The following is a 69,463-nucleotide window of genomic DNA, read 5'->3' on the forward strand; positions in this document are numbered from 1 at the left end:
GTGGATGTTCTCAGGGTTTGACGAGGATGTCTTTCCAGCCGTACAGCTTCAAACAGCTGCAGCAGATCATCATGTCGAGGCTGAACAAGGTGAAGGCCTTCGAGGAGGACGCTCTCCAGCTAGTGTCCAGGAAGGTAAACGACTGGGACGTTTTCACGCCTTCACCTGACCTGAGCTCATCCACAGCACTGTTCGCTCACCGTCCTCTCCTCTCGCAGGTGGCCGCACTGTCGGGCGACGCTCGCCGATGTCTGGACATCTGTCGCAGGGCGACGGAGATCTGCGAGCACTCTGCTGCCAAGCCTTCTGCCACAGGATTGGTGGGGATGAGTCACGTGATGGAGGCGCTGAACGAGATGTTTTCCTCTTCTTACATCACGGCCATCAAGTGAGAGTCGCAATCTGCTCGCGTTCATGAAACACTGATGGCTTTGTGAAGAGATGAAGTGACTGTGTGTGTGTGTGTGTGTGTGTGTGTGTGTTCAGGTGTGCGTCGGTGCAGGAGCAGCTCTTCCTGCGTGCCGTCATCGCTGAGTTTAGGAGGCTGGGATTGGAAGAGGCCACGTTCCAACAGGTGAGTAGACACAGTAGAGAGAATTCCTCCGCAGCTCTCCCATCATTTAGTTGAGCCTAATCCAATATCAATATCAATCTCTGCATCTGAGTATCTATCTAATCTTTACACCACTCACAACTGTGTCATCTTATTGTACTCAGACAGGCGCTCACCTGATTTTTCTTCCAAGATCCATAAATTATTTGCAGTGAAAAACAAAATGTGGAAAAGCACCGTATCTCTCAATTCCTGGATCAGTCTTCATTTGTGTAGCGCCACTTCACAGCAGAAGTCCTCTCATGACACTTTCCAAACGCCTGTCTCAACCAAACGCTTTAATTTCAGCATGAATCAGCAAAACATAACAGGCTTTATTCTGGGCTGAGACTCGTCTTCCGTAATGCTAATAATATGGTAATAACTAGACCAGCCAAAGTCATGATGTCACTTCTTGTCTAGCCCTTATCGCCACTGTTTCCTCTGTCAGTGTGGAGTCAGATGTGGTAAATGTTGTGGTTGTGATCTGTACTCATGCAGTTTCCCCTCTGTTTGGACTGCCAGGTGTTCGTGCAGCACCAGGCTCTGTGTCGTGTGGAGGGTCTGCAGCCCATCAGCGTGTCGGAGGGCCTGGCCGTGTGTCAGCGTCTGGGCGCCTGCAGGCTGCTGCTGCTGGAGCCGAGCCGCCTGGGAGTCCTGCAGCGTGTCCGGCTCAACGTCAGCCAGGACGACGTGCTCTTCGCCCTGAAGGCCGACTGAAGGAGAGACCCTCTACAGGCTGTCTGTAAATATTATAGATACCTGATACTTCATGATTGATAGTGTTGTATATGTAATTTACCACGTTGTGCTCTGTGCTTTATTTGTCTTATCTGTCATTGGTTTTTAGTTTTAGCCTCTTTTGGGGGGATTTTCACTGTAGAAATAAAATCTACCCAAAGACCAGCAACTGCCCTCCTTATTCTATTTAACACCTGAGCAGTCTGCAGGTATACCTGTCAGCCTGACAGGCAGAACTGAAGGTTCACAAGTACTGTCTTCTTAAACTCAGTGTGGTGAAGGCAGCCATTTTGTCAACTCTTCAATCTCACTGTGAAAACGAAGATCAGTCAGACAGGATGAGAGGAGGGAGACGTGGAAATGATGTAGTTGACTGTTACGTGAGCCGACGGACTGAAATGAATATTAAGCCTTAATTATTTTAGTTACCATTCTGTGTGGAATTGTAGATTTGGGTGGTTTTTGTTAGTTTACAGTCTAATACAAATGAAAAAAGTCACACCTGAGTCAAAGTAATTTTCTAACAACAAATGTACTTAAAGGTGCGGTATGTAACAAATGGGGGACAGCATATCGCTAGAGTACCTGCTAACTGCTGCTGGCTCATTAGCATAGTTGTAACATCAGAACTGTTTTAAACAAAGATTCTTAGTCCTATTGCACCTTTTTGAGTAGCAAAAGTAAAATTACACATATTTACATTTAGAACCTTGATTTAAAACTGAGGAAAAACTTGCGATACTGAGAAAAAAACACTTTTATAAGAGGAAAGAAATCGTTTCTTCTTTGAAATTCCCCCTTCCCCTGATGCAGCATGTAATCTGTGAAAGTTAAAGTAATATAAATGTTGTAGGGTAAAAAGTTAAACATTTGCTTTGAAAATGTGGTGAAGTGGAAGGAGGATAAAAGTAGCAGAAAATGTAGCATGTCCTCCGATCCTCAGAGCGTCATCCTCACATTACTTCATCATCATTTAAATTCACATTTTATTCAGGCAGTCCTTCCAAAAATCAGAAAACAGCAGTCTTCAAAATAAGAGCTGCATCTTTTCAATACATGAACGTTACAAAAACAAATAATTTATCCATCTGCAATGATGCACGTTTGTTATAATCTACAGTAACATTGATTTCACTCGGCAGCTTTGAGATAAAACATCTACTGACACACGGGACAGTTGGACAGAAGATTCCAGCTTGAATTAGTCATGAATATGTATCATCATCTCATCTCATCTGACCACATCAGTTTCACTTTGAAACAGTGTTAAGTTGTTGAGTTTCTACACTTGTGGGTCGAGTTCCTAAAAAGTCAGAATGTTTACCAGTTTCTTTTCATTGTTTCACTGTCGGCTGCAGTGAGATCTACAAACAAATACAGATGATTAATTTCTATATGTGGCTGATTTGAAGTCCTGGGACGTGTGTGTGTGTGTGCGCGCGTGTGTGCGTGTGTGAGAGAGATATGTGTAGGTTTTTACATTTCAGAATCACAAGCGGCGTTGTTTTTACTTGGGGAATCCACCGAACTCTCTTGTGTTTTCTAATTCCTAGAAAGCTATTCGTCTTTACCTGTTGGTTTTAATTGTTTCATTTTTCTAAGAACTGCCGGCCACAATGAGGTCTGCAAACAAACAGTACATTTCATTTCAGTATGTGGCTGATTTGGAGTCCTGGGACTTTTACCTCTTTTACATCTCAGGAGCAAATATTTTGTCAAACAACTTTGAAGAAGTGAATTCAACCTCTGTATGAACTAATGTCTAATTTTTTCAGAGATGAACAACAACTCAACAGTCCTGACTTCAGTTTGAGGGCAGGAAACAGGAGCTCATCTGCCTCTCAGAATCAATAAAAAAGAGAAGTGAGATATTGGAAATGTAATCGACTTGTCATATAATGTGAATATTGTCTCTGTTCCCATTTCTCTGACCTTCTGGTTGTACTATCATTTGAACCCAACCTTAAGGATTCTATTTTTTAACTTCTCCTGCATGTGCAGAGGAAGAGATGACTGATGACTAATTCTCAGAGCAATTGTTTCTCATGATTGAATCTGCAGAGCAGCTAATAAAACTTTACTACCATGCAGAGATCATTTTATAAACAAACTAAGTATTTTCCAGCATCTTTTACACATTACGGGAAGACATTAAGAGTGTGATTGTTTTACAACCTTCAAAGTTAAATCACAGTTAAAGAATAAGCAATCTAACACTGTCATTAAACTGGTTTGCATTACAAATGATGAGGTTTGCTCAGTAAATAAACAGCCACACATTCGGAAACAGGAAGTGCAGCGCGACTGTGAACATGCCTCAACATGTTGCCTGTCCGAGTGAGATGAACAATGAATCCAGTGTTTGTGACAGATGTTTCCTGTTCAGCAAACTGGACCTCACCTGTGAGTGAAGTCACCACCAGCTACAGCTCAGTTTAATATTCATCCAGCCACACACAACAGAATCAGCAAGGCTTATATATTCAACTTAATGAAATAAGCAGGCCGTCAGTGCACTGTTAGTGTAAAGTAGTGTTAGAATAAATACCTGACATACCTCTGCATCAGCTGTCACTCATTGCTTTTCTAATCTACAATACCAGTTACAGCAGACACATTAAAGTAGCTCAGTTCATTTTCCTCGACTCGTTTTCAGTTAAATGTCTGAAATAAAGTTTTATGTTGTTCCACCACATTAAATCCATCATTACATATCCTACAGTGTAATTATACAGCTCATACTGTGTTAACAGTGGCTGCTAACACGTGTCTATAAACAAAGCTGTTAAACATTAGCTTTTTTACTGCTAGAGGTTTAATTTACGCTTCATAAACTACCAAAGTGGTGAAAATCTGTGAAGATTATCCCGATGAACAAAACCTGGAAGGATCAGTTATTTGTGTTCGACAGATTATTTCTGTCAATAATCCAAAAATCCCTTTGTGGTTTTTGGAGGGAAACGGAAAGTTGCTAACTTCCGGGTAAACCGAGACAACCCGCCAACACGGTCGCGCATGCGCACCGTCAACTTGGGCCCGTTCTCGGACGCCAAATAATTGAGGCGTTGGATGAGTCTCTGGATCTCTAAACTTTGAGATTTAATCTGTAATCTATAACTACACGGACGCTCGTCGTCACTTTTTCTTCCAACATGTCGACCTGCGGCTCGACTCGCTTCCGGTTCGGGACATTTTCAAACGGATTCATGTCGCCGGGGGGAGAAACGCGTTTCGGAGCTGAACCCGTCTCTCACTGTGGAGAAGTGATCCGGTCACTTCCGTGTGAGCAGGTGAGACGTCTCTCTCTCTCTGCGGGATATAAACAGGTGTGTTTTCTGTGCCTGCACAGACTGACAGACAGCAGGACTCTCTCCATCCCGGGTGAGTTGAGCGTGATATATTTATGGTGATAACTTTTTTTTTTGGAGCCATTTTGTTTGTTTGTTTTGTTTTTTAATCGTCCTGAACTGCTTTAGTTCATTTTTTCATTTATTTATGATTTTTTTTTTTTAAACAGACCTTTTTACTCCTCTGAGTGTTTTTATCCGGTTTAATTCCTCTGATGTGACTCCTTATCGCGCTTTATTGATTGATTGCATTCTTTGATGCATCTCTTTTATTTGCACGACTTTCTCTGTGATTTATTTTCACTTCTGTTCCCTTCATCTGTAATGACGCATATTGTCTCGTACGCGTTACAAAAATCATGGTTGGTGTGTTTTGTTTTTTTTTTCCGTCCAAACCACGACGAACTTATTAATATCGGCTCTGTGTTAAATACAGCCGAATGATATTGAAGACTATTGATGAAGACTAACATTCTTGATTCACATCATTTATTCCCTGTTCTGTGGACTAAGATAAAAAGGCTTGTCATGTCATTATAGGAGGTGAAAGTCTGTTGTTTCATGTGACCGAGACTACAATTGAAATGTAATTTATTGATCCTCATAAATATTGATATTCATATTGAATGTGCTTGCTGTGTCCAAGCACATTCCTTTATTTAAAATGGATTTAATTGCTCTGTATAGATTATTTTTTATTTCTTAATCAACTAAAAAGAAGTATAAGTAACTTACTACTCTATGCAGACAGTCATATTCTGACTTGATTTATACTTTAAATGAAGGTAACTAGTAATGTGTAATATTTTGCATTTTGAAAGTTACTTTCCCAGTGCTGTGTAACCTGGTACGTGACAGCAGGCAGGATAAACGCGGTTATTTTTGGTGGGTTCTGTAGTTTCAATATTAACATGAGTGCACATAAAATCTGATATAATTTACCAGACTGTTTTGACAGTTTTTACCAGATGAGACACTGTAATCATCCTCATTACAGAGAGCTGATGGTGGCACAGTGTGTAACTACATCTGGTAACAATAAAACCCTATTTGTAAGTGCCCTGCCCACAGATCAAGTTGATGATTCACTCGGTTAATTCAGCTACTGGGGTCCAACTGTAAAAACAAAGTGGGCATCACTGTCTGAGTGCCTGTGGTGGTGATTTACTGATTTCACTTTAACTTTCTCCGAGTGAGAAAAGTAAGAGTTTGCATAATTAGCATACATTTTAAATTGTAAAGGGTCAAATTATCACTAAACCAGAACAAACTGGATGCTCTCAGATGTCACATCTCAGATTGTTTCACAACCTCAGCTCTGAATAACAAGCAGCAAATATTAAGGCTGCCGTCCATCAAGTTTGCAGGCTCAAATCTTCTTTTCTTATAAATGGCTCCTTTAACAGATCTGATATTCAACCTTTTTCTGATTATTGGAATCTGTGTTTTTTTTTTTTTTTTTAAAATCTGATTGTTGATAGAATAGTTGATTTTAAAAATGCACTCATCTGACTCTGACCCAGCATGTAACCTCACTGCTGACACTGGGTTTCCTTAATTTGCATAAGATATGTTAAGATAAGCTGTTGTCCGTTGAGTCACAGAGGCCGTGTGTGTGTGTGTGTGTGTGTGTGTGTGTGTGTGTGTGTGTGTGTGTGTGCGTGTGTGTGTGTACACATATCTGCATATCTGTTTTGGAGCACCACTTCTCTGAGCACTGGGACACTGAACAGAGAGCAAGAGAAATGTAATGCACAATCTGTAGTGATCCAGAGAACACTGACCTCTGATGAACACATTGATTACACTGATGTGAAACATGATCACACACAGTCGATATGAAACTAATGTTCTGTTGTTTTTTTTTCTTCCTCTCGTCCCCCCCACGGAAGCTCAAATGATAACCATCAGAGATAGAGAAAAGAAGTGATGAAACTCAAAAGTAAAACATCGTCAGATGACTCATCTGGATTCTTGATTTATGACATTTTGCGCCGCTTGTGATTTCTGTCCAGTAAACACTCAGTGGATCTTAGGCTCAATCGTCACACCTTTAGATAAACCTGACACCAGAGATGACAACAGTCCTCACATCGTTTCCCTCAGTAGAAGTTCAGATTGTGTGAAACCTGACTCTGGTAAAGATGGATAGATAGATAGATGGATAGATAGATAGATAGATAGATAGATAGATAGATAGATAGATAGATAGAAGTCTCCCTCTGAAGGACATTTGTGGTCAAAGCTAACTGAAGCTCACGTCATATTAATAGAACTCAAAGACTATTAAAGTTAAAGGTAGAATCAGTAGGATTGAGGTTGATTTCTTGTTATTTTCTGCCGTTGCTATGCGGCTGTATAATTCTATAACCAACCCAAATTCATTGTCAGTTCTGTGGAAACCTTTCATGTTCCCACTCAGCTGGCTCTTGGTCACCAAAACAAAGTATGCAGAAGTTCAAATCACATTGAACAAAAAACTGAAATGAGGATTTCTTAGCGGTAACAGCCTTTAAGAATGAAATGACCTTTGACGTATGAAAGAGTGCAGATGTGCCTGCATCATCAGGCTGTGCACCCACAACTGTTTATTTGTAAGAAAAATAGATTTTTGAGTCTATTTGTAAGTACAAATAAAAGTAGCACCTTTATTCTAATTGGTTTAGTCAAGATGAAAAGCCAGTTAATTAATAACAGGTAACATTAGATCTATTTATGATGGAGTAAACCACAAAAACAGCCGCTATGGCTCATGTACTACATCGTAGAAGACGTATGAGTCTTTTTGCATTTCTTTGAAAGTGTTGGTTTGTGTCACACGGTGAGATTATGATTCAGTCTGTCGATGATCTAATGGGAACCGTTCTCTTCCCTCTGTCTCTCAGAATGAACTGCTACAGCTCTTCAGATCCAGCTGCAGAGAACGCCACCATAGTGTACGACTTCAATGTCCACCAAGGAGATTTCTGGAGCAGAGGTGTTGAGGATGTTCAGGATCAGCCTCTCCCCCACTGCTCCTCGACCTCCCTCCCCCGTGAGACGCAGTGCGCCGTCTGTCTCGACCAGGTCGTTTACGCCGTCTGTCGCAAACTGAAAGACGGTGTGGTCCTGACGATGGAGGCTCTAGAACGCCACATCAAAATCTCCAAGAGCGGTAAGAAGCTGTCACACTCCTGCCCACGGCACCCGGGTGGTTTCAGAGTGGCAGCAGTGCACGTAGCGCTACTTTATCAGCAAACGTTGATGGTAGCAGCATTAAGAGTGACAGTTAAAAAATGTCAGACACACAGAAGAGATTTTTCTTGCATGCCTTCTTGCGTGTGTGGAAGGATCTTTGCTGTCATTGTTGTGATGTTTAAATGTTTATCTGTTTCATTTCAGATTGTCCCAAACTTCTCTCCGACGGTGAGCGTCATTCACTCTTCACAAACCCAGAAGGGTTAGCGCACCAAGTCAGTTTTTTTTTCCCATCCAGATTCATCAGTCATGATTAAAAACCCCCTGTGGATCTTCCTCCCGCCATAATATTCTCCAGACCAAATGCAATTTCCTGCCTTACTGCCACGTGTCCCTTGTGGTCCTGTTGAATGTGTGATTCCAGTATGTCTCACAGATCCAACAGGAGCAGTGTCATCTTGAACCACATGAGGACGTGACTCTAGTGATGATTCAGTAGGAAAAACTCTCCTCACTCATGTCCACTGTTATCACAATTCTTTCAAGGTTTCTGTGCACAACGTATTTTACAACAGATCTCAGAAAACAGAACAAAACAGACTTGGTGTGCAAAGACCTTTAATGTGAATTTCAGAGTGAGAGTTTGAGATGTTATTGTAATTAAAGTTTTATGTTATTTAACTTAACCCTTTACCCACACACTTCAGCTTTACGAAACTAACCTTCAGGAAACTGTTAGCTAACATTCCCTAAAGGTTCTGTAAAGGTTTTCAAGCAGTAACCTTCAGACAACCCTCCAGGAACGTTCCCTCAAGGTTCTTAGAGGGTTGTACCCATTGGGAATGTTCCCTACGGATTCTTTGACACCTCTATCAAGGTTTAAAAATAAAACTTAAATGTTCCCTGTTTGCTGGGAAATTCCTAAATATTCCTCTTTTTGGAATTAGATTCAACCACATGAAGAATCCACCACGTTTATAACTGAATTTTTAATCATGTGATGCTTTTGTTTGATTTGCTGCTGACAGTTTTAGTTATTCACGTTGTGTTGAGTCCGTGTCTGTACGTGATGTTCAGATGTTGATCGAGTCTGTTCCCTCTGTGCCTGACAGCTGCTCCACAGTGGCTTCTGCCCGTGGCCATCGCCTTCCTCATGCTGGGCCTCATCCTTGGGGTGTGTTTGTATCTGAGACACAAATGGTACGTGTAGCTGTAGTTTATTGGTATTTGAATATAATGAATATGAGACTGTAATGAATACAGCACACATGAAATACGGGACGAGCTGAGAACATGGTTATCGGCAGCCAAGGCACAAAGAATTATACTTATTAATGAGTTTATCATTAAGATACATGGTGTTGTTGTTGTTGTTTGCTTGATGAATGACTCATGAGTGAAAGCGTCCTGTGTTCACAGACAGAAAACCCAGACGCCTCAGGAAGCTGGCTCATGTTCCCACACTGACGTGCAGCAAGAAACTCCGCTGACGGGCTCATCTTAACTTCTCTAAAGTTGATAAGATGATGATGAAATTATGTAAATAAATGTTTTTAAAACCAGATAAAAGGTGAACTGTGAGCTTGTGTGATATCTTACAGATCTACAGTAGCTGATAAAATCTTTCTTACTTTTTCTTTGACAAACACGTCGTTTAATGCAGTTTATAGGAAACACATCAGAAACAAAATGTACAGAGAGTCTGTTGATGTCCCACTGCTGTCCTCATCCATTCAGCTCTTTAATGCAGCCATACCCTGTTCATTATTTTTGTTATTTTTTCCATTTTATTGAGCTTTAACAGGTTTTGGTGAGTGCTGAACGTGACAACGTCACTGATGACGCTGTCGGCTGTGTTGTCTTTATGACGATGTATGTTCACAGTCTCATATTTCATTAGTTTGATGACAAGCTGAAACTTGAATGACTCACGTAGGAGAAACCACAGAGAGGAGGTGATGATAGAACAGGAAATATCAAAGTTTTTTTATTTTTGACACTTTGCTGGGGTATTTCTATGTTCTTTTACTTTTTACTTCCATGAAAATACTGAATATCGGTTGTGATAATAACTCATAGTATAAAGTATATAGTCGAGCACTATTCATATAGGTGATCTTCACTTTGACCAAAGTAACATCTTAACAGGACATCTTTACATGTACTGAAGTGTGACTTGTGGGCACTTTAGTCATTATGGCTGAAAGTCTGTGGTGGAATAAAAACAATTACATTTGCTTCAGTATAATTTTGGAATATCACATTACTTGAGTATTTATGATTGACTCCACTGAGTCTCTCAGACCGGCTCCACACTGACCAACTGCAGCATTTACTAATGTAAATAATAAGTAAGAATGAAGGCGACATGTTAAGCACATTTCTGAACGTTAACTGAAGAAACATTTTTAATTCGGAATCTAAACGTCGTCACCAGTTTTATTATGTTAAAAACTGAACAAACAAATGAGTCGTAATTAATTTACTATCAACAGGAAACCAGTGAGAGACATTTCAAATCATTTTATTAAACAGAAAACACCAAACAAGTGAAAATAAAACCACATACAGTACAAAGATAAAAAAAAAAAAAAAAATCTACAGGTCCAGTGTTCACAAAATCCATTCAGACACTTCGACATCACGATACACAAACTCTAATGATGGTGATCTGTCCTCTGAGTAGCAGTTCAGTGTCTTTGAAGCTGCATTAATCAATATTTCTGTGTTTCAGGTGGTTAAACAGCAGAAACTCTGATTTCACATGAATTCAAAACATTTTGAGTTTCACTGGAAAAACTCAGATAAGAAAAGGACCATTTACAACATAAAATCATGATAATCCAACAAAAACACAATAAATCAAAAAATATACAATTACATTATATAAAAGAAATAAAATAAAGTAAGACAGCTTTGGACTCGACTTCCAGTCCAGAAGAGTTCTATCAGATAAACTGACCTGTGTACAAACTATACAAAGTGTGATCAAGTAATTTCCAACCGGGAGAAGTTTGACTAACTGGAGACAAGAATTCATGATTCGATTAAAAAAGTAATGCCACTAAAACGATTAAGATGCAACTAAAGAATGGATGAAAACTAGTTAGCAGGTGAGCAGAGGAGGTTAAATAATCAGTTAAAACCAATGAGTTGATGTTTAAAACGTAGCCGTTGCCACTCCATGTGGACAGAGTACGAATGAAGCTTCACCAGAGGGACTGAAATATTAAAATCTATTGTATAAAAACACCGTAAATAACTGGAAGTGAGATTACAGTCTGAAATCAGCTGAGGTGACCCGGCTGGAAGTCACTGCTCTGCTGCAGGAACTCTATCAAGTAATATATAATGATAATATATAACTCTTATTTATTATAGATTATTATATAACTCTTATTTATTATAGATTATTATATAGCTCTTATTTATTAAAGATTATTATATAGCTCTTATTCTGATTGATTATAATTACTTTTATAATACAATATCTCATCTTCCACAGATGAGCATCAAATATACTGATCTATCTGAACTTTAATAACATCACTCACTGCTCTGTATTCAACCATCTCCATCGCCGCCTCTTTTCTCTTGCGTTTCCTTAAGTACAGACGGACGGAGACGCCGACACATAGAGCGATGATGATGATGATGATGATGGTGATCACAATCCAAAACATCAGTGGCTGCAGACAGAAACTCTGAGAGATGCAGATCAGCGTGGAGTTCACTGAGGAGACAGACGAGAGGAAACAGCTCAGTGTTATTAGCTCACACAGACACAGTCAGTGAGGGAACCTGGAAATGTGTTTCTGACTGAATGAAGCGAGTCTGACGACGAGTTAACGAGCAGATGAAACCGGTCTGAGGTTCAGACGGTGGACGGTTGGATTTTTCTGTTTATAATGAAAATAGGAGTCAAAATATTTCCTTTCTTCACATTTCTGAGTTTATGTTGTTGATTATGAGACTCAGCAGTGAAGTGAAGCTGCAGGCTGTCAGACTGACACCTCTGACCTACAGAGTTCTGTTAGGACGGGCCGCAGCTCGGTTCAGTCTCCCTTGACACTGTTGGGTCGATGCAGTGCACCAGCTCCTTTTTCTCTCTGCTGGCTTCTACTTCTTCTTTTAGTTCAGTTTCTCTTTTAATCTGGTGAATGTTAAACTCACAACTTTTATTTAATGTTTTGTGCTTATTGAATCAAAGACTATATTTCTGCTGTATTTAGCAGTTGTCATGTGAAGGTGAAGTCTGATGGTTTACAGTAAGTCATCAGGTCAAAAACCCCCTTGATGGTAACTTGTGATATACGAAGACCACATCCCCCGACACACATCCTGTATGTCGACTTCTCAGGAAAAATAAATCATGTGCAGTAAAAGAGTTTCTGCATTTTTGTGACAAAACCACACACAACTGAGTTCTTCAGTGCTATAATTAGCTGCACAGAGCCAGAGGTGTGTGCAAACCTGACAGATACAGGAACTTCATAACAGAATCAATTTTCATGGACACGTTTTATTGTGCAATATATCTGGAGTTACTCAGATTGTATGCTTCTGCAATTTTCAGCTCCTGATTTAAACTGCAGGACTTTCAGGTTTGTCAGATTTGACAGAAATTAGCAAAATGTGAGACTTGAATTCAGACGGTGGATGGTTGTATTTTTCTGTGTAGAAGAAAAAGAGATGTCAAAATATTTCCTCCTCCTGACAGCTGAATCTACAGAGTGGTGCTGGGAGCTAGCTGGTTAGCATGCTCAACACTGACGCCTGAATGTAATGAAAACAGAACAAAGACGTTATAATCAGTGTTTTACGTCACTGACTTATATTCTCATTCTGAATTGGATTTCAGCAACATGTTTAAAACAGGTTGAGCGGGAAAGACGAGAGACTGATGTTGAAATCACAAGCATCGATTCTGAACACATTCCAGACTGCGATTATGAAATCAGAGTCCCGCGGTCAAGCGGTTCAGTCACACCAGTTTAAATAAACCTCAAACTCAAGTGAACGTCTCACTACAGGAAACAGGCGGCTCACCAGTGCGGGGCTGACTCTCAGCCAGGGGTTCACTGCAGTTGACTGGAAAACACAAGAAAGGAGAAAGATAAGACGGATATTCATTTTTCTTTTTACACAATGGAGCTTTGGTTTTGACTGAAACAAAAGGTTACAATGGTTACTAATGTGGCCACGTTTTAGAGAGAAAATTCATCTGAATGAAACAGGAATTCATGTTTAGTTTGCTTTGAATTTGGTTCATGTGTCATCAGGGTTTGTGAAAAGGTGAGGACACAAAATGCAGAAACACACAGGATAAAGAACTAACAGAGACGTTTATTACACAACAGTCAAGAATCCAAAGCCAAGAAGAGCCGAAGGACCAAAAACACAAAGTACCAACTAAGAGAAGCAAAGTTCAAATAAGGAAATCAGGAATCACAAAACCAAAAGTGGAGACACGGGGAGGAAACAACACGACTGCACACACACACACACACACACACACACACACACACAGTCGAGGGGATGAGGTGCAGGTGAAGTGGGGCGGGGAAACGACAGGTGAGTGGAGGGAGGAGGAGTCAAACACACAAACAACAACACGTATGCTGATGCTTCCACTGCCTACACATGATGATCTGCACGTCCTGTACAGTTTATATCTGTAGTTATCTCTGTGCTTTTTATCTGTTTGTATTAAATATTATAAACTTTTTTTCTTTTAAAAACCCGCTCTGCTGAAACAGCATTTTAATGAGATAAGATTTTTGTACTGAAGCCGACAATGTAAAAAAGATCGTCTCATCGAGATCTCTAAGAAAACGACCCCCCCCCCCATCTCAGGTAAACAAATAAAATTTAACTTGTTATCAAAGGAAAACAGAAAAAATAAAATGTTTGACCTGTGACGGTTTAGTGCTTCCAGAGTTTTGTGCTTTTGTGTTTTTACACTTGGTGCTCGTAAGAAGCCAGCTATGCTAGCTGACCTGGCTCAACTCGCCAGGTTCAAAAAACACACAGTGAACTGTTCAAGGTTTCTGAAGCACCGACATAACTACAGAGGTAGGCTGTATGTACTGTACGTATGACACACTGCATTGTGCAAGTGGAAAATATCAGGTTGAGCAATAATTCTTCAGTCGCTGCCAGAAGAAAACACAACAGGAAGTGATGAGAAAACAAGCAAATGTTTCCATCACCGCGAAAACTCTTTCCACTTGAGAATCTGAGATAAAGTTTTCTGACTCGTCACTGAGTCTCCAGCTTTCTTTAACCTTCTGCCCTCATTAGTAGCGCGAGTCATTACTGACAGGGCGTGGACAGAAATCACTAACAGGTGAACAGGTGGATTCTTCTGAACACTCACCTGTGCAGAAAGCCTCTTCAAAGCCCTGCAGACAGGAGGAGAAACAGAGAGGAGAGGGTGGGAGGTTGGTGCTGAGTGTGAACAAAAGATAATTCATGCTGATGTCAACACAGAAGCTGCACTGTCTTTGTTAAACTTTTCTCTTCCTCAGAAATCTGGGGAATCCCCGTCCACATCCCTCACTCAGCGTCTCCAGGCTGAAGCTGGTTGTGTATGTGACGTGTGAGCGTGTGATTGGTGGATATGAAGGCGGTCTGTACCTCTCTGCAGTCCCGTGTGAGGTGCAGGAAGTCCTCGCAGCCTCTCAGGGTGATGGAGGTGTCCGTCACATCCAGGACCCGGGCTGCATCAGTGTGGGAGTTTCTGGCAAAGACTGTATTCTGGAAAACAAACACAGATTCAGATTTACTCAGATTAAAGTTCAGAGATTTGTGCCACACAGTTTTAGTACACTAAAACACCCTGAGGGGGTTTCACTGTGATCACCACACCCTTCTCACACAATAAGAAGAAGACAAGCTGGTGGAGTTGTTGGGAGTTTCCAGTCACAGATTGCTCAGTCAGCATATTTGGTGCAGCAGAAGCTGAACTCATGTCATTAAAATACAGTAATCTCTCTCTAATAAACCCTGTCAGGACTGACGGTGAGGGACTTACGTTCTGGCCCATCCAATCTCTCGTACATCTGTTTGACCCGCGGGGCTCAGATACACGGTACAGGGTCGAACCGCCGGGTCGTCGGGTGACATTACAGCGTAGATCCAGCTGAGTCTCTGCAGCGGCTCCAGGAAACATCAAACCAACTGAAAACAGATCATATGCTTGAGTGATGTCACTCATGACACATCGACACAGACAAACACACATGGATATAAAGGACACTGCCAGACACAACACAGTCTAAATACTGTCTCCTCCCAACATGTCAGGTCAAAGTCCAGCTGCTGGAACAAATCTGTCTGCAGAAGCCCCGAGATCACAAACTGATCTGAGAAGATATTTACACCCTTTAGTAAGATTAAATCTTCACTGGATTTGCGGAGCCTGAGTTCAGAAACTCTCCATGTTTTTAAAATTGAGATTTGTTTTTTTTATTGTTCACAGCCGTGGTGGTTTGTAATCTGTCTGCATCCAACAGGTTTTACATGTAACATTAAAGCAGTCGCGGGTTTCTTTATGATGAATCACTGTGAAAGTTATTTGATTTGTCCCGGCAGGTCTCGGGGAGGTCACAGGGTCGAGACATGAAGACGGAAGATGAAGGAGACGGATGAGATCGACGTCGTGAATCTACACAGGGAGGAGATGAAACGACTGCTGCTGTGAACGAGGCGTGAACACAACACCTCCCCATCACAGCACGATGAAAGAGCTGCGTTTCAGAGCGATTAAGAGCTTTTTATGAAGCACGACAAACGCTGATGTTTAACTGATGTCTGCAGCACAGACGACATGTAAACTGAGCTGATTGTATCGAGGAGCGGCAGAGATAAGAGTTCAACTGCGGTTTACATTTGAGAGTTCACAGGTTCATCACAGTCTCGCTCCTCAAACACGATTCATTTACTCTGATTTCACTCCTGCAGGTTTGTTTCCATAACTCAATAAAGTAAATAAAGGAGGTGGATTCTAATAATGGTCAAATGTAGATGTCAAATTCTGTCAACTGCAAAGTGTCAGAACAACAATAAAAGGATCTTTATGGATCTGTGCCGGTCTTTTATTTAACAGGTTTATCTTTTAGACATCCGATAACAGATGTAACAAATGCTTTTTAAGCCATGCGATAATATGTCTGTTAGAGATGTAAAGTGACTTTATTTCACTCTTCCTCCAGACGTGACATAAAGACTTTAAGATCTTATTTTTGTCAAACTGCTTGTGAGACTTGTTAAAGTAGCTGCAGCTCGTCTGGTGTAAGAGTGGCAACATTTTCATCTCTGCAGGCGGCAGTAAGTCAGGAGACCATGACTGATGAGTCACACTGCAAACATCCCCACTAAACCGTCAGAGGGAAAAGGAAAACACACTTTCACCGGCCGCGCCCTGGGAACCATAAGTGTTCATCCAGCAAACAGCCACACTTAAAAATATAACTTAAATATATATTCACATGCTCAGAAAGTCCTTCCTGACAACCGGCACGATGCTGTGGATGAATCATGTTTAACCTGAAGCGAACCAATCTAGATTTTAAAAAAAAAACAGGAGAAATGATTGTGAAATAGTTTGTTTCCATCCGCGTGAACTGAACTTTGAACAAGCGCTCCTGAAGTGAACGTGCAGTGACGATCACTCCACCAGATGACATCAGAGGGTGTGGTGACACCTGCAGCGGTCTGACCCAGATCGTAAACACCAGGTGAAATCTGGCCAACAGGTTCAGAGTGTTAAACTAATCTCAGTCGACTACTCAAGTGTCATGCAAATATGAACGAGCTGCTTAATGCAAGTCATCTGTAGAGTCACCACAACACCCACCCACACACACACACACACACATTATGTAACACTCTCTCTCACTGGATATAGCTGCAAGTATTATCTTGTGTTTCTGCTATAAAAACAGGAAGTGACACATTGTCTGTTTCTAAAAATGATCAGCAGTCTTCGTTATTCACACCTCAAAGCTACGAGCAGCAGTCTGTCAGTTAATCGAGTCTACTTTAATTATCACTCATTAACTTTATTGTTTCTTCATTAACTCTCTGATGTTCCTCATGTATTTACTGCTAATGCTGCATGTGCTCTTGTACTCACTGTCCTCACCTGCTATCACAATGTTAAGCTGCTGTTAACCTTTTAGCATGTTAGCTCATGCACCTTGTTGGAGCCACTTGTTGGTCTGTCAGCAAGTTATTACCACGGGCTGTTGTTAGCTTGCTGTTAGCATTTTAGTACAGATGTATTGTCAGTGTAGGGGAAGATACTTTGCAAACGCAACTTGTAAAACTACATGTAGTTCAGCCTGGAAGCAGTTTGAACAAACTGCATGTCTACCCCTGGAGAAATGTAGTTTGTAAAACTACTGCTAAAAAAAGTAGCTTTAGCAACTACTTACACTCATTATACTCATTTAACTCAGTATTAAATAAATCAACATATGGTGTAAAACAAAATATAATAGCCTACAAAAAATTAACATGCAAGAAGAAATATGCGTCTCAACTCGAGAGGAAAAAGTCAAAAAAAGTCAAAACTACTGTTGTTTTCGGCTTGCCGGGCTCACATGTGAAGGTCGTGTCTGTAGATGCATCTACATCCATGTCCATGACCTCTTAGTCACAGAGACCCGCCCACTCTGTGAGGCGTCTGAGTGCTGCCAGGATGAGCCAATCAGAGGCAGTGTTGACTTGCATGACATCACATGTTTCATGTCTTTTTTCAAAGAAAAATGTAATCAAATTTATGTTCTATGGTTCATTTTTAAATAAAAAAATATTCATGTTATTGGTCAAAATTTTAGTTAGTAAACTGTCATAGTCCAAGTATTTACCCATCATGCATTGCAAAAGTCATAATTACAGTATGCTTGTGTAGTGTAGCTGTCAGACTGTAATACAGCTGAATCACCTGCTGCGATGTTGAGATTTTCTGCTCACTGAAGGTTTTCTCTGCCTCCTGCACTACTGAGTGAATTAATAAGTTTTGATATTAAAAAAGTGAGACTTTGCGCTGCTGCTGAGCCGCAGTGAGACGACAGTGAGCTGACAGCGGCGCCCTCCTCCATCCCTGCTCCCTCTCCGTCAGGTGGAAAGCCCCACTTCTCTTCTGGGAATCTCCACCGTTACAGGAATATCTGACAAACTTTATCAGCGTGTTTCGGCTGATTTTCCGTAAATCTGGACGCGCAAAAAAGAAAGAAAGAAAGAAAGAAAGAAAGAAAGAAAGAAAGAAAGTTTAAGGATGAACTTACCAAGCATGACGAATGTGAGTGTGCGAACCATCCAGCGAGCGCTCATGAGGTTCATGATGAGTGTAGATATCAACGTTTACTGTTCTCCGCTTCCGCATCAAGCCCCTTTTAACATCTAAACGCGTGACGCAACATTGCGGGAAGTTCCGCCGTCAGTCACCCTACTGACGCCCCCCCCAACACACACTCTCAGGTGATCATGACAGTTGTAAACAGCTGATGTGGAGCGACCTCTAGTGTCAGCCCTAGTGCAATTATATGACATCTGTGCAAACAGATAATCATCTTCACGCATAATGTTCGCCGAATTAATGAGAAGACCTAAATAGTTAATAATGTGTTGTGGCCAGCGTGTCACCAGGTTTATAAAGTTTCTCCGAACTCACAAAGTCTCAACATTGCTGTTTTTTAAGGGAGTTTGGGGACCTCTGCCTTATTAGTTCGTGTTTACTGTACATGTGAACTTAGACGTGTTTGCCATCAGTATGTTGTATTCTTTAATACATTCAGTCTGCGTGAGGAAACAGTCGGTTGCCACCTTGTATTTGTGGACAAGAGGGAAACTCAACCCGCTGACAGTCCTGTTACTGGCCTGGGTCAGATCCAAGGTGTTTGTATCAAGACTGTGTTAATGTTTAAAAAATATACTAATGGCTGATATAAAAAAAATGCATCTCAATATTGGTGTTGACCTTAAAAGTCCAGTTCTGGTCAGGTTATAATAAGACATTTAAACATAATTTATTGTTTCCATTGGCAGCTTATTCTCAACCATCCCTGCTGCTGTTTGTGTCCTTCAGCTGCCTGAAACAGAAAGCGGGCCTCGGCTCAGAGAACCTGTTGGAACGGCTCCATCAGCAAAGACACGCCTCACTTTATCACCGGTGAGATGATTCTCCCCACAGCTACAGGCCCAGTTACTATCAGATCCTTCTTCAGGAAGCTGCATCAGCCGATCCCAGTAAAACCTCCGGACCCCCAGCGACAACCTGCTGCTGCCTCCTCATCAGTCTCAGACCAGGTTTTTTTCCTGAATGCTTTCCGCACTGACAGAACAAGTCAGACCTACCTTAGTTTTGTAAAGAGCAGCACTACAACTGTTGCTGCTACTCCTGGCAGCACTGTTACACACCAACTCTGTGCTGAAAGATCTCAGAACATACAGAGTATTAAACACTAAAGATCAGAGCGAGGCGTCAGCTCCCCTCCTTCTATTTACACATGTAACAGTCCAGCTGCTTCACTAACATTTACAGCAGAATGAGTTATTACCAAAGCAGAGTGACCACAGCAGCAGCAGTGGGACCATTCTGATTAATGTCTCTGGTTTCAGAATGTGATTTGCTACCAAGCATCAGGTGGAACCTGCCCATTGACTGTCACCCCGGCAACAGCTGTCACTCTGAACACACACTGTCAGCCTCAATACTCACAACTGGTTTCCTTTTTTCACACCTGAATCAGAAATGAAGCAATTCGCTTCACTACCCTTTATTCTTGTACATATTTCTTCCTATAGGCAAATAAATAAGTTAAAACAACACTAACAAAGAAATTACTATAAATCCCAGGCATGTAGTAATAATTCCAAAAATGAGAAAGCATGTACAGTATAGTGACTGAGAGTGTACAGAAGTGTTCCAGTTAGCCCTCTCTAGACAACAAAACCAGGACACATAGGTAGGCTTTCAGCTGTGTCTTGAATGATTAGTTATTTATTTATTTACATTTTTTGTGTGGCTTTATTGATTGGACAGCTTCAGAGATGACAGGTTAGGTCAGGACTCAAACCCAGATACAAAGCATCTGTACATGAGACGCCCGTTCTCCCTCCAAGGATCATGGTAATTACCGTCCATCGCGGATTTAATTAGGTCAGTTAGGATTATGTTCCAGCCGAATTTACCTCAACACTTAACAGTTAAATGAGAAGTCTTCAGCTTCTGTTCAGGGTTATTTCAGAATCATTTGAGGCAAAAACAAATCTCACAGACATGAGAGGGAGGCTGGCTCCCTGTTAACCCGCACACATGTAGGACTTACATGGAGGTAGTTACTGTACCTGTACTGAGCAGGTAACTGGACACATAATGCTGAATCATACAGAACAGTTTACTCACCATGTTCGTGTCCTCAGAGAACAGCAGCTCCGACCAGAGTGACGATCCTTCAGCCATTATTATAGGCATCTTAAGTTTTGGAGGGAAATGCAGTTATTTCAGGGAGGAAACGAGCGAGACCGCCCCTTTTGGCGCGCACCACCGGGATTCGTCAAAAAACATGTGGGCTGAACTAATTAACTGATCGGTTTACTTAAATATAATGAGAAAATCATTCGTGTCCATAGTTATTTAGCTCAGTGGGTAAAGCAGGTGTGTCACAAGGTGACCTTATATTTCCGCCAGGGGTTCCAGTCCGGGTGAGGACCATCAGTTGCTTTTTTCTTGTTGATATTTATTTTTTCTGGTTTTTATTTGTTACTATTCCAATACTAACAGAATGTAATCAAGTTACATTACTATAATATTGTAATAGGGTGAATTTGGGCAATTTGGACGCTTCAGCTCAAGTGTTATTGATTTCTGTTCTGTACTTTTATCATAAAATTAATTAAATTAAATGTGAATGAGGACTTCATGAGAGTGATGTCACAGAAAGGGGCGGGGCACTTGTACATATTATGGTAGGTAATCGTAATGAAACCATTGTGAGAGCTGCTGGTGGTAACTGTGGGTCAGACTGCACTCTCACAATCTATGAAACACAGGAAACATTTACACTAATTATTCCCAGTAACAAACTGAAGGTATCAGTAAGGTATCCTTCCGAATTTCAAAGTAAAGGAAGACGTAAGAACAAAACAAAACAAAACAAAACATTGTTTTAATAAGTACTCCAAGATTCATATACTGCTCAACTTAGTACTTCCTCAGCTTCTTGCATGAATTATATAAAGTACTTTTACTGAGTAGTTTTCGAGTAAAACTTTGTCAGAGTTCTTACCAGAGAACAATAATCTGTGTCTCTAAATTCTTTCCCATGTTTGTGACTTGTGATCTGGTGGGAGTTTTTTTTCTAACTTCCCTATGTTTTTTCCATTTGTGAAAATCTGTGATTGAAAAGAAAAATATTTCAAGAGATCCTTCAGGGCCCCATGCAGACAGACTGAGAAGACGCTGTTATTCTGAAGAAAACGAACCGGAAGTGATCTCTTAACTTCCGCTTGTAGCTCACGGTGCTCCTGCTTTAGTGTCCATGCTAGTAACGTAGCTAACTCATTTTTCTTTTCCGATGGCGAACAGAACCGTTAAAGATGCAAACAGTATACACGGGACCAACCCGCAGTACCTGGTGGAGAAAATCACCCGGACTCGAATCTACGAGTCTAAATACTGGAAGGAGGAGTGCTTCGGTCTGACCGGTCAGTAGCATGTTAGCTAGTGAGCTAACGTTAGCTTCCTGTCGGCTAATGCTAATGAACGCCTCTCCGTTCTCGAATAGAAGCTAAATCACCGAATACCTGGTTTAAACTAATCTGTTTCTAATATGTATGGGATCATGTATGTTGCTTCAGTTCATTTTGACGGTGCCACATATTTATTAAATGACAAGAAAAGCAGATAATGTTATACAGGCCAAAGTTAGCTAGCTATTTACACTGTTTGTTTTGCTAATCAAAAGCTAAATACCCTCAGAGGAACTAACTTCTCAACAGAGTGAGACAATCAAGGGCTGCAAATTACGATTATTTCATCATCAGTTAAACCCTTGATAGTTTTTTTCCCCCCGATTAGTTAACTGAGATTAATTATTAGTAAATAAAGATAATATTAATTCTCCGTAGCCTAAAGTGATTTCTCATTATTGTTATTGTTTGTTCAATAGTCTAATCTCTAAAGATACATTTTTGTACTTAACATAACACTGTAAAAGGCAGCAGCTCTTAACATGAGATAAACTGGAACCATCAGAAGCTTTACGATTAGTTTTCTGTTGAGAGTTTAATCAGTGCTAAGAAAAATAAAAGCAGACAAAATACTCTTTTATAATTGTCACGTGATTATAAAAATTAAAATTTCTGTCCTCTGTTAATTCTTTACATACTTGTTTGCAGTGATGATTCTATTTGCTGCACGTGGTGGTGGATTACTGTTTGTTTTTTATCAGAGAAGAAGAAACACTTTGACAGTCGTGTCTTTTTTTCTGGATCAATTTTCCAGTTGCATCGAAGGGAAATCTTTAAACCACAGGAAACAACCATACTTGTGATCCTTCAGCTTTCTGTTCCCTAATGTAAATCCAGTGTGTGCATGTTTTGTCCTCCACAGCTGAGCTGGTTGTGGACAAAGCTATGGAGTTGAAGTATGTTGGTGGAGTTTATGGTGGAAACATCAAGCCCACTCCGTTCCTCTGCCTCACTCTGAAGATGCTTCAGATTCAACCTGAAAAGGACATCATCGTAGAGTTCATCAAAAATGAGGATTTCAAGTGAGTTTCTATCCGTTGAGAGATTATACTGAACTCTGGTGCCGTTCTCTTCGTCAACCAAGCAAACAAACACAACATAGGAAAATGCAATACTGTATCACATTTGTGGTGATTATAGATCCTATACAACGTATTATTACAGAATGATCATTGTTATTATCAGTTACAATGTATTGAAACAAAGTACTTTTTCACAAGGTCACAAACTGCTGTGTCCTGACAGAAGCAACTCTTGAAATATGCTGTTTATATTTGTATAAACATTTGTATAACACTAGAATTCAACACCATGTAAATAAGCAAATGTGCAGTGTATGATAAGTGTTGATTTTCGTACCACAGTGGTATAAAAAGTGTTCACGGACATCAGAAACACTTTATCTGCCTGCCAAGCTAAAATTCTATTGGTGTATTCATGTTGGACTCATTGTGGATCTCTGATCTATGCTCTCTGTCTCTTTTATCAGATATGTGCGTTTGCTTGGAGCGATGTACATGAGGTTAACTGGTACTGCAGTGGACTGCTACAAATACCTGGAGCCGCTGTACAACGACTACAGAAAAATCAAGAGTCAGAACAGAAATGGAGGTGAGTTCTGAAAGTCAGTCCTCTGATGATTAATCTGCTCTACCTGGCAACTCAAATGTTATTGAGCTAACTCGTGGATGTTGGTGAACACACCGTCTGTTTGAATTGATCCAGCTGTCCAACTAATAACCTCAACATCACCAGACTTCTTGAACAAATGTAGTGATTTTAAGAGTTGTCAAGTTAAAACAAACTTTATAACATTATGAAACTGTGTCTCTGACAGATTCTGACTCATTGTGTCCTTGTTGTAAATTCAGCATTAAATGTTTCAGCTGAAGTTGTTTATCTCCTTGTAAAAAGTGACAGTTTGTGGCAGCATGTCTGTACCAGCCTGTCTGCTTCTGTGTCTAAAGTGCTAAAGTCTTACCTGCCAACATTGATCAGCTGTTTGAACACACTGTTTACACTGATTTCACCATTTGCTCCTCTTCATCTCTTTTCTCTCTCGTGTCAGAGTTTGAGTTGATGCACGTGGACGAGTTCATCGATGAGCTTCTTCATTCAGAGAGGATGTGTGACATCATTCTGCCTCGACTTCAGGTACGTTTCCATCGTGTCTACACGCACACAGCTTGACTCAAGTGTGTCACCACTAATGCTTGTGTGTGTGTGTGTGTGTGTGTGTGTGTGTGTGTGTGTTACAGAAGAGACATGTCCTGGAGGAGGCTGAGATGTTGGACCCCCGGATCAGCGCTCTGGAGGAAGATCTGGATGAGGTGGAGAGCAGTGAAGAAGAAGATGAGGAAGAAGAGAAGGTGAAAATCTTTATTTAATCTCGTGGAGCATCTTGAGTGAGTGAAGGCAACATTAATCCAGAAAAATGGCAGATGTGGTCACACACACGTCTGCTTGTCCGGCTCAGTCTCACCGTTTGTTGTCATATATGTCATTGGAATACATAAATGTTTTAAATATGTCAGACTTGAAGAATCCTCATCAGCGTTGTGGTCACAGGTTTTGAAATGTTTTTCTCACCTGCAGCCGGAGAGACTCCAGACCCCCGAGCCACACAGACGCAGTTACCGTGACAACGACAGACCTCGACGCTCCCCGTCACCTCGTTACAGACGCAGTCGCTCACCCAGAAGGTTTGTGCTTTAATTCTCCTTCACTGTACCGAGAGGCTGAGAATGTTTTTTTCTCGGATATACGAAGACAAAATTACATGGCTCTCTTTGTGAGATTATAAATCATGAGCTGTAAATTAAATCCTCTTTGTGTTTATGTGTTTTCTCAGGAGGAGCAGATCTCCAAAGAGGCGGAGGTATGTTTGCTTTTGGTTAAAATCATTGAAGTGAAACCATCTTCAGGTATAATATTTGCAGCTCAGGCTCACCAATTGTCTTCTGTACTCAGCCCGTCACCTCGGAGAGACCGCCATCGCAGCAAGAGCCCCCGTCGCCATCGCAGCCGGTCCAGAGACAGACGCCACCGTTCCAAATCCCCAGGTAAAGAAACAGAAAGAGTCTACTCCCAGATTCATGACTGAAAAGAGATACAATCCTAATAAATCTGAGAAATCTGATGCTTGACCAGAAGGGCAGCACAGTAAAAGCAGCTTTGAGCAGAAGCGGTGAAAGAGAGAGAAAAAAGTCCTCGCCATGTCTGATGATTTGTTTTGTCCTCATCAGGTCACCACAGAAGCCACAGACATCGCAGCCACTCCAAGTCTCCAGAGAGGTGAGTGAATCCTGCTTACATCAGTATCAGTAACATGTGAGGCTGAAAAAAACAACAAACAAACTCCAATAAAACTGCTGAATTAGCTGTCAGCACTTCGTATTTCCAGTGTGCTCATGTATGTACACACAACTGTCACTGGATCATTTTGATATTGAAGAAATCTTTAAACATGTTTCTAAGTTCTGCACATGCAAGGAGTGTCTTTTTTGTTGTTCTGACAGAAAGTCAGGTGAAGTTTCATAGTTGAAACAAGCATCTAAATCAGTCTCAGTAGTCAGTAGCTGTTCTGGAGCTCTCGATCACATCACATGATCTTCCACAGCAGATGAAGCGGTGTCAAAGTTAAAGGAGCTCAGCCTGATTCACTATTTTACAATAATGTCTGAAAGTCTTTGTATTCTTGTTTTCAAATGTCACTGTGGTCATCAGTATCATCATCAGTAACGAGATGTGACCGTGTTGATTTATCTCTGTTCAACATCACTCTCTCTGTTTCACATCACAGGAGTTCAAAGAAGAGTCACAAGAAGAGTCGACGAGGAAACGAGTGATTTTTACTTATTTTATTTTTTTACCCTCTGAACTGTCGGAGATCTCACCGCTTCATCTTGAACCAAGTTTGAGGTTTTTTTTTTAATGTAATTTTGAAGTATTTTCAGTTTGAGATGTTGGACCACTGACCTGTGTGTTTGTACAGAAATTCCTCACTCAGCCTCATTCTGTGGTTCAGATAACTGACCCTGATTCTGGATCTGTGTAAATGTAGGAATGTGTTTCTGTGTGTTAAGAACGAGTTTCAGTCCAAGCTGACGTTTGACAGAGAAATAAAAACCTGCTTCAGAAGTCGTGTGTTCGAGGAGGTTTGATTGAATCCTGGTGACTGATGCTCCTGATTTCATTAACAGAGAACTTTGTGAAATAAAATGCACATGATGAAATATTCCAGCTGTGTTGTGAAGTTTTCATGCTGCATTTTGTGTTTTGGGTGAGAGGATGCAGTTGTTACAGAAAACTTGAGAGGCTGGTGATCTGTTTATTATGTCTGATGTAAATTATGTTCTCTCTTCTGTATTTACGACTTGAGACAGATCAGTACTATCACCCAGTCAGCATGAAGAAACATTGTTTTATAGGGTCATTTATTGATGGTCCACAGGTCCGCCTCCAGCACAGCAGGAGGTTCTGGGAGGCAGCTGCCCGTCCTGCTGCCAACACTGGGTGAGACCATGAAGAGACGCTGCTGGGTGTCTCCAGAGTCAACGTCTGTCCAGTATCAACTTAAAACTAACTTCAACTCATCACTGAAAACATTATTCAGAAGTATTTACTATAATCAATGAAAACATTGTATCAAAGATACAGAATATGTTTTTAAGTTTCTAAAGTTTGGTTCCCCCCCATGTGTCTCACAGTGGTTTGGTCCACTGCCAATCAACCTGCACCTCACACACCTGTCTGTCTGTGGAGCCTCAGAGCCTGCTGGTGGTTCTGCTGGTGCTGCTGGTTCTGGTGGTGCTGCTGGACCATAGTAAGTAGATACTTTGCAAAAGTTAACTTTATAGAAAGCTGCTGTTTTGTCTTTGGTGTGAGAAACACGAGGTTCTGCTTTAAACAGCTGGACCGACATCGTTATTACCTTAATAACTAAAACACGTGTTCAGTTATAACTGCATGTTGTTCTGCCTGTTTCCTCACAGACCAAAGTACTGGTGCTGGTGCCACCCTGACATTACATATCTTTGGTTGGACAGTTTAATTGTCAGTCTGGTGTTCAGAGTTCCTCTGTATACCTGCAGCTCAGCAGCACCTCTGGTATCTGTCAGGATTCACACCTGAGAATGTTTTCTGCTGATCGTCCTCCCCGACAGTGAAGTGGAAGCTCGCCTTCATTTAAGCTTCAGAAATCACAAAGTGGTGTTTTATCTGTGACGATTGTCTTCATGTGCAAAACCTGTAAGAATCATAAACTTGTTTGACAAACAGATTATTTTCTGAGGAACCAGGGTGATGCTAAAGGATATCATGCGAATCATCATTTTGCCCGAGTGGCCCTGCGATGCATCCTTTAGTTTAATTCAACGTTTAAAGGTGCTCAGAGCTAACAAGCTAGCTTCCTTGGTCTCTAACAGGACCGAGTTTATTCACAAGGTGTGTCTGTACCATTAACTTCCTTCTCATCGCTGTCGGCTGACCACCTTTTGTGGAGTGAAAGGAAAAAAACAACGTTTAGCTTCAATCCATTTCTGACCCTCACGTTCTCTGATCACCCAAATCTGAGTGCCGTCAAGTTGGCACGAGCTCTCGCTGAAAAAAGAAGCTGAAAATCAGATGAACTTCTTTGATTACAACTTTTATTGTCAACTTCAATCATAAGAACAAACAATGAAAACATTTTGTAGGAAATTCAGTGGGATCTCTGTCAGAGGATACATAGCAGGGGGAAGTCGATCTGCTCTGCCACATATCTTTCCAAACTCTGTTTGTTATCAAACTCTCTGTTTACAGATTTCTTTAGGTGATGCAACACCTACATTTGTGGCTCTGGCAGGTTTTCTAGAAACTCCTCTACTTCTCTACTCATCTTGTGCCACTTTCTGTCTCTAAACTTCTCCAGAATTGTGATGCTGTTCTGACGAAAGAAGGATTGTATCGGTATCTCTGCTGCCCTCATGTGGTATTGTGCTGACCTGCGGCTATTCTTCAGTGCAAAGTATACATGGTTAGCATATCTGTTGTAAACCAGCTGTTTGTCTGCAGGATCCAGATCACTCCATAGCAGCTCCTGGTAAATCTGCTCAGCTTTATCCAGGCTGAGATTTGACTTTGCGCATATGTTTGCAAGGTCTATTTTCCTCATAATAGAAGATCGAGGGTAAAGAGAAACCACCTCCTCTTGCAGACTGATCGCTTTGACTATCATGCTTTGGTCTCGGTGACCGTCCTCTTCAGAATAAATCTTCATTCTGTAGCAGAGAGCAACACATCTCTTCAGATAACGCACATCTGGATGATGTTTCAGAGCCTCTTCTGCCAAATCAATGGCCTCATCAACAGATCCGTGGCGAATGTAAACCCATAGCAATGCTTTCAAACCACTGTAGCTGCTGACTGGATTCCTCAGAATCTTTTCAGCTAACTCTCCAGCTTCATCTTTAACTTTTTCTTTCTCCATCGTTTTAGCATTGTGTTGAAGGTAGTAAACAGCGAGGTACAAGTTCTCTGGATCTTCTTCCTTTGCGATTCTCATTTTCTCCAACATGTCAGCATCCAGTCCTGTGTTGGTTTTCCCAGCAGCTTTCGCTAACGCTAAGACATGGCTGGTTTTCCACTCCACCATGTCCGGCTGCATCCTGATGGCTCTCTGGAAGTAATCTGCTGCCAGCTGCTTCTTGTCTGTGCTGAACTTCATCAGGGTCCAGGCTTTCTCAGCGTAGATCTCTGGATGGAGCTCGTCCTGGGATGGAGATGGGTATTTATTCATCAGGGCGTCGACCTTTGACAGGTAAGCCTGACTCTCTGCTTGTTCTCCCAGGTGGTGGTGCAGCCAAGCCAGGTTCCCGTAGTTCACCACTAACCAGGGACCCTCGTCTGCGTCTGCTCTTCTTGTCTGGCAGAAGGCCTCTGCAGCCTTGTTGAACAAACTCTGGGCATCTTTGCTGAACCCCAGCTTGTATTGAACGTACCCCCGCAGGTTGTAAATGTGACCCAGCCAGCTGTTTCCCTCCTCGGTGCCGATGTCCTCCAGCTGGTACCTGAGACGGAAGAGTCTGGACCTGCTGGGGTCCAGATCCCAGGTGAAGTGGCACTGCAGGGCCTCCAGTTTGGACTCCAGTGATGTTTGACTGATGGAGAACAAAAATACAGATGATCAGTCAGCTTCAACAACAGACTGAAGTGTTGCTGCGTGTGGAGGAAGAATAGAAACTGGATACAAACATTGAAAGGAGACATTTATCTCAGGACATGAACAACTGAACATGTGTCTCAGATTACAGGTTGATATCTCAACATGTTCATACGTTACAGTTTGAAAAACCCCCTTTGATTAGAAGATGATTGCAGTTCACATATTATGACTTTTGGACTGTTATTAACGTTGTCTAATGGGCGCAGTCAGGTTTAGGAAAGATCAAAATTTACTTTGAAGAATATAATTGTGTTCAGTCTCAGAAATTATATCATGTAACATCACGTGACGCAACGTCACGTAACATTTAACATCGCACCCTGCAATAAAGCATAACGTGACGTCATGTACGTAACACAACATACAAAATGTAACATCATGTCACGTAACAATGAAACACGGTACAAAACTTCACCTAACTTAACGTAACTTCACATGATGTCACACAATCTAATGTAACGTCACCTCACAGAACAGAAAGTAACGGCATGTAGCATTTAGTTACTTTAGCATGTGACAATGAAGATAATATAACAGCAACATGTTAACTATGAACTTAAGGTCAACAAGAGACACTTTGTGAAAACAGGAATGATGTCTGCAGAATGATATAATATTGGGTATAAACAATAAAAAAACACAGATTATTGTTAATGTTTTTTTAAGAGTCACGTTAACTAATTACACAATGAGAACAAAAACAACGGAACCTCAGCACAGAAAAGAAAGAGTAAGGAAATGAAAACATCACTGATTTATTGGATCCATAATGTTAATGTTTCTGCCTCTGGAACATTAAATATGTCATAATTATACTGACTATTTTCTCCTATTGTGAAATGAAACTCACCTCATCGTTCAGCTGTTTCCTGGGCAGTAGCTCTCTGATCAAACTCTGGATGCTGCTTCTGCTTCACAGTTTCAGTGACGTCCAACTTCTGCTTGGCTGTAAAATGATGTGATGCCGTCGCGCTGCAGCTTTAAAGGCTCCAGAGTGGAGCAGATTTCAGCAGGCGGGGCATTAAAAGGTCCAAAGTTCATTTATTTGTCATTTTTACAACCCAGGGCTGCACAAGGAACTGAAACTTATACGTGTTTACACATAATCAGACAGTATGTGGCCAACAGTCAGAGTGTTGTAAAGGGAAACTCAGTCATCCTTAAGTCAGATGAAGCGTCGAAGTCCACAGAACAGTTCTGGAGCTTGGCAGCTGTGTGGACACATCTGATGTGTGCTGGGTTGTTTTCTCCACCAGCTACTTCAGGAACTTCCTGCTGTTCCATCAGTTTGGACAGGAAGAGGCAACGACTGAATTCACATGTTTTCTTTAAACTGAAGGCATTGCCACGCAGAATGTGATGTGAAAGCAGTTTTCACGGCAGCAGTTATTAAGCCGTCTAATTCCATTTTATTTGATGATGTTTAGGAGGCGTCATGATGTGCAGTGACCCTGTTGCCCTGCTGTGTGTGAGTAAAGAAACACAACAAATCCTCAGTTCGTTCTTAATTGCCTTGAATTTCGTTTCCTACGAATGGAAACTCGGGCGTCGTCTCTGCCACATCACCAGCCAGCTCCTGAAGTTCATCAGGTGGTTTCGCTCAGCTCACCTCATCACACGCCAACTCTGGGTGTCACTCCAGATCCAGACACTCCTTCCTGCGTTATCGTTCTGTAAAAGGCGTCATTAGGGTGAGAACATCCTGCCTGACGTCGACGCCTTCAGCCCTCCTGTTATCTGCCTGCAGCCTGTGTGACCTTGTAGCTTTGGACCTTGAGTTCCCAGCATGCCGCTTGTTTTTACTGAACCTGAGTGAAACTAGAAATAAGATCGTTCTTTCTATATACCTAAAGTTATACTTCAGTAACACTTGGTTTATTGTGACGAGCATACAGAAAAGTCCTGTAGACGATCTGGATTCCTCTTCGGTGGCTGATCAGCAGCTCCTTGTTTTTGTCTACAGGAGGAATAATTGGTGTCTTTCTTATCAGCTGCAGTCGATGAGGCAGACCAGCAGGGGGCGCCACAGAGCCTGAGATGCCGCAGTACCTGTTCACCTCCCTGACAGGACCAGTCATCCACCTCCAGACCATCCTCCTCTGGGTCAGTGAAAACGACGGGGCCCCTCCCTGCCCAGACTGTGGAGGATCTGTGAAGGCCCCTAACCTGTGCAAGGGCCTCGTTGTTTGTGAGGAGATGGAACCCCTACGAACAGATCTTAAAAACATACTGGATGCACTGAAAGCTGAATTTTAGTCTGTACTGGTTTAAAATGAGGGCTGACCAGTATCTGTCCTGGTCGCCCACAGCTGCCTGCAGGATGTATTTCAGCCTTCTCACCTGGTTAATCACGTTTCTACAGCCATCTGAATCTCAGGTTCCACACCGCAGGCTTCTGGTGTTGTGAAGGGGTTCCTGTCCTGGATGAAGCAGTTGTATAGGGGTGCTTGTTGTGCAGTGATGGCGGCAGGAGGGTTGAGCTGCCCTGAGCCAGTTAGGAGAGATCAGGCAGGGATGCCTTGCTTCAGGACAGCTTCACACTGTTGCCATTGAGCTTCTTCTCTGCAGACTGAGGAGCAGGCTGAGGAGTCTCACTCTGCCAGAGCTCAGAGACCTCCTGGTGTCCTTTCAGCATTTGTGGATGATGTTACTGTGTTTGTCCAGGATGAGTGAGATGCGCAGGAATTAAAAGAAAGCCTGGTTTTATATGAAAAAAGCTTCTTCAGCCAGCGTTACCTCGGGGAAAAGTGGGGCTTGTTTGGTGGGTCAGTGGATCTTAGGGAGCATTCCTGGTCTCCATGGGAAGAGAAGAGAACTACAAACCTCGGACTGTACCGAGGAACTGAGGACTTTCAGAGGCAGAACTGGGAGGGAGTGCTGGACGATCTCTGACAATCAGTAACCTGACTGACTCACCTCTGTGGCACAGACTCATTGTTTGAACCACCTTTCGTCTGGTTTCTGGTTTATTTCGCAAGTTATTTCAATTTTAGATGTTGAACCACTTTGTTTTAAATCAGTTTTTCTTCCAAGGAAATATGTTCCTGTATAAACGTTATTGAATTAAACTATTTCAAAGAAACTCATTAGAAAATGATTCTGAAATCTCAGACATTTAAAATAAAGTTTAACGTTGGCAGCAAACAAAACAAGATTTCTTAGTGTACATAATGTTTATTTTTTAGCGTTCATATTTTTTGCAGTCGCACAGATTAACAAACTTTCTATGAATACAATCAGCTGCATCTGGTGATAATATTCAGGTTATAAGACACATCTTAACATGATCAATGAGAGAGTTTCATTCATCAATACGCAAGATTACAGCAAAGCAAGTTTCATACTGAAATATCATGATGCTTAAACACAGTCCAATGTTATGTCACATGTAGCCTCTCAATCAACTCTGTTTCATGAGTTTCATAAATACCCTGTTTATGTATCAGACCGGTGAGAACTGCTAAAACGTATAATTTGTGATGTTTTACAATAATTAACACACATTGAAAATGACTCTGGCTGAACTGCAGAGAGGAGGTTCGTTTATTAATTGCAACTATAGTGTTACTGAGCATTAATTTTCCCATGCAGTTAACTTTAACTGTAACTAAAGATCTTATTCAATATAAACATCAGCATGAAAAACAAGGATTTAACAATAGATCAGTCATTCAGTCAAACAGTCAGATATTAACACCCTGGGTTGATGTAGTGTTTGTAGAAACCAGGTTGAACCTGCAGGTCAGGATACTCACACCTGAACCACAGCAAAGTGATCCAGCAGTGTCCTCATAACCTTTTCCCGTCCTGACGCCCGGTCCGTTTGTAATCATTCACCACATTAACCACACAAATATTAACAGCAGCACCACATTTATAGGCCCACATCGAAACACTGAACCAACTGAAATACATCTACAACAAATCAGCAGGGAGCTACATACCTTATTGTTTCTACAACTATTTATCAGGACATCAGGAAGTAAAATTGAAATTACACGTCTTTACTTAATATTTGGATAAAAACTTGTTGAACAAAATCTGCTGCAATTATTCACATTGACAGAAGTCAAACCTTGAATTCTATCACGCTGTGATCAGTTTCTCACTTCTATTTTAGATTTATTTTGCTCAAGTTTTCCAAATTTTCTATTTCATCATAATTACAGATTTCTTTAGGTGATGCATCACCTAAACTTCTGGCTCTGGCAGGTGTTTCAGAAACTCCTCTACTTCTCTACTCACCTGGCGCCAGTTTCTGTCTCTAAACTTCTCCAGATTTGTGATGCTGTTCTGACGAAAGAAGGATTGTATCGGTATCTCTGCTGCTCTCATGTGATATTTTATTGACCCGTGACGATCGTGTTGATCAAAGAACAGATAGTTTGCGAACCTGTTGTAAACCAGCTGTTTGTCTGCAGGATCCAGATCGCTCTCTAACAGCTCCTGGTAAATCTGCTCAGCTTCAGCCTGGCCGTGATTTGACTTTGCGTATAAGTTTGCGAGGTCTATTTTCCTCAAAAGACAAGACTGAGGGTAAAGAGAAACCACCTCCTCATGGAGGCTGATCGCTCTGTCTATCATGCTTTGGTCTCGGCGACCGTCCTCTCCGAAAAAAATCTTTGATCTGTAGCAGCGTGCAACACATCTCTTCAGATAACGCACATCTGGATGATGTTTCAGAGCCTCCTCTGCCACCCGAATGGCCTCATCAAAAGATACGTGGCGAATGTAAACCAACAGCAGTATTCTCAAACCGCTGTAGCTGCTGACTGGATTCCTCAGAATCTTTTCAGCTAACTCTCCAGCTTCATCTTTAACTTTTTCTCTCTGCATCATTTTAGCGTTCTGCTGAAGGTAGTAAGCAGCGAGGTACAAGTTCTCTGGATCTTCTTCCTTTGCGATTCTCATTTTCTCCAACATGTCAGCATCCAGTCCTGTGTTGGTTTTCCCAGCAGCTTTCGCTAACACTAAGATGTGGCTGGTTTTCCACTCCACCATGTCCGGCTGCATCCTGATGGCTCTCTGGAAGTAATCTGCAGCCAGCTGCTTCTTGTCTGTGCTGAACATCATCAGGGTCCAGGCTTTCTCAGCGTAGATCTCTGGATGGAGCTCGTCCTGGGATGGAGATGGGTATTTATTCATCAGGGCGTCGACCTTTGACAGGTAAGCCTGACTCTCTGCTTGTTCTCCCAGGTGGTGGTGCAGCCAAGCCAGGTTCCCGTAGTTCACCACTAACCAGGGACCCTCGTCTGCGTCTGCTCTTCTTGTCTGGCAGAAGGCCTCTGCAGCCTTGTTGAACAAACTCTGGGCATCTTTGCTGAACCCCAGCTTGTATTGAACGTACCCCCGCAGGTTGTAAACGTGACCCAGCCAGCTGTTTCCCTCCTCGGTGCCGATGTCCTCCAGCTGGTACCTGACAAAGAAGAGTCTGGACCTGCTGGGGTCCAGATCCCAGGTGAAGTGGCACTGCAGGGCCTCCAGTTTGGACTCCAGTGATGTTTGACTGATGGAGAACAAAAATACAGATGATCAGTCAGCTTCAACAACAGACTGAAGTGATGCTGCATGTGGAGAAACTCTGTTCATGTGGAGAAAGGAATATATACATGATGTGAGGAGCACTGAATGGTCAGGAAGGAAGGAAGGAGCATGGTAGGGAAGGGTGCAAGGAAGAACTGAGTAAGGAGCCTGGATAGAAGGAAATAAGGAAACAAGGAAGGAAAGCTGAAAATGCAGTAAGGAGCATTGCATGGTCAGTTAGAAGATAAAGAGCGTAAAGTACACCGACACTGAAAGAAGCAGAGAAGGGGAGAATGAAGACATGAAGGAGGGAGAGAGGAAGTGACTGGTTAAAGAAATATGAACAAAGGAGGAAGATATAAGACACTTAAAACCACATTTAATTCAAACCAACCATCCTGGATACATTTAACACCACCAGGGTCACAGTTGACAGAATAAGAAGGGAAAAGGAGGAATGAATATGTTGTCAGTGACCCAAAACTAAAACATGAAATGCATCATAGTGATGTGAAAGCAGCAGCAGTCACTCACCTCATCATTCAGCTGTTTCCTCCACACAGAAGCTCTCTGAATGTTGCTTTGGGGTTCGCTGACACGATCTGAGTGATGTCCAACTTCCTCTTTACTGTAAGTGACGAGCTACTGTCGAACAACCACAGGCGAATTTAACAGGCGGGGCCGTTTCTAAGAGTGCGAGGACCGCGAACTGACGCGAATTCGCCTCGGACGTGCGGCGAAGTTTCAAACAGCTGTAGGAGCTCTCATCATGAACATTCAGAGATACGAGCAGCTCTCATCATGAACATTCAGAGAAAATCAATAAGAGAGGAGAAAATAAGAGAAAGAAATTCTGAATTTTGAGCTGTGCGAACTGGTTCGCGCGAACAAGGCGGCGAGGAAGTCCGCCCTGAGTTTCGTTTCCTCGGAATGAAAACTGAAGACCTGCAGCCACAGATCTGCCAGATTCCTCCTGACTGCACAGAAACATGACTCATACCACTGAATACTGGAAGATTCACAGTATGTCTGTCATCTTAAAGTCAAAACTGCTGAATAATAATCATAAATATTCATATAAAATAGAAGAAGCAGTAAAATGTAATAAAAAAGAGATGTGTCTTTTGTCTGGTTTGGAGCCACTGGGTCACATGACATTAAGTCATTATCTTATCTAAGAAATTAAAATTAGTGTGCTACATAAAATGAGTTGAGTATTATTTTTTGATAATACTGTCCACTAATTTCATGAAGTCAGTCAGAAGAAACACTGTTTTTGTGTAAATCAAATAAACATTAGTAATAATTTACTGATGGTCCTGCGGCCTCCAGTGCAGCGTGACGTTCTGGGCAGCAGCTGACCTCCAACTGCTGCCGACTCCATGTAGATTTCCACAATGTCCAGATTTTATTCAGAGTTACGCTGCGTTTCATTTAGGTCGGCTGTAACTTCCGGTAGAAAGTCAGAGACGCGGGTGTGAAGTCGGGCGAACATGAGGAAACATGACATGAATAAAACTTTAAAACATCACCTCCTCTGCAGAACATTTCATTCATCAACATTCAGAGAGACAAGAAAGTAACAGGGGAGAATCAGAAAAAAGATTTCAGACAAATTAAATAAAGCCTCATCGGGACTCTTTGGAAAACACAAAAGAAAAAATTAAATAATAAGTAATTTATGTCTCTCATATTTCCAAATGTATTGCTGAGGTTTTAATATTTCAGTTTGATTAAACCTCATCAGCGACCAGCGTCCAGTACTGCAGCCACCAAAACAAACAACAACAAAGAAGATTCTTAAGGTATGTTTATTATATTTATTAGTCATTTGTACAACTGAGACATCTTAACAAACTTTCTATGAATACAATCAGTTACATCTGGCATCATTGTTCAGTGACACATCAAATAACTGTTACATCATCAAAACTCTACATCAGCAGAACAAATGTTACATAAAAGGTGTAATCTTCTTATATAGACTTAAAATACAGCACAGGAGTACAGTAAACACTGTCAAGGATTTAATTAATCATGTAATTTGAATTTCATTACTGACAGTTGAACATGTGGCTGTTGATTAAAGGACCATTGCAGTGTTGTTGTCTGATTCAGCTGCTTCATTAAACTGTTGAGAGGGTTTCAGTCAGCTGTTGTCTCCCGTTAACTTTGCTTTAATCTGACAACTTTCTAACTTGTTGATTGGACAGAACGTGTTTTGAGTAAGTTATTGCTGCTGTAATTGGCATTTTTTGTTTTCACCTTTTCTTTTTCTGTATTAATTTAAATTCTGGATAAGATGTTCCTCCATATTAATGCGGTCGTCTATGAAGATGCAGTGGAAGCAGACTTTCACAGCATCACCAGATTTTCTGGGGTTACAGCGACTGCATCATGGCTCCTGCAGGTTCTGCAGAAACTCCTCTAAGCCTTCCGCCCGTTTCCTAAATGCATCTTTAATCTTTCCCAGAACTCTGATGCTGTTCTCACGAAAGCGCGATTTGTACGGTATCTCTGCTGCCTTCATGTGATACTGTATTGACCCTTGACGATCCCTTCGATCAATATTTAAATAGTGTGCGAACCTGTTGTAAACCATCTGTTTCTCTTCAGGATCCAGATCGCTCTCTAACAGCTCCTGGTAAATCTGCTCAGCTTTAGCCTGGCTGTGATTTGACTTTGCGTATATGCTTGCGAGGTCTATTTTCTTCACCAGAGAAGACTGAGGGTAAAGAGGAATCAGCTCCTCATGGAGGCTGATCGCTCTGTCTATCATGCTTTGATTTGGGAAACTGCCTCTGGAAGTAATGATCCATTTGTAGCAGAGAGCAACACAGCTCTTCAGATAACGCACATCTGGATGACGTCTCAGAGCCTCCTCTGCCAGATCAATGGCCTCATCAACGGAAACATATTTAAAATAAACCCACAGCAAAGGTTTCAAACCGCTGTAGCTGCTGACTGGATTCTTCAGAATCTTCTGAGCTAACTCTCCAGCTTCATCTTCAACTCTTTCTCTCTTCATCGTTTTAGCGTTCTGCTCAAGGTAGTGAACAGCGAGGTACAAGTTCTCTGGATCTTCTTCCTTTGCAATTCTCATTTTCTCCAACATGTCAGCATCCAGTCCTGTGTACACTGACTTTGAGATATTATACAGCACTAAGACGTGGCTGGTTTTCCACTCCACCATGTCCGGCTGCATCCTGATGGCTCTCTGGAAGTAATCTGCTGCCAGCTGCTTCTTGTCTGTGCTGAACTTCATCAGGGTCCAGGCTTTCTCAGCGTAGATCTCTGGATGGAGCTCGTCCTGGGATGGAGATGGGTATTTATTCATCAGGGCGTCGACCTTTGACAGGTAAGCCTGACTCTCTGCTTGTTCTCCCAGGTGGTGGTGCAGCCAAGCCAGGTTCCCGTAGTTCACCACTAACCAGGGACCCTCGTCTGCGTCTGCTCTTCTTGTCTGGCAGAAGGCCTCTGCAGCCTTGTTGAACAAACTCTGGGCATCTTTGCTGAACCCCAGCTTGTATTGAACGTACCCCCGCAGGTTGTAAATGTGACCCAGCCAGCTGTTTCCCTCCTCGGTGCCGATGTCCTCCAGCTGGTACCTGAGACGGAAGAGTCTGGACCTGCTGGGGTCCAGATCCCAGGTGAAGTGGCACTGCAGGGCCTCCAGTTTGGACTCCAGTGATGTTTGACTGATGGAGAACAAAAATACAGATGATCAGTCAGCTTCAACAACAGACTGAAGTGATGCTGCTGCTGTGGAGGAAGAATAGAAACTGGATACAAACATTGAAAGGAGACATTTATCTCAGGACATGAACAGCTGAACATGTGTCTCAGATTACAGGTTGATATCTCAACATGTTCATATGTGTTGGGACCCACAGATGAAGTCATTCATTATGGATTTCAAAATGGACTCTGAACTGAACTGAGTGTCTCAGAATTCATCATTCTTCACAGCTTGATCCAAAGTTCAGCTTTGTGCTACTATTGATCAGGGTGACAGACCCCCCACTGATCAGATAGTCAGAACTGCACCTTCCTTGTTCTTCCTCTCTTCCTCTCCTCTCCACCTCCCCCCACCAGGCTGCCTGCCCTCAAGATCTCGTCTTCTGGTCTAACAGCTGAGAACTTCTCCTCACTGCAGCGACTCAAAGTCCTGCCAGTATTCCAGACCAGTTAGCACCAGCAGCTGCGACACAAAGTTTGCCATCTAACTTCACAATCTGAGCAACACAAAGCTAGTTAGAGCGAACTGTTTCCTCTGCTGACTTTCATCAGACCTTGCACAGCAAGAACAGCATTCAACATTGGACCACCATGCGACCACCAGCACCTTTTCATCAAAGACTGGTAACGTTGAACTGGGCATAGATAGCTGTTGGGTAGACTGTGTTTTCATTTTTGTGTTGAATATAGAACTTTGAACCTTCTTGCTGTCTATTTAATATCGTACAACAGTGAATGTTTCCGACCTCTTCACTGTCAAGAACTCCAAAATCACCTTCAACCATTACAGCTGTTATGTAAATGTGGTTTTAGTTATTAAGTTAATTATTGATCAGAGTTATAAAGAGTTTAGTACATTGTTTTCCCTTCATCAAGGGAGGTGCCCCGAGGTGATCTGACGTGAACTGGATCCTATTATTAAACATAATTATTAATTGTCCCTGATAATCTTTAATTATCATTGATCACAAAATTTAAACTAAAACTCCCTCTTAATGTATTTTTAATTGTGCCTTGTGTAATGCTAGGACAACATTATGGTGCCCCGTGTGAGGAGGTGTTCTGTTGGTAATCATTCATCAATATGCAACATTAATTTCAGCATAATTTGCTAAAATTGGAGATTCACATCTTGAACCCTTTAGCCAAAGTCTACTACAGGAGTAGGTTTCGATTTGTACTTTCAAACAGTTGCAGTGTGATGAGAATTGATTTATCAGTCCAATGTATTAACCATCTGATCAACCAGAATCTTTTAGGTTATTAACTGCCACTTTGAGCCATTTGCTAATGTGGCTATCGATTCAAGTTCAAAGTGCTCTGTAGATATTGTGAGAATTTCAGTTCCACATTTAAATATCCCGTATCCAAGGCATTGTAGTCAAGCTGTCATAATTTGATGACAACTTAAGTGTTCCTGCTTAAGTGTTAATCACAGCGTGCCACCGCCTGCTTGTTTCGAAAGATCCACTGTGTAGAACGATTTATTGTTTCCCTGGCACACGAGTCATGTTAATTAATAACACAATGAGAACAAAAACCACAGAACCTCAGCACAGAAAAGAGAGAGTCAGTAAGGAAATGAAAACATCATCACTGATTTATTGGATCCATAATGTTAATGTTTTTGTCTCTAGAACATTAAATATGTCATAATTATACTGACTGTTTTCTCCTATTGTGAAATGAAACTCACCTCATCGTTCAGCTGTTTCCTGGACAGTAGCTTTCTGATCAAACTCTGGATGCTGCTTCTGCTTCACAGTTTCAGTGACGTCCAACTTCTGCTTGGCTGTAAAATGATGTGATGCTGTTGCGCTGCAGCTTTAAAGGCTCCTGATTGGAGCAGATTTCTGCAGGCGGGGCATTAAAAGGTCCAAAGTTCATTTATTTGTCATCTTACAACACAGCATGGCACAAGGAACTGAAACTTTTATGTGTTTACACATAATCAGACAATATGTGACCTACATTTAGAGTATTGTCAATGTGATATCAGTACTTTAAAGGAAAAGTAAATCCAGTCATCCTCTCCTCCGTCCTGATGATATAAAGTCCACTGAACAGCTCGTCTGTAACGTCTCCTCAGATCAGTTTGTGATCTCGGGCCTTCTGCAGAAGTAAAGTAATGACGCATTATGAACATCGTGTGTGTAAATAAGGAAGGAACTTGTGATGTGGTGTGTTTAAGGACGTTTTATTACTGGACACATTGTTGGAGGTGGAGCCCCGTTCATTCCTATAGAAACTGCTCTACTACCTGGACATGTAACAATGTACAACGTAACATTTCAGATAAAGATCAAACATGGCTGCCCTGCTTCCGGGACGAAGGAACGAGTTCGATATGCCAGTTTTAGCGAGTGTGCCTGCGTTTAAAAAACCCAGGTAGAACCGCTTATTCTGGGGCAAGAGTGTCTTTGAGTTTTATTGAAAGTGCTGATAATTAAAATGTATTATTATTATTATTATTATTATTATTATTATTATTATTATTATTATTATTAATAAACTGTAGAGCCTCAACAATGCAAATATTTAAAAAAAAAAAGATTATATTTAATGCCAAAGAGATACACTTATTTTCATGTATCATTTTTATATTGAAAGGCAGGGACTGTTTAAAAGAAACACCAACAATGAAAGATTTAGGGAAAAATACAACAAAACCTCAGATTACAAATGTGATTTTACACATCCAAACTCATGATAATTGTGAAACTAGGTTTTTTCCTCTATAACGGTATCATAAAAATTGATGATTGTTGCACCCCAAATTGTCCCACTGTTCATGTCATGCATCAAAATATTGATTAAATAAAAATTGACTACTTGACTATCATGGACATTTTTTTCCGTTTCTCCCCACCTGTGATATTCCTGCCAGTTTGACCTGCCCACCACTGGGTGGTGCTATGTAAATAAGGTCTGTTTACCATATAGTCCAAAAATAAGTGTAAAATTGGTTTTACTGAGTTGGAGTGAAGTTGACTAACAAGGTGAAACACAGAACTGGGTGATAATGTTCTGCTACATGCTTTACAACCAGTCATACCAAGAAAGGGAACAGTAAACTTAAAACTAGCCATAGAAAACTAGAAGAACTACTAGAAAACACAGTGAACTGAAAGAGTTTTATTAAAAATACTTGTGTACCCCCCCACCTCTGAAATCAACATTTGGTCCTTGGCAACTGAAAATATGCAGAGTATTTATATATACATTACTGTATGTACTTAATACAGTACAAGACCAAATAAACACTATAAATGGTGGAAATAAGTCGGATATTGTCCCTATATGTCCCAAATGCATCCTGGTATGACGTCACACGTCTGTGTTTATGTTGTTAGAAAGTGTGAAGTTTTAAAAACCTGATAATAAGATGATATAATGATGCTGTAACCAATGTTAATAACTGCTGACTTCTTCATGTTGTGGTAGTTAATTTTTTGTCCTGCTGGGGCAATAAAGAGCCGAACAGCGTTGATACCAGAGAAAACCACCGAAGAAGAAGAAACTCTGTGACGTAGATCGCTGTGCGACAGAGACCACTGCATGTAGCATGTAGCCTTGCATGTAGCAGCATCTGCAGACAACTTTTACAAGATCTTGCTGTTGGCTGCGAGGTTTGAAGTGATGATGTGAGTTTTACAGACGAGTTATATAATATTTTATAATATCTGAGCGGAACAGAGACGACAGGAGAGCTGGAAGTACGCGGTGACTTCACTGGTGTAAATACAACCAGCTAGCTATCATCAGCTAAACTTGGTGATTAGCTAACTTTATTCCTGAGCGGTGTCGTGATGTTTTTGTGTTTTCCAGATGACGATGTGACAGTCGGCCGTGTGTCGGTGGTGTTGTGGAGCAGTGAGTGCATGTCCCGGCCGCAGGAGGTGGAGGAGGGCAGGCGGAGGGTCTGAGCTCAGTGTGGGCGGCTGTCGGTGTCCGGGATGGAGACCTGGACCCCCAATCCCCGAGCCAAGCCGTTCATCCCCCGCCAACAGAGGAGCCTGTACCTCACCTGGAAATACAAACTGACCAACAAGAGGACGATTCGTCGGTTCTGTCAGGTAACAGAAAGGTTTTGTTGCCAAGAAGCAAAACAGAAGATGGAGCTAAAATCTGTTAGTTTGTGTTGCTGAAGGAGCGCAGGAACATCTGAGCTGTGGATATGAGAAACACTGGCACTTTAGTGTAAACACTACATTTACACAACGGTACCGGGGTTGTTGTTTATGGTTCTGGATAAACCAAACCAGTTCAGCTCACATGTTTACAGATCCGCTCCACACTGAGCCTTCGGTGCTGCTAGCAGGAAGAAGAGAATAAATCCCACAATACAATCCTGCAGATGGCACCTTCTTCTTCTTCTTCTTCTTCTTCTTCTTCTTCTTTTTCTTCTTCTTCTTCTTTCTCATTAAACATAGCAGAATACATGAATATGCAAACATTTATCAGATCACAGTTTTAGCTGCTGGCCACAAGATGTCTCCTGAGTCCAAAGTTTCCACACAGTGTGCTGAATATTTGACCCATTTTGACTTGGACCACAGAGAAGTGTGATCACAGCTAACAGAGTCCTGACTAGGAATGACTGTATGTTGTTTTCTTTCCCTCCTTCCACAGGCTGGCGCTGTGCTGTTTCTGCTGATAACTGTCATAGTCAACATTAAACTCATCTTGGACACGAGGAGAGTAGCTAACGAAGATGCAGCAGCTCAAGAATATGGTGAGAAACGTCCAGTGTTCATTCTGTTACATTAGCTCCTTCACTTTCAGCCTAACACAACCAGTGTGTGCTGTAGTTTCAGCATCAGGCTCAAATATGACATTTATTATACTCACATATTTTGTCAGTGTCGCGTTCAGAGGAGACTGTGTCTTTGTTCGCTCAGTCCATCAATTGTTTCCCAAGTTTAACCTTCTTAACTGGCAGAATATTTAAATAGGGTCTCATGGTGCTTTGATAACAGGTGTTGTGGTCAGGTGTGTGTGTGTGTGTGTGTGTGTGTGTGTCTCACCTGTGTAGATACATTCTCATCCCTCTGTATTTGTTTCATCCATAAAGTTTCTCTCCTGAGTTACACATTGTGTCACTCCAGTGATATCTGTAGGGGAGAGGACTGTAGTCTCACTCTTGTTGTTTAATGGCTTCCCAACTAAGATTTGACAACCAAATCAGCCTTCTTAAATCAACAACTCTCTTAATCTGTTGTTGTCACCTTGTTTTCCCCTTTTCAGCTTCAGCACTGTCAGTATTGCACATTTATTTATCTTGTCTTGAATCTTTGGAACCGTCAGGATTTCTACTGGAACGTGTCTCCTGTGAATGTTGTAACAAAGTAGAGATCACGTTTTCTTTCTGGCTTTTCAGAGTCTGTTGTTGAGAGAAAAACTTGGAGCCTGTTTACTTGGATGTGTTTTTGCTTTTTTAATGTCGTTTGATTTACTGAGGAGTTCCTAATCCTGGTCTCCTGCTCCCACAGAGGACACTATACCCAACATGGAGACACCACGCAGGCCCGCTAACGGACGCAAGGTCCTGGACATTGAGGTGTACTCCAGCCGCTCCAAGGTCTACGTGGCAGTTGACGGCACCACTGTGAGTTCAACCTACTGACTGACAGACTGGTGCCCAGTTAAAATCAGTGACCATCATTTCAATCAGTAATAATGATGTTTAGCTCACCAACTGAATTTCTGAGACCTGATTACACATCAACACGGCTAAAAATAATCCTGATGAGGTCAGAATCAAGAGCAGTCGAGCTGACCGGTTAGAAGTAAACGTCCTGGTTAGCTGCGCTTACTTTTAATAGTAAATGAAGGCAAACACTGAAAGTAAACAGATGGATGGACAGACGGCTGGACGGCCTTCATTGTCATTTCATCTGTAAATATAAGAGGAAGAAGAGAAATAGTATAAAATGTGATTTTGTTTATGTTTGTGTGTTTCATTTCAACTCAGATGTACCCAACTTTAGGTGTTATTAATAAGTAAGTTTCTTAGTTTATCACCACAAATCACATTTGATGTGACAGATTGATGTATTCGCCCTCAAGTTTGAGCTGAGCTTTGCTAGATATTTAGTGGAAGTTGAAATTCTCTTTTTAATAGATGATGCGTCTTCTGATGTCACGCTGGGCGTTTTGGTAAATAAGAGGATTTAAATATGAGACCACAGATCAGGTAGATCCAGGCAGATCCAGGCAGATCCAGGTAGATCCAGGTAGATCCAGGCAGATCCAGGCAGATCCAGGTAGATCCAGGTAGATCCAGGCAGATCCAGGCAGATCCAGGCAGATCCAGGCAGATCCAGGTAGATCCAGGCAGATCCAGGCAGATCCAGGTAGATCCAGGTAGATCCAGTACAACACTGTAAATCTCTGTCATGTCCTGCAGGTGTTGGAGGACGACATGCGGGAGCAGGGCAGAGGGATCCATGTGATCGTCCTCAACCAGGCAACTGTAAGGATTTACTCCATATTCTTTGTTTAATGTTCACTGATGACTTTTCTTCAATGTCAGCTTTTATTTGAATGTGATTATAGTTATAATTATAATAACTTTGAAATATACTATATAACTTTAACTTACAACAAACAGCTGCCACTGGATTAATAATTAAATGTTTCTTGAAGTTTTATAAAAGAAACATTTATTCTGTAATGGAAGAAAATTAAAGACAACGAGACAAAAACAGGCATTTTTATGCAAATGAAATGTATTAATATTAAAATTGAATCATGAAGGTCAGATGAATCAGTCACTGTCTGCCTGTGTGTGTGTGTGTGTGTGTGTGTGTGTGTGTGTGTGTGTGTGTGTCTCAGGGTCATGTGATGGCCAAGAGGATATTTGACACGTACTCTCCACATGAGGATGAAGCCATGATCCTCTTCCTCAACATGGTGACCCGGGGTCGTGTCCTCATCTTCACCATAAAGGTCAGTGATGAATCAGATACGAGTTGTTTTAGTTAAATCCATTTATCATACAGACAAAGTGAAAGAGAAATGTTTTATTGGAGGATGGTGTGTTTGTCCTGCAGGATGAAGGAACGTTCCACTTGAAGGAAGCTGCGAAGAACCTGCTGAAGAGTCTCGGCAGTCAGGCGTCGCTCAACCTCAGCTGGAGGGACATGTGGACTCTGGTGGTGAAGAAAGGAGGTAGAGGAGCAAAACTCACTTTCAAATAGATTTCCTGAGGTTTGTTTTGAAGTTCCCTGCCTGTTCAGTTGTAGCTATATTAGGTGCAGCACCAAACCTCCCAACCGGATCAGTCTATTGAAAGATATTTGATTGCCAATTATTTTAAAAATGTTTATTTTCTAATTCCATTTGTTAAGAAAAACATGTCATATTTGCTGTTTCCAGCCTGTAAATGAAGATTCTTTGAGTTTCTGACCAACTTCAGGATCTCGGAAATTTTGCTGAGAATTTTTATAGTTTTATTTAAAAACATTTTTTAGATAAAACGACTAATTATGTGTAATTGAAGCACAAACATCTGTAAATACAGTAAATTGAAAGGCAGTCCAGCTGTTTACTCGAGTTCTTGTGATTGTCTGATATTGTCTCACGCAGAGTTCTGGTGTCTCATATGCCTGAAAAATAATGGTTCTGTCACTCCATCGTTAATGTCGGGATCGTGTTTCATCGTCTGCACCACGACACACTCGCTGCTCCATTTCACCACAAACATTTACATTAATATCTTTTTTACATTTTTCACTTACAGTTAACAAAAGACTGAATAGGAGCTCAGTGAAGTTTAATCAACTAGCTAACTTGTTTGTGTTGTCGTGGTTCCAGGTCAGGTTTATGGGGAGAAGCACTCCAAGTCTCCGGCTCTGTCCACCTGGGGAGACCCGGTGCTGCTGAAGACTGAGGTGCAGCTCACCGCCTCTGAAGGTAAGACACAGGTGGGCTGGTGTTCGCAGGAGAGAGTGCCCTCCTGCCTGTACTCTGTAAAGACATCTTCTAAATGTCAATCAAACTGAATGTGATGGTCCATTCTGCAGAGGCCGAGTGCCACTGGGCCGACACCGAGCTGAACCGGAGGAGGAAGATCTTCTGCAGTAAAGTGGAAGGATACGGCAGCATCTGCAGCTGCAAAGACCCGGCGCCCATCGAGTTCAACCCTGATCCTGTAAGTCACACAGCAGGACATCATGCAGACTGTTTTGTTGTTGAAAAATAAATTGGGAGCTACGCCTGACTCTTGTTTTAGCTTTTTTTTTTAAAAAAAAAGAAAAGCGATTTAGCTACATAAGTCTATTTTTTCAACAAGATGTGGCTGGCCAATTAAAAGGCAGAGAATAAATACAGTAATCTACCTGAGGTAATTCCACAGTTTGTTTCACTCATTATATTTTCTTTCAGCTGCCCGTCAATAATGTCTTCAGTGTCCCGGTGGCCGTCATAGCAGGGAACAGACCCAACTATCTGTACAGGTAACGTCTGAAAACAAATGATCGAACTGCGCTAAAGGATCGTGAAACTGTTCATGTTTTTTATTCTTATGAAACAAAGAAAAAGCAGCAACACGATTCAGAGATCAGTCATGATTTATAATAGTTTCATTCTGTGTGTGGAGGTCTTTGATTCGTTCTTGGCATCGTTAGTAATATTTGTTGGTGTTTCATAAATAAACTCCATTTCAGCAGCAGCGTGTTTCCCCTTGAATGAAGATAAATGAGGCGTAAAGACACTAAAGTTAATTACTTGCTGCTTTACGTGACATTTTAAATTTATTGTGGAGAAAATAAGCTCAGTTTATAAACGGGGAATGACTGCTGTAATGAGCTGACGGCAGGGTGAAGAAAGAGAGCCGCCCCTCCCCTGGAAATTAATTTCTTATTATTATGAAGGGAAATTACAACGTGGCTGCCCGTGTGTTGTTAATCAGAGCAAAGCACAGTCACACAGAGATACAGATGCAAAATGAAAACTGTCCTCATTCGTCTCATGAGCTGTTGTCTGTTCTCAGGATGCTGCGGTCGCTTCTGTCGGCTCACGGCGTCAATCCGCAGATGATCACCGTCTTCATCGATGGATATTATGAGGTACAGGAGAGTCAGCAGAGCACAGGATCGAAATATTCAAAACTAACGTGTCTCACCTTTTTATTATGTTATCTTGAATACAAAATTTATTTTGTAATAGTAAGTACTTTATCCTAGACAACTGGACTTGTGATATTAAACCACTGATTTTATATGGTGGACGATATTAAACATTAATACTTTTAAAATACGTATATTGGCTGATTTATGTTTATGTACTTTTGGTTATTTTCCAGAAAGTGTGAATCTGTCATCATCTTTGTGATTTCATGTGTCAAAGTCAAAGCTGCAACGATCATTTTATCTGTGAATCTGTAGATTACTTTTTCTTTTTACCAATTGACTGTTTAGTTAATAATTGATAATTAACTAACCAAGAGCACAACGTGACTTCTTCAAATTAGTTGTCCAAAACCCAAAGTCTGACATTTATTGTCAAAAAGGAAAAAGCACATTTTACACATTTAAGAGGTTCTAATGAGTGAATGTAGTAATATATTGTCTCAACACAAGCTGCCTTCAAAAAGCTCACAAAAGATTGATTTAAAACAATACGTACATTAAATACCAACTTTTAGTTTGTAAGTTTCAGTCACCTCCAGACTTCAGATTCTGTCTCGACCATGTGAAGCTTCTGCAGATCAGAAACTTTGGTCTAGTAACTCGTCAGATCACACGTGATGAGATCGTTTCTGCCTCTGCTGACACTCAACATCTCTGCTCATCAGGTTCCTCAGCAAAACCCTGTAATTGACAGAAAGCATCAGTCCAGTGTTCACTCGTGAGTTCACATTCCCCCCTCGTGGCTTCATCAACCACTCAGACATGTTTGTTTGTGTGTTGTGACGCAGGAGCCCATGGACGTCGTGGAGCTGTTTGGACTGAAAGGAGTTCAGCACACACCAATCAGCATCAAGAATGCCAGAGTGTCTCAGGTAAACAGGGTTTACACAGAGTCTCTCATGTCAGTGATTTCTGTCTGGGTTTTGTTTCCACTGTGTGAACTGACACGAGTTCATCAGTCTGTCTCTGCTCCCTGTCGCAGCACTACAAGGCCAGTCTGACTGCAACCTTCAACCTGCACCCAGTGAGTACTCAAGACCAACACCAACCCCAAATGAACAGCGTCTTTATTTATTCACTGGATTGTTGGTCGGTAGATGTCTCATGACAGCACTGATCCTGCATGTCTTATTTTTAATTTTTTTCAGGATGCGAACTTTGCCATCGTCCTGGAAGAAGACCTGGACATCTCCATCGACTTCTTCAGGTACGTCCTCCAGAAAGCACAGCTGCTACTGAGAGCAGGTCAGAAACTGAAGAACATGATCAGGGACGTGAAGGCAGAAGAGTATTCGACAGCTGTTTCAACGAGCTGCTTTACTGATAGTTTGAACGTTTTGAGCTGCGATGTGTTTTTATCTGTGTTAGTGAACGCTTCCTCTTTAAACATAACTCAGAAATGATAATTCAGCCAACAGTCTGTTGCTTGTATGAGAACGTTCAGTCTAATTTGTGCTGAACTCCCTGAACACTGACCAAATTAAAAAGGGAAGGTTGATCACGATAAATCGTTTAATTCTTAATGATATTATTCATTAACTGTCGACTGGTGGACGTGTTCGGTGATGTCACAACCAAAGTTATCTGAATGTACAGAATAAATCAGCTGCAGATGTATTTATTATCCTTTTTATATAAGTTTGTAAAGTCATAAACACCTGAACTTTAGGTTGTGTTTATATTGTGTCTGTGTTAAAGAGCAGATTCTGGACTGTCAGAATCACCACTAGGTGGCAGCATACACCCACAGTGATGAAGCTGTTAGGATCTCCAGCTTTCCTTTGTTGGACACACTCGGCTTTGAACTGTGTTTGCTGTGGTTAAAGCTCCGGTCGCCCTCCCGGGCAGATCGGCCCGTTTGATGCTTCGACTTCAAATAGTTCAGAAGAACTCGCAGACGTCATCTCGCTCACTTTTAATCGCAGTTTGCTCTCTGAAACGATCGTCAAGCTCTCAGTGGGAGAGAAGTGAAGACCAGAGCGAGGCGTCCTGCTGACAGGAACGAGCCTGTTATCTGTTGTTTACAGCTCCAACTCACAACACAAATGTGTCGTATGTTTTAATGGGTTTATTGAGTAACTCGGTTTCCTTGAGTCAGATCTTCAGCCAGCGTGACATCCAGCCTTCCCACGGACGATACTTGGTCCCAGTGAAGGGACGTCTCATTTACACTTCCAGCTTCGTGTCAGCAGTTGTTTGTCTCTTTCCTGTTTCAATACAGTTTCACTGCTCCTTGCTGACTGGACTCTTTCTGCTTGATTGGACCAAAAACTGCCTCGGTCTTTGATATTGTGGCAGATTTCTTCACAGTTTACTGTCACCAGCAGTTTGCAGTTGCTAAATTGTCATAATTATGTAATATAGATACTGATGTAGCTGCTGTTGCTCTTCCGTTTTGTTTTATTTTGCAGTTTTCTGAGTCAGACGATCCACCTGTTGGACGAGGACGACAGCCTGTACTGTATCTCAGCCTGGAACGACCAGGTGAGTTCCATCATCATTCTCCTTCTGCACCTCTTTCCTGTGATTTCTCTATCTGAAAGTTGGTGAGGGCTCTTCTGTGGACATTCATCCACGTCTGTCCTCTTCTCATCCCACATGTACCCTCAATCAGGCAGCAACATTCATGTCCATGTACGATCTATTATCTTGTTGCAGTGTGTCGAGCTGCTAACAGTTGCGTAACTGACGTCTGAATGTCTGAACGTCTCTGAAGGTTTTAAGATTGAGGCAGCGTTAACAAAAGAACACGTGATGAGTCGATCCATCAGTTTTCTTTTAACTTGAGGGTGTAACAACATCTTCCACAGTGTTCGGAGGCTGTTTTACTTTCTGCACCCAGAACAAGTGTCACACTCTCTGGTTTCATCTGCCTCCTGCCTTGATGCCTGCTGGATGACCTGAAGGCAGACTGGATGATCGCTGAGGAGCTGCATGTGTCACTGATGGCTGATGGTGTTGTTGTTGTGCAGGGGTACGAGCACACGGCGGAGGACCCGGCGCTGCTGTACAGAGTGGAGAGTATGCCCGGTCTGGGCTGGGTGTTGAAGAAGAGCCTCTACAAGGACGAACTGGAGCCAAAATGGCCGACTCCTGAGAAGGTGCAGGGTCGATCTTTTCTGTATTTGACGAACACACAGGATGTTTTCATGCACAAGTGACAAGTTATCTACAGCTCACACCAGGTTAACTTCTGAGGTTCGTCCATCGAAGTCCACAGATGTTTTTGACGATGGATTTACTTGTGTGTGTTTGTGGTTCGCAGCTGTGGGACTGGGACATGTGGATGCGAATGCCGGAGCAGAGGAAAGGCAGAGAGTGCATCATCCCCGACGTGTCCCGATCGTACCACTTCGGAATCATCGGCCTCAACATGAACGGCTACTTTCATGTAAGTTCTGAGGGAAACGCACCGTGTTCAGTCTCAGTAAGCCTCAAATATACAAGTAGAACCAGAACCAGGTACCAGATAACTCTGCATAGAAATCTTCAGTCTTAATATGTTAACAACTTAATGATAACAGTTCAGTGTTATTTTTTTTTTAATTCTTAAGGTGACGATATATAGCTTTTTTAACTAAAATGACATTAACTGTGCAAGTTTGAGACATTTCTGGCGTCTTCTCTGTCTGACAGGAAGTATATTTCAAGAAACACAAGTTCAACACTGTTCCTAATGTGCAGCTGAAGAACGTCGACAGGTGCGTACACACAGTTCACCTGATGTCTGTTCACTGTTCATATCCTGAGATCTGGATGTGTTTGTGTAAAACAATCCGGCTGCTCGGTGACAGTTCTGGTGTTGTTGTTCCTCACAGCTTAAAGAAAGATGCTTATGAAGTGGAGATCCAGAACCTGCTGAAGTGAGTGAAACACAGCCGAGACTCGGAGACTGCAGATGATTTATGTTACTGGAGAAAGTTCAGAATGACGATGAATGATAATATAATAATAATGTGTGTGATCTCAGGGAAGCAGAGGTGCTGGACCACACTAAGAACCCGTGTGAGGACTCGTTCCTGCCGGACTCTGAGGGGAAGACCTACGTCATGTTCATTTCGATGGAGACGGAGACGGACGTGTCCACCTGGACTGAGCTCGCCAAGGTACTCTGTCAGAGCACGACCGCCGGCTGAGAGTTCCCACTGTCATTTCTGTCCTTCTTGTATATTGATAGTTAGAAAAAGTATGTTTTATGTTTTTGTCCTTGTCTTTCTCTGTCTCAGTGCCTCCATGTTTGGGACCTGGATGTTCGGGGGTACCACAGAGGCCTGTGGCGGCTCTTCAGGAAGAGGAATCACGTCCTGGTGGTCGCTGTGCCGATTTCTCCGTACTCGTAAGTAAAGCTCATGTTGTTCAGCTGCAGCTGTGCAGACACACAGAGAGGTGTGTGTTTGTGTTCACCGTCCACTTCAAGGGTCGGTACGCCTCCTCTTCTATATGCACAGCAGCTGTGTGGCCTTTGTAACATTCTAACATGTAAAGTAGTGCTGGGCGATACGTCAAAATGTATCTGTGTGCTGCTGTGTTAACTTTCTGAGCGGGTCGGTCTCTGAGCAGCGGCTCTGACCCAGGAACAGACCAACGCCTGGTGCAGACGTACCTGCAGCTTTCTGTCAGTGTCTGTGCTGGATGTGTTTACTGCATGTGTTCAGCAACGTTCACAGCCCAGCATGCATCAGTGTGTGAAAGCTGGATCATGATACGCAACAATCACAATAACGGTGCAGTTTAAGGATCGCTGCAGCTTTTAAATCAGTAACGTTCAAACTGTCACATGGTGGACGTATTGATTTGCATGGATGTTAAATCAACAGGTAAGTTTGATTGTTTGGCTTAAATACTCAACATGTTACCAAATATAGCTTATGACGAACTGCTGTACAAGCAGTAATATGAAGTCCTGCCAGTCGCATCTTTTCACTTGGAGTTCGTCTTCGATAACTATCAATACAATGTTGTTGTTGAGGGAGCGAGAGCGAGTTCTGCTCCTCACCTGTTGTGTGTGTTGTCTCCATGTCTGTGACATAAAGCTGGTGTGATGTCGATGTGACTCCAGGTCGTCTGCAGGTGTGTCACAGTAAGAAAATATGTGACCGGTAATCTGTAGATGAAGCGCTGCAGGCGATGTTTAGTCTCTTCTTTCAGCTGAGCACATCCTCGTGTCATGCAGGACAAACCTCTGGTTAACTCATTAGTTATACATTCTGCAGTGGGATGAAGAAGTCACATGAAATGGCCTCAGCATGATGCTCTGTCACGGTTATTGATTGTATTTAAGCCTGAGCTTCTCAGAGGCTTTCTCTTCTGTTGTTTCAAGTTCATAGACGATTCTTGAATCCACTCACAGTGACACCAAAATAAAATGCAAAGTTTGGAGGCAAAAAACAAAAATCATGTATCACGCTGGCAGCACACATGGCAGCCCGTCTTCTCCAGAGGTTTTTCTATCATAACATTTTACATTTTTTTTATTTGTAATTGAAAATGGGACACTTTCACTGAAAGGCACAACAATAAAAGAAACATATTCTTACTTGTATATTCAAACAAGTTTATCTCAGAACAGGAAAGAAATTATAATAAACAATCTCCATCCACAGCAGCAAACAAGACCAAAATGTTCCTGTCCTTCCTGCTCTGATCTTTTACCGCTGCCTGTCTTCTCTCTGTCCTCTCTCTGTCTTCTGTCTGTCTCTGTCCTCCTCTTTATCTCATGACCAGTGTGAAGAAACCAGCCAGCGTCACTCCCATTCACTTAGAGCCTCCCCCCAAAGAAGAGGGCGCCCCGGTGGAGCAGATGTAGACCTGATGTTAGACTCAAACTTCAACCAGCCCAGGCCTTAACTCAACAACCACTAATACTCCAGCCTGGGACCCACAACGACAAACCCACTTGTCCTCCATATCGAACTTGTGTAGGGAGGATTTCTGGGAAATGGAGTCTTAATCTTCTTCCTTTGTGTTATTTTTTTTTCTTAAACAAAAGAGGGATTAACACTACAGACTGCACTACTGAAGCCGTCCGACAGCTCAACGAGCAGCGACGACGCTGAAAACTAGTTACGGTAAAACGTCACCGTTCAACCAAAAACACTATCTGACCTGCAACAGCTGTTTCTGTCTCTGAGACGTCGGTGGGTCGACCCGGTCCGATGAATTTCAATTCAAGCTGTGACTTTTCAACAACAACGGTACAGACGACACAAACAGACACTCGGCATCAACTGTTTTCTTGGTTTGTTGTGTTTTTTTAAACTGCTGAGTGCTTTGAGCGTTTTGTACATTTGTTTTAACTTATCTCTATTTATTTTACATCAGTTGATCAAAAAGGAGTTGAGTTGTTTGTTTGCATTTTTCTTTTTTAAATCACTTTTATCAAGATAAATGCATTTTTTAAGAGCCTAACGTTTACAGATAATAAAAATAATAAAAGCGTATATACATGACTATATATTTTTTGATGAAAAATGTAAAAGGGTCAGAATATTTTTCAGCGTTGAGTTGATAAACAGCCCTGTGAGGGTTTGACTTTTTCATGACTGCTCGGGCATCATGAGGGGAAACTACGGTGGCTGAAAGAGACAAAAAGATAAAATGTTGACAGATTCATCAGCGTACATCCTGTAGCTACATGTGATGTGTATTCAGATTGTACCACAGAACCATCAAGCTTCCCACTGATGAGGAAAAACACAGAAGACTTCATGTTTCTGTGATCAGTTCAGATGAAGCTCTGGCACAATACTCTGTGGTAACATCCCTGTTCTGTCAGTGTGCTGTGTGAGTTTTGGCCTCTGTGGGCCACCGTAGTCCCGGGAGGCTCCAGCTGATGAGCAGAGAGGATTATACACTCATGTAGACTGAATGCAGGAAGCCTGTCTTTGTGTTTTCACTGACTGAAGACTGAAACTCTTAAAGAGCTGCCGAACAAATATCAAAAGAGTCCTCGTGTATTTTATGACTTATAGACGACTGCTGTCATCGTTAACGATGTGAGGAGGAGTTTGTTCTGTTATTTGCCTTATTTCTTCATCATCATCAGTGGTTTGTTTTAAAATCATCAGCCAGCTGAAGAATCAGACTTAAAATCAAAACACTGAACCCTTTTTAAAGGTTTTTAACACTATAATGTAGCTAAAAGTGGACATAATGTTCTGTATGATAACTCAGTTTTGTACAAATCATTCACAGGCCGCTTCACTGCTGCACATGAACCAGATGATTATAACACCCGTATATCAGCTGACGTAGAGCAACAACATTTATTCCGTCGATTGTGTCAAAAGAAAAAGTTAAAGGAACTTGGGGTATCGAAGTTAGCAAGGTAGGCTAACTAGTGTGACACTGGTTAGCTTAGCATCCTGCTGATGGCGGAGTGTTTGACACGCCCACATGTAAGAGGCCCGCCCCTTTTCAGAGATGATGTCATGTTTGTTGTTTCCATAATTGTGTCCAAAAAAGGTTCAATCCTCCTTTGAAAAATGAAAAAATGTCCACATAGCAGCAGTATTATTATTTCTTATCTATATATTTTTGTGGCGTTTCCCTTGAAAACTACATTATATTGTTAAAGTTATATTAAATTACTGAGATGCTTGTTGAGCGATGAGTCATCTCGCTGCTCGTCCTGGTTCTGTTCTGACCACTTCAGCCGTCACTGGTTGATCCAGCTGATGTAAACGTGTACCTGAATAAATGACTGAGGTGTTTGTAACGCAGCTCCATCAGAGCTCACAGATTTAATTTGATTTTAATTTGTGCGTGTTCAGAATACTGTCAGATAATCCTGTCAGACAGAACCACCGGTTCACTGCTGCAGCTCACGTCCTGACCAATTTAACATCCGTTTGCAAATTTGACTTTTGTTTTAAGAAAATGAAAAATGTGCCCACTTTGTAATCTGCTTCTTCACTGCTGTGCGATGGTACATGTGTTTCTGTTTGAGGGTTAATGAAATCCTCGTCTCCTCGACAACACAGTTGATTTGTTCGATGCTGTGAGATAATATGAAAAGACTGGACGCCACGCTGTGTGTGTGACGATGACGATCTGTGGACGTCCTCTACGGTTCTGATGCAGTTTGACTTCTTTTTATCTTTTGTCATGAAAATGAATAAAAGTGTTTTTTTTTACTGAGGATTCATGAGGTGTGTTCATCCTGAGGTCTCACCCTGCTGTGAGTCGTTGGAGGGTTTATTATTAGTGCATATTATTCATGGAGTAAACTAGGAGCTGTCGTTATTCTGAGTCTTCTGTACTTTGTGGCCTTGCGCTGCCTGCAGATTTCCCAGGAGAGCCTGAGGCAAAGCAACGGTGAGAGGAAGTGTGAGCAGCGAGGGAAATGTATGCAAATCCTCGGGCTGTGTGTGTCTCTGCAGCCGCTGCGGTCCACCAAGGACGAACGTGGCTTCCTGTCCTTTCAGCTCTCGACTCTCCTGACCCGTGATAACATGAAGCAGAAGAGATTTGACTCTGGGGGGGCGACTACATCGATAAAGTACAAAAATGAGAACGACTTGGTTTAATTCCACGTTGAATCTACATAAAGCCTCATCGTTGAGTTTAAGCTTTTCCTCAGAGGTGATCTCACCTCCTCCTGAGAGGCTTTTCTTTCCTTTGTTTCACAACTGAAACATCACTGAGTTCAGTAATTATTAGAAGAAACATCACGTTGGCTTTTACCATCAGACTTCTGTTGTTTGGGAATTCACTGCAGACTTTTAAAAGTCCCTCTGGAGACGATGTTTCTCTGAGTTTGATGTGTGTTCGTGTCTAGAGGACAGAACTCGTCTCCTTCCTGAGCAGTATGATGCTGTGTTGCTTCAACCGAGACCAAGACCGGAGCGTGTCGAGAGCCGGACGGGACCAAGACTTGGAAGGGTTGAGGTGGAGACTGTAGGATCCACATTCACATGGAAACACCCACAGAAGAAGAATTCACCTCCACCATAGACAGACAGACAGACAGACAGACAGATAACTTTATTAATCCCAGAGGGGAAATTATGTGATGCTAGCAGCACCTTCAAGTACAAATACAATCAAAATATAAAGGCAAATATAGAAACAATAACTTCTTCTATATCTTAGAGCCTGATTGATGTTCGGTAAGCCAGAAAAGATGTGTGTGTGTGTGTGCGTGTGTGTGCGTGTGTGTGTGTTATTGTCACTGTTGTGTTTGTGACCCTGTCTGTTAGACGTCATTAACATCAGGTCTAATTAAGACGGATCGTCACTCTGAATGTAAAATAATAAGAGTTGTGTGTGTTATGTACTAAATGAGGAAGCCAACGGGCTCCTGTGGATTTATTTCCACATGAGGCGTTTGTTTGATTAAACACACACACAGACACACACACACACACACACACACACACACACACACACACACACACACACACACACACACACACACACACGCCCGTCTTCACCAGCTCTAAACCCGGTCATTTGTGCCTGTCAGTCAGAAGTCACTGGTTTGTATCGGTGTGTGTGTGTGTGTGTGTGTGTGTGTGTGTGTGTGTGTGTGTGTGTGTGTGTGTAAGCTCACCACCTTTTAAATGTCATTTTTGACCTATTGAGCATTCTGATGAGCCGAGCTCAGAGGCTGATGGCTGAGATGTAGATGGAATATTGATTTTGTGTGTGTGTGTGTGTGTGTGTGTGTGTGTGTGTGTGTGTGTGTGTGTGTGTGTGTGTGTGTGTGTGTGTGTGTGTGTGTGTGTGTGTGTGTGTGTGTGTGTGTGAGAGCTGGAGGTTATTGTTAAACATGGCGCTCAGCAGCACTGAGATGATGACAGATTTAACTCTGAATGCCTCGCAGGTTTCTGACTGGATGGAGGAGAGAACACAGTTTGTCTCTCCGTGTCGTCGGGACGAGTGTTAATGTTCCGACCAGAATACATGTGAGCTCAGAACCGCTCTGTGAAACCACAGCCGGGTTAAAGCTGGACGTGTCTTTGTGTTGCCGTCGGTTAGTGTGGGCTGAATTTTCCGTCTCTCTGGTCTGTGTTGATGCTCTGCTTCAGGCTGAGCACAGAAACCTGCCACAGGGTCAGAACTGTCAGAACTATCCGGTGTGACTCGGACCGCAGCTGTTCGTTTGGTACCTTGTTGGCTGTGATGGTAACTGGACTTTCTGCAGCTCTTCTTCCAGTCAGAGCGACACATGACGACACATCGATCTGGATCCAATAGTGAAGTGAAAACATCGATTCATATCGCCGCCATTGTTAAGACACGCCTTTATTTTGAAACACGCCTGTCACCGTTTCTCTGTGAACAGATTGTTTCAGTTTAAATGAACTGTTGATGAAGTCGTGTTTCCACTGACGAGCTGATTCTGTGATTGGTCGACGCTCCGCCTCCCCTCCTGACACACCTGGTGGAGATCTGCTCCTCTTTATGGATTCATCACCGCCAGAGAAACCTTCCACATTATGCGCTGACATTTCATTCATCGTTTCAATAAAATATCGATCAGTGCGGCTTTAACGTGACATTTAGTGAGAAGTTTTCAGGATCTCTCTCTGAATTCGGAACAATGGAGGGAAGTCGAGCCATCGTCATGTAAAAGAGTCTGAAGTCTGTGTTGGACTTTCTGTATCTTCTCCTTTGTTTCTCTCAAATGTCACAATCGAGTAACTTTTCTCTTTCTTCTGCTCAGAAGCAGCTGAACAAAGCCGCCTGTTTGCTGGTTGAGGAGTTGTGAATAAAGCACTAATTCAGGAGCGACAGATAACCTGCTGCGCGGCTGAACGGCGTCTATTGACGGGCTTCTTATTGGTCAATATTGACTCAGCCGTGTGTCGCGACGCGGGCGATCTCACGGGGCAGGAGACGAAACATTAATGAGTCCAATACAGGAGAGAAGAGACGCCGAGCTGTGCTGCCTCCTCTCACACGCCGAGGAAACGGCTTTAATACGTCGCCAGTGTCGACAAACAAAGCCGAACTGTCACGAGTGTCGATGTAAACAGGAGCGAGACGCCGAGCTCTGTCATCGTTTGCATCAGTCTGAGATTATTTGATTTCCCTGAGATAGTTTTGTGTTTCTTCATGGTCATTTTGTGTCACTTAATGGTTGTTTCATGTCACTTTGCAGCCGTTCTTTGTATTGTCATGGTGGTTTGTGTTGCTTTGTGTTCTTCTGGCATCTCGTGTTGTGTCTCTTTCTGGGCTTTTCATATCTTTTTGTGTATTTTCAGTGACATTTTACAGGGTGAGCAGTGAGGCTCCCACACCTGTCCTTCAGAAATCTGACAAATCAACCACTTCTTAAAATTGTGTAGTTTTTTCCCATTGAAAATGGTCTTTTTATTAAATATATCCTCAGCACTCTTCAACACGGGAACGCAGGCAGCTCCTGGATGTCGTGTCATCTTAGATCAGTGTCGTCTTCATCGGTTTGTGACTGAAGAACTTCTTGAAATACGTAGACGACTTCCTTTCTTTGGGTCCAAAGTTCTGTGTCTTCGACTTGTCTTTTAAAAACTAAGACCCAGATATTTTCAACCCATTTGCCTGATTAACTGTTTGCAAACTATCTGTGTTCTGCTTCGACTTCAGCACCAAGGCACCTGGTCCGGGACTGGAAAACCTGCTGTGGTTAAAATACCTGTACTGGTCGCCACGATCACGTGTGGAGATGGTTCAGCGTCCTCAGAGAAATTTTTGTCTCTTTAGCTGTGAAATGTTTCACTTTGTTCTGCAGCTCGGCCTCTGAATGTGTCCATGTGCTGTTGGGTCGCGGCCGGTGGGTTAATCAGAACTTCAGTTGTTGATAACTTTCTTCAGTGACTCTTTTTACAATTAGAAAATGCAGTCGGCACTTTTTTTATTGGCGAGTATGAAACATTTACAATCTGCCGGAGCTTATAAAACATTTACTATATATATAAAATACAGTCATCACACTCAGTTTATAGTGGAGCGAGACATCGTCCCTGAAAAGATCAGAACCACAGAAAGAAGGAAGTAAAGGGATAATGCAGATTATAAATGTGATAATGTGAGTCAGGTCGTTCCTGTCGATCCGTCTCAGCTGACTCTGCTGTCCAGGTGGCAGAACAGGTACATGGTCACGATCATGGCAGCGATCTGAAGAACAACATGTGCAAATGTTCAGACTTCAGAAGAGAACAGTGTTCACATGAAACATGAAACATCATTCAGTCCTCACATGCAGTTTTTCTCTTAAGAATGAAAATATTTAACTTGAGCTCTGGATCTTTATCTCAGGCCTCTCACACGCTGAAGATTCTCATTCATGCTTCCACAACATCGTCCAGCTCTCACGGTGTGTTTAGCTAATTAGACTCATGCTGAGTAAAGCTGCCTTCAAGGGGTTCAAATCCCCTTAAAGGGAAACAGATATTAATAACAGTGACAGTGATTTAAGCTCTTTAAGCTGCTGCTCCTCAGTTTGACGGCATTTTACCTCTAAGACTCCGATTCCTGCTGCGATGCCTCCCACGATGTTGGCGTGCTCCTTGAGGTTCTCCAGGATGTGTTCGAAACAGCCCTGAGGACGAAAGTGTTAAATATAACCGACCAATCAGCACGAGGCACAGCAGGCAACACATGGAAGCGCCGGTGTAGAAACGATTACTGCTGCAAATACTATCAAACTTGATGTTTAACTGTGTAAATCGTGCCAACATCAGGTCCAACAACGGCACAACAGTCGTATTCTTAATGGTGAATGAAGCACTATTGGCTACTAATCAATAAACCATCAGGCAGCCATCTTCCTCTGACATCACGCTGCTGTTACAGGTTGCAAGATGAAACAACATGTGATAGCTGTTGGCTTCCCTCATCACAGACAAATATTTAAACCTGGACAGGAGACACTGTTGATTTATCACAGAATAATTAAAGCTACAACGTGGCTAAATGCTAATGAACTATTGTCTGAGAGACGCTAACTGGATATTATGTTGATTTACACTAAACATGGATAATAATATATTAAGTGGTTAAACGATAACATTCTGCCAGATTTCCCACATTTACGTGACTTCAGCCTGGAAAGCTGCCGTGTCACATCCGCGAGTGTTACGTCAGGGTAAAACAGCCGCCGTGCGATGAAAAGCGCTCGTCTAGACGCCAGCTTTGTTTTCTTCCTGTTCTTGTCTCTTTGGTTGTTTGTGTTTTATCTTCTGTGTCTCACCTTCACACTGCTGCGCTCGGCCTCAGCCGGGCTGCAGGGGGCGCTGTTGGTCCGGCAGCAGCTGGGCGGCAGAACGCCTCCGTTCTCCTTCTCGAACTCAGAGCCCACGAAGTCGGAGTAGTTGGTGAAGCCGCAGCACTTCAGCTGGATGAGGGAGGAAAACACACAGCAGTGTAGTAATGGACAAACATTCTCACACCTCCGCTGTTCCTTTCTGAAGGCTCGGTGAGTTTCTGTTGTCAGTTCATCTGTGGCTGCGTATTGTTGAGATCAGTGTTTACTGGTGAGCACAGAAAGTATTCGGCTGACAGTGAAGTAACCCTGACACGCCTCTGAGCTGCGAGTGTTTCAGGCCTTGAGCCTCACAAACTGCGTCTCACTCGCACAAACAGAACCAGACGTGTGGGGAGATTTTTTACATTCTTCTGTACGACAGCAGCTCTGACACGGCCTGCTGATGTAAACACTGAGATGCTTTACTCTGAGCCAGTCAGATGATAGACGGAGGCTTCCTGACTGAAGCTGCTGTGTTCAGGTGAGCTGAGGTGAGCGAACAGACTCCAGACGGGTCATCTGCTGCCTGTGGAGTCTGTCGAGCCTTTTGTTTCATTTCACTTCAGCAATTTCGTATTTTGTTTCACACGTTCGGCTCGGTGAAGGACGCAGCTGAACAACAGGGTCATCCACTTCAGACTGCTCTGGACTGACTGCACAGGTGTAGGTGTGTCGTCGCTGCTGAGATCTCTTGAATATAGTGGAGCTACATGGCATCAACTCGGCCGCTCATGATAATCCACAGACCTTTTTGATACGCAGTTCATAGGAACTATTTTCTCTCCATGTCACAGTGCAGAGGGCAGCGCGCAGCCACTCGAGGACGAGAGGCTAACAACAAAGCTAAGCTAACGTTACGCCTCAGCAGGGGAGGACGGTGTTAATGTTTACGTACCGCGCTGTCACGAGTCGACGCCTGCTTCTTTCTTTCACACTCAGCAGAAAGAAACGAGTCATGTAAATAACGTGATTCTGAAGCAGGTTTCAAGATTCAGATTTTAATGGAGAGGAAATAATAGACGGATGTGAGCAGGTGGAATATTCCAGATTTCAGTCCAAAATCAGCTGGATGTTGTTTAAATATATTTGAAACACGTCTTTTTTGACGTATACTCAACTGAAAACAGTCCAAAGTGCTCCGTACTAACAGATTCAGTGTTTCACCTCATCGTGTTTGTTCGTGTTAAAGATACTGAACCTCTGTCATGGTGGTGTTCCAGATCTTGGTGACGACCGGATCGCTGCCAAAGTCCTTCTGTAGAGCCGGAGTGGCCCACGCTCTGAGGATCCCCTCAGCCTGAGGAGACACACACACACACGCAGACACACACACACACACACACACACACACACACACACACACACACACTTAATGACTGTTGTTGACATTTTCGATTAACAAGCCTTCAACCATCAGCACTGAAATCAAGTCTTTATCTTCTTAAACATGTGAGGACATAAAGGTGAGAAGTTCTCAAACTTTCCTCACTTTTCCCAAAATGTTTTGAATCTTACAGAAACTTTCTGAAATCTGCTGAGAAACAGAATAAAATGGTGCCGGTGACGTTTCTGGAGCCACAGACAGGTTCAAATTTCTACCTGTCATAAATGTCCTTTTTTTTTTTTTTTTTTTTACTACACGCGTCACAACGAGTTCATGTTCCATGTGTGTGAGCTGTCGGTACTGTCAGGAGGTGGAGGTGGAGGTGGAGGTGCAGGTGCAGGTGCAGGTGGTGGAGAAACTGAAGTATGACATCTTGTACCTCCGACGGGGAGCTTCTGTTTTTTCTCCATAAATTGGAAGGAGGATGGTTCTCGACCCAGAACAGACCCAGTTAAGATCCAGATAAAGGAACAGTTTGGAGAAATGCTTTGTGGATCGGGATGAAGAGGATCAGGTGTTTTTATGTGGCTGGTCTCTTTGTGTACACACAGTCTGGAGCAGATTAAAGGGATTATTGTGTCGTGGTGGAGGGTTAGGGTTAGGGTGCGCTCTGTCAGATCTAGTTAATGTGAAACGACTGAATATTTGTGATGAGACCACACAGTGTTTTAACCTTTGTCAGCACTACAGCACCTGATACTTTTAAAAAGTCCTGATCGGCCAAAAATTCTTCTCAATGTCCATAAATCTTAAAATGTCCCTCAAATTTCCTAACTTTGACAGGAATATCCTGTTTTCCCAAATCGTCCTCTGCTGTTTAAAATGTCCTCAGCGCTGATATAACGCCTGAACATTCACCCCCCTCGACACTGGGCCGGTCTCTTTTATGGTCCAGTATGTAGATGAGAGGCCCGTCATCTGATCCTGATCACTGCACTGTGGAGCTTTTCCCATCACATTCACTCACCACACCATGAAAATAAAACAGTGCAGCTGATAATTCTGCCGGAGTCGCCTTTTCATCAGGCATTAAATAAATCTCCTCTCACACAAAAGCACCGAGGAAATAAACAGCCGCGGAAAAAATGAAAATAAATCAAAAAATTGACTGAGCCATTATTCATCATTCTCCTTCTCCTCTTTGTGGTCGTAAACTGTGTGTGTGTGTGTGTGTGTGTGTGTGTGTGTGTGTGTGTGTGTGTGTGTGTGTGTGTGTGTTGGGGGGGCATTTACATATATATTGATGCTCCTGATGGCTTTGGTCAGGACACATTTTGTTGGGTTTTTTGTGTTTCACCAAAGTGCAGAGAAGGCAGACGGTCTTTTGTTGTGAAGGGATTCCTTCACACACACACGCAGGTTAGCCTCCCTCACGCCCTCCTCCTCCTCCTCCTCCTCCTCCTCCTCCTCCTCCTCCTCCTCCTCTTCCTCCTCCTCCTCCTCCTCTTCCTCCTCCTCCTCCTCCTCCTCCTCCTCTTCCTCCTCCTCCTCCTCCTCCTCCTCTCTCCCTCAGTCTGTTTTTTCGTGTTTGATTAATAATCCCGTCGCGTACAGTCACACAAAGACCCGTTTGATGAGGAGGGAGAGTGTGTGGTTCACTGTATGTGCACGTGGCCCACGTGCAACCGCGTGTCTGTCAGGTTCATCTGTGTGTGTGTGTGTGTGTGTGTGTGTGTGTGTGTGTGTGTGTGGAGGAGAGTACACTGAAGGGGGCAGGCGTGCGAGAGGCCCGAGGGGATGCTGGGATACATGCCACAATTAAAAGTGCCCCCCAAGAAGCTGTGAGAGCGGCTGAGATCAGAGAGGGTTATTACCAGCCGGCTAATTCATCACTGTCACTCGGCCCCGCGCCTCACCACATCCCGCTAAACACACACACACACACACACACACACACACACACACACACACACGCGCACAGGGTGGACAGGCAGGACAAAGCCTGCAGCACCATGAGCCAGGCAGCGGTAACACATCTATCAATACGGCGGCGTGAACACCGTCTACACACATGATAAAAATCTTCAGCCTCGCGTGTTATTGATCTCTTTACAGCGTAATGTTGGTTTTGAAATAATTAATCGATACTGTTTACTGCAGCGACTCGCCGGCTGCTAATTGGTTATTGTTCTGAAGAGGGAAAGCAATAAATGAAAATTACACTCGGCTGAGTGTTGCTTCGTTAGGAGCGGAGCTGATGCTCGGCGGCGTCACGCACGTCCTCATCCAGCCGTTTGTGTGGAGGCAACTTTATTTAAAATAACATTTGACATGAAGATGCAGAAAGAGTGAGAGAAATATTTGGAATAGTTTGACTTTCTCCATCGTCCACTTTTGACAGAATTCAGGTTTGTGTTCTTTGTTAAACATTTGTTGAAAATGACCTGATGATCAATATCTAAGTGACTGTGAAGCAGCTCGGTCACGTTCACATTGTCCAGACTGTTTCATGAGATCAGGATTTCTTTGAGGAGGTGAACGTTCTGTCATCAGTACAGAAATAACAACACCTCAAAGACTCTGAGCAGAGACAAAGAGGTCAACATGGAGTGTTTTGTCTTTCACCCTTTGAGATCACACGATCCTCAACATGCGGCCGAACACAGACGACCAGTCAGTTTCCTCTTAGGAGCTGCTGGCTGCTTCACATCAGAGGTGTAACGATCCTCCATGCTCTATATTAGTTATTATTTATTATATTATCTATATCATCGTTTAAAGTCCCCTTTTATTCAGGAAGTCTGTCCAATAATCAGACTACAGCCCACAAAATAAGAGCTGCGTCTTTCCAACACATGAATGTTACAAAATCAGAGCACTGATCCATCTGCAGTGTCCAACATGTTGACCCAAACAACCAAAACAATGAGCTGAAAGATGCTAAAACGCTCCGTAGCAGCAGACCTCGTGATCTCTCTCTACATAGGTGACGCCTTTGACATGCACGGCCATGTTCCGTTGTAGTTGGTATTGATCGGTGCAGATTTAAAGCGAAGGTAATTGGAGTTCATCTTTAGCTCAGCGTGACACTCAGACTAATCTTTTCTCTTAAATATGAGATATTAAAGCCAACAGCTGATCAGTGTTGGATCACATCTGAGAGCACATTCCTTCAGTGAGGACGCAGGTCGCTGTGATTCATCACATCCATTTTCGTCCACCCGCTGTGAAGTTCACATGAGCCTCGCTAATAAATCTCTACCCGGTCACTTCCGAATCACTCGGGAGGAGGAACAGCCACGACCACTGACGGCCTCTCATAATGCCTCTGGAATTGCTTATTAAATCTCAGTTATTCCGACCACCTGAAGGTTATTGGCTCTTTGGTTAGATGAGCTGCGGGGCCGCTGGCCAAAAGGCAGATTTATGCCTCAGATAAGTAGAACAGAATAGATCAACGCTTTATTTATTGTCTCCTTTCATTGTCGTGCCTCTGTCTCTTACTTATTGACACAGGCAGCTATATATATGCATATTAGATGTATATTGCCCATATTCATTATTCTGATGCCTTTGTGTTTACTGTGTGTTATCAGAAGCAGGAGATGGACAGCTGCTCTCGCACGCTCGTATCCGTGATGGAACCAGCGATGTCCTTTGTGTGTGTAATGAACAGATGATGCTAAAGCTAACAAACAGAGCGTTAAATTGACTCTAAACCAAATCTATGATCTGCTTAAGGAAGACAAATCTATGAGTTATGTCTTGCATTTCATTGAGCTTTAGACAATAGCTCACACACCTCTCTCTCTCTCTCTCTCTCCTCACCTCTCACCAGATGCTGTTTACCTCGCTCGCCCTGGTTAGCTCGGCTTTTTGTAAATGACAGAAGAGATGAGACAGATTTATCTCAACAAAACTGCCTCAGCAGCAGCAGCAGGACACATACACACATTCATAAACACTCACTGAGCTTCTTTGTGTGTCAGAGCAGCCACACCGACACACACAGGACCAGGAAACGTTTGACCCGAGTCCTACAGACCGGACTTTAAGTCAGTCCAGGTGAAAACACAGTTTTTCTTCATGCGCTGGTTTTCAGATTTTCTGAACTCATCTTTTTTCAGACTGGTTGAAAGAAAATGTCCATAATAACCCGCTAGGTCAGATTTCTGTTCTGGACATTGATTCCAATTAGCGCATATTTAATTGGACAGTCTCATTTGTATATTGGATGGATACGTTTATGAATGGATGGATGACGTTCAGTCATTATCTGCTCCAACAGAAGGTCATGTTGAGCCTTGTAGTCGCACTGCAGCGTCCTCCTGAACAACTGGAGCAGCTGGAGACTTCTTGTAAATCACCAAAACAACAGAAAAAGAAATAAAATGTTTCCACTCAGCTCATCTGGTGTCATCCGAGTCTGGAGATCCCAAATTGGTATGAAAAGAACTATTTACACCCTTTTTTATGAGCTCAACGGAGCATCCAGGGTGTAAAAACGTCCTTTTCATATAAACGTGGGATCTCGATGGACTCCGTCGACTTATTGATCACCGCTGACGAGCCGTGAGGAGCCATTTTATTCCTGTTGTTGTTTTGTTGACCTGACTTCTCTTCAGTGTGGAGGAGAGGAGGATGACTGAGTTTACATTTTTGGATGAATTAATTAAAGAGGAATAACTGCAGGGAAATAACTAAATAAACACTTTCATGTGCTCAGTTATGAGATTTTAGGCGACATGACGAAATAAAACTCCAAAATAAACATTTATCCAGCTTCAGATTAGCACATATTTACTTAGACAGCCCAATTTGCATGTTTAAATATAACATTTCTGAAAACCTTGTAACAGAAAAGATGATTGTCTTAATCTCAGTAATCAGCGGGGGAAGTTTCATAGTGATGTCGATCATCATCACTCATTTCACTCCAGTTTGTCTCCAGATGTATTTTTCTAAATGAGTTTTTTAATTGGACTTTAATTGAATTCTCCACCTCAGTTTAACTTACACTCGCATCACATTCTGGATTCACAGAGGAGTTTTGTTCATTTATCATTCACAGCCAGATTTATAGAAACATTTGGTCTTTAAAAGTTGATATTTTGTGTTTGCTGACAGTCATTTTTGAAATTATCCAATGTTTAGAATTCTGGTCTTGAATGTAATTTTATGTAGACACGTCATCTGCATATCGAGACATAACAACTTCAGGAAACGTGTAAAAGAAAACAAATAGTTTGTGTGTAATCGATCAGCTGCTGAGGCTTCATGCTGATGGTGGTCGGCTGAGGTGTCTCCCTACAGCATGAAAGTCTCATTCTCAGCTCGTCGAACACGTCCTCAACACAAATCAGCTACACACATTTCTCTGAGGGAGTTTCTGTGTCTTCAGATGTTTGCAGTGTGCAGCTGCTGCTCGTTCTGGTTTAACAATGACGCCAGCGCAGAAACATTCGCTCTCCTCCGTTCAGCAGCTCCTCCTTGCAGATGGATCTTTGCTGGATCACCTGTCTCGCTCTCCTGGAGACTCTGATACGTCCTCTGATTGGATAAAAAACCCTCCACTCTCTCTGTTCTTTATGAGGATCCCAGACTTCACTAACCTCCTTTTACATAGCTCATTTGAAATCCTTGTAATTATTATATGTGGCACTAAATGGAAATGGAGCGTGTGTGTGTGTGTGTGTGTGTGTGTGTGTGTGTGTGTGTGTGTGTGTGAGGGGGGCACATATGTAAATAGGCTGTTTTGCATATAAAATGCTTTAGCTTCAATATTCCAGAATAATAAATTGCCCAAAGTTAGAGACAGCACACACGGCCGCGGGCCATCCTGGAGTCATTAAGTAGCCGAATGTAGTGAGGCGGGCATAAAGCCAGTAATTCAATGATGGCCGCGGCTATAATGGAGAATTTACATGGAGATAAAATCCAGAGAGTGGGACGAGGAGGTGAGAGGGTGACGGAGGAACACAGGGAGGAGCATTAAGAGACAAAGGGATGGAGAGGAGGAGGCGAAGTGATGTGAGGAACTTACGAATGAAGAGTAGGCCAGAGCCACGACTGCAGCTGCCACCTCAGCGATGAAGATGATGAGGATGACGGAGAAGAACTGCAGGCAGGAAAGAAGAGACGACGTTTAGTGTTTTTAATCATCATAGCATAATAAAAAGAATCTATTGTCAAGCAGTTTTATAAAACAAGAATAACAAGTCTGATTACTTGATGAACAAATCTACAATTATGTTGATAATTGCATCTGTGGGAGAGCAGTTCTTCAGTTAGTGGAGACAATAATCAGCAAAATGACTGATTGAAAAAATAAGGTCACGCTTTATATTAAAGCAGCACCGCCCCAGGAAATTAAAACAGGGAACTTCAAAATAAAAGAGGAAATAACTGAACCACCGCTAAAATCATGACAAGGAGACAAGTTTGCCTTTCTGTTTGATTTCTTTAGATAACCTTTTAAACTGGTTCAGACAAACATCAGACTCAGTAAACATACATGTAATCACCGACGCGGATCCAGGCTGCTGTTTAACACACGTTATTGTTGGTTACAATCACAGACTGTCGATAACGCTTGGCTGATTACACAGAGGGACAATAAGGAGACACGGAGCCGGAATGATCCGTTCCATCAGCTCATCCGTTCTGTTGATTCGGTCCATTACAGCTGTTCCTCACACGTCCTGCACCGTCATCATTCAACTCGATGGGAGATGTGGACGTGATGGAGGCTCTGTGGGGGGAAACGAGCCTCCTGTGCTCCTCATTAGACTCACTGCAGCGGACTAAGAGGTAGTTAGCCCCGTCGTTAATGGGCATGATAATGTACACTGTAGCGCTCGGTGGGTTGGTGGCGTTGCTGATGTGAATGAGGCAGGAGGTGCAGATGTGGATATTAGCCGGTGCTGATGATGGGAGAGATCCTGAATGTGGAGCAACGGACGTTAAAGCGCCTCATGAGGCCAGACAGGATCGTTTGTGTTCTACATTCAGTGGTTGAACTCGTCTTAAGGTGCAGTGAGACAGTTTACATGAGCAGGTGAACGAAACGTCTCACTCATGGATGGTTTTCTTATTACGTTTTATCGTCTTGAGTCTTTCTGGACGACATCATGAGAATTCACCTGCTTTAAGACACACGGAGCCCAATCACCCATTTAAACATCCAGAGTGACATCATCATCATCCCGGAGGAGTCATGCATGCATCACCAGATGAATGTTAATGGAGTATTTGCTCTCCTTGTAGCTCTTGTTTGGTCCCCACCACCTCCTGAGGGAAATATGTGACTCTTTAGCTGCTATATGTTTCTCTTTCTACACCAGCTGCTGTTGACTGCTAGTGACGGGCAGGTAGTGAACGGCAGGTTTATCACTGAGACTCACTGAAACTATATCAGACAGGAAACGAGCAGAAACAGAAAAACACAAGGAGCTAAAAAAGGCTAAATCCATAGAGCTGCAGTGCCGGGAATAATTCTCAGTCAAATCTCAATGAAATGTTTCTGCAAACCACCGATTTGTTCATATTCACTTGTCATATGTACCTTATAGACATGTCTACAAAAACATGTCATATCACCATCACCATCCGTAAACAGTGGACCCTGTCTGACTCTCACTCATGGACTACAACAACAAATAGTGGAGGGAGACAAAGACGTGGTGAGTTAA

The 69,463-nt window shown here is 42.4% G+C and overlaps 8 protein-coding genes and 1 long non-coding RNA gene across 16 annotated transcripts in view; 4 read left to right on the forward strand and 5 right to left on the reverse strand.

Annotated features, from left to right (window-relative positions):
• The window catches only part of orc1 (origin recognition complex, subunit 1), an 11,631-nt gene extending 10,133 nt beyond the window's left edge, over window positions 1–1,498 (forward strand). For both annotated transcript variants that reach the window (XM_037114853.1, XM_037114854.1), the window contains 4 exons: window positions 15–134; window positions 219–388; window positions 487–574; window positions 1,118–1,498. In XM_037114853.1, the coding sequence (XP_036970748.1) occupies window positions 15–134; window positions 219–388; window positions 487–574; window positions 1,118–1,312 (573 nt within the window). In that variant the 3' untranslated portion in view covers window positions 1,313–1,498. The remainder of the gene's footprint in view (window positions 1–14; window positions 135–218; window positions 389–486; window positions 575–1,117) is intronic.
• An 8,841-nt stretch (window positions 1,499–10,339) lies between these two features.
• On the reverse strand, window positions 10,340–20,426 carry LOC119028646. Of its 6 annotated transcripts, none has more exons than XM_037114864.1 (6): window positions 17,466–17,761; window positions 14,894–15,039; window positions 14,497–14,616; window positions 14,237–14,261; window positions 12,907–12,948; window positions 10,340–11,590 (listed from the first exon to the last, which is right to left on the reverse strand). In XM_037114864.1, the coding sequence occupies exons 1-6, from the start codon at window positions 17,506–17,508 to the stop codon at window positions 11,370–11,372; spliced, it is 597 nt and encodes a 198-aa protein (XP_036970759.1). In that variant the 5' UTR covers window positions 17,509–17,761; the 3' UTR covers window positions 10,340–11,369. The 6 variants fall into 6 exon arrangements, with proteins under 6 accessions (XP_036970759.1, XP_036970760.1, XP_036970761.1 ...); XM_037114865.1 differs by lacking the exon at window positions 17,466–17,761 and adding an exon at window positions 20,273–20,426 and having other exon boundaries at window positions 10,342–11,590; XM_037114866.1 differs by lacking the exon at window positions 17,466–17,761 and adding an exon at window positions 17,810–18,068 and having other exon boundaries at window positions 10,342–11,590.
• Window positions 20,427–21,351: 925 nt separating this feature from the next.
• Window positions 21,352–25,786, forward strand: prpf38a (pre-mRNA processing factor 38A). Its single transcript, XM_037114861.1, has 10 exons — window positions 21,352–21,573; window positions 22,481–22,640; window positions 23,108–23,229; window positions 23,687–23,772; window positions 23,877–23,987; window positions 24,214–24,320; window positions 24,470–24,496; window positions 24,589–24,680; window positions 24,864–24,912; window positions 25,421–25,786. The coding sequence occupies exons 1-10, from the start codon at window positions 21,444–21,446 to the stop codon at window positions 25,464–25,466; spliced, it is 930 nt and encodes a 309-aa protein (XP_036970756.1). The 5' UTR covers window positions 21,352–21,443; the 3' UTR covers window positions 25,467–25,786.
• Window positions 25,787–26,383: 597 nt separating this feature from the next.
• Window positions 26,384–31,548, forward strand: LOC119028647. The gene is made up of 2 exons (XR_005077774.1): window positions 26,384–26,443; window positions 30,814–31,548. It is a non-coding gene; the product is annotated as an uncharacterized LOC119028647 (long non-coding RNA).
• LOC119028642 (interferon-induced protein with tetratricopeptide repeats 1-like) lies at window positions 27,273–30,271 on the reverse strand. Its single transcript, XM_037114858.1, has 2 exons — window positions 29,673–30,271; window positions 27,273–28,757 (listed from the first exon to the last, which is right to left on the reverse strand). The coding sequence occupies exons 1-2, from the start codon at window positions 29,675–29,677 to the stop codon at window positions 27,443–27,445; spliced, it is 1,320 nt and encodes a 439-aa protein (XP_036970753.1). The 5' UTR covers window positions 29,678–30,271; the 3' UTR covers window positions 27,273–27,442.
• Window positions 31,549–31,973: 425 nt separating the features above from the next.
• On the reverse strand, window positions 31,974–35,547 carry LOC119028641 (interferon-induced protein with tetratricopeptide repeats 2-like). The gene is made up of 2 exons (XM_037114857.1): window positions 34,880–35,547; window positions 31,974–34,328 (listed from the first exon to the last, which is right to left on the reverse strand). The coding sequence occupies exons 1-2, from the start codon at window positions 34,885–34,887 to the stop codon at window positions 33,014–33,016; spliced, it is 1,323 nt and encodes a 440-aa protein (XP_036970752.1). The 5' UTR covers window positions 34,888–35,547; the 3' UTR covers window positions 31,974–33,013.
• A 593-nt stretch (window positions 35,548–36,140) lies between these two features.
• On the reverse strand, window positions 36,141–39,903 carry LOC119028643 (interferon-induced protein with tetratricopeptide repeats 5-like). The gene is made up of 2 exons (XM_037114860.1): window positions 39,780–39,903; window positions 36,141–38,043 (listed from the first exon to the last, which is right to left on the reverse strand). The coding sequence occupies exons 1-2, from the start codon at window positions 39,782–39,784 to the stop codon at window positions 36,741–36,743; spliced, it is 1,308 nt and encodes a 435-aa protein (XP_036970755.1). The 5' UTR covers window positions 39,785–39,903; the 3' UTR covers window positions 36,141–36,740.
• Window positions 39,904–41,586: 1,683 nt separating this feature from the next.
• Window positions 41,587–55,352, forward strand: pomgnt1 (protein O-linked mannose N-acetylglucosaminyltransferase 1 (beta 1,2-)). Of its 2 annotated transcripts, none has more exons than XM_037114855.1 (22): window positions 41,587–41,727; window positions 41,912–42,159; window positions 42,716–42,818; window positions 43,576–43,691; window positions 44,493–44,558; window positions 44,921–45,034; window positions 45,139–45,256; window positions 45,902–46,000; window positions 46,111–46,238; window positions 46,472–46,542; window positions 47,079–47,154; window positions 48,006–48,089; window positions 48,200–48,241; window positions 48,366–48,424; window positions 49,629–49,701; window positions 50,190–50,318; window positions 50,483–50,608; window positions 50,854–50,918; window positions 51,036–51,080; window positions 51,188–51,323; window positions 51,444–51,553; window positions 52,942–55,352. In XM_037114855.1, exons 2-22 carry the CDS (start codon window positions 42,040–42,042, stop codon window positions 53,021–53,023), a joined length of 1,962 nt encoding a protein of 653 aa, XP_036970750.1. In that variant the 5' UTR covers window positions 41,587–41,727; window positions 41,912–42,039; the 3' UTR covers window positions 53,024–55,352. The 2 variants fall into 2 exon arrangements, with proteins under 2 accessions (XP_036970750.1, XP_036970751.1); XM_037114856.1 differs by having other exon boundaries at window positions 41,687–41,799.
• A 3,706-nt stretch (window positions 55,353–59,058) lies between these two features.
• Window positions 59,059–69,463, reverse strand: part of LOC119028838 (tetraspanin-1) — a 15,699-nt gene continuing 5,294 nt past the window's right edge. Inside the window, exons 4-8 of the mRNA XM_037115205.1 lie at window positions 67,816–67,890; window positions 61,647–61,745; window positions 60,395–60,538; window positions 59,660–59,743; window positions 59,059–59,319 (exon numbers count right to left, since the gene is read on the reverse strand). Of these exons, the coding sequence (XP_036971100.1) occupies window positions 59,260–59,319; window positions 59,660–59,743; window positions 60,395–60,538; window positions 61,647–61,745; window positions 67,816–67,890 (462 nt within the window). The 3' untranslated portion in view covers window positions 59,059–59,259. The remainder of the gene's footprint in view (window positions 59,320–59,659; window positions 59,744–60,394; window positions 60,539–61,646; window positions 61,746–67,815; window positions 67,891–69,463) is intronic.

The sequence above is a fragment of the Acanthopagrus latus genome, chromosome 11 (genome assembly GCF_904848185.1).
Source record: "Acanthopagrus latus isolate v.2019 chromosome 11, fAcaLat1.1, whole genome shotgun sequence".
Taxonomy (NCBI): domain Eukaryota; kingdom Metazoa; phylum Chordata; class Actinopteri; order Spariformes; family Sparidae; genus Acanthopagrus; species Acanthopagrus latus.

Excerpts from the sequence above, each read along its gene's own strand:
- LOC119028646 (XM_037114863.1), bottom strand. The coding sequence starts at position 18,207 with ATGAACCTCATGAGCGCTCGCTGGATGGTTCGCACACTCACATTCGTC. Across the intron at positions 14,262-14,496 it reads TCACACGGGACTGCAGAGAG|GGCTTTGAAGAGGCTTTCTG; the intron begins GTACAGACCGCC and ends TCCTGTCTGCAG. Across the intron at positions 12,949-14,236 it reads TGAAGAGGCTTTCTGCACAG|TCAACTGCAGTGAACCCCTG; the intron begins GTGAGTGTTCAG and ends TGTGTTTTCCAG.
- prpf38a (XM_037114861.1), top strand. The coding sequence starts at position 21,444 with ATGGCGAACAGAACCGTTAAAGATGCAAACAGTATACACGGGACCAAC. Across the intron at positions 21,574-22,480 it reads GGAGTGCTTCGGTCTGACCG|CTGAGCTGGTTGTGGACAAA; the intron begins GTCAGTAGCATG and ends TGTCCTCCACAG. Across the intron at positions 24,497-24,588 it reads AGATCTCCAAAGAGGCGGAG|CCCGTCACCTCGGAGAGACC; the intron begins GTATGTTTGCTT and ends TTCTGTACTCAG.
- pomgnt1 (XM_037114855.1), top strand. The coding sequence starts at position 42,040 with ATGGAGACCTGGACCCCCAATCCCCGAGCCAAGCCGTTCATCCCCCGC. Across the intron at positions 50,609-50,853 it reads ACATGAACGGCTACTTTCAT|GAAGTATATTTCAAGAAACA; the intron begins GTAAGTTCTGAG and ends TCTGTCTGACAG. Across the intron at positions 50,919-51,035 it reads CAGCTGAAGAACGTCGACAG|CTTAAAGAAAGATGCTTATG; the intron begins GTGCGTACACAC and ends TGTTCCTCACAG.